At 39.4% G+C, this 72089-nt stretch overlaps 2 pseudogenes; both read left to right on the top strand.

Annotated features, from left to right (window-relative positions):
- Nucleotides 1–29423: 29423 nt before the first annotated feature.
- LOC149158985 (polygalacturonate 4-alpha-galacturonosyltransferase pseudogene) lies at nucleotides 29424–29900 on the top strand (annotated as a pseudogene).
- Nucleotides 29901–35093: 5193 nt separating this feature from the next.
- LOC149158984 (polygalacturonate 4-alpha-galacturonosyltransferase pseudogene) lies at nucleotides 35094–35570 on the top strand (annotated as a pseudogene).
- The last annotated feature ends 36519 nt before the right edge of the window (nucleotides 35571–72089 follow it).

Genomic DNA, 72089 nt, shown 5'->3' with positions numbered 1-72089 from the left:
CAGCTAAATCAAAATTAGGTGGGAAGAATAAAGGAAAGAAGAAGAATAAAACGGACAAAAGTTCAAAGGAGAAACCTGAAAAGGCGGAATCTAATGATGAAAAGCGTAAACCTAGTTATCCATGTCTCATTTGTGACGATGAACATTTTACAAGAGACTGCCCTCATCGTGCAGAGGTTGCGAAGATCGTCAAAGGTTCCCAAACTCCTGCTGTTTTGAAGGATCCATTTCCAAGTCAAGACAGCAAAATGATAGGTTCTTCCTCGAGTGCCAATGAAGAACCCATATTGATGATGTCCCATGTTAGGATTGCGACTCGATCGCAAGATTATGGTAGTAAAAGTCCTGTTGATGGCAAAGAAGCAGAATCTTCTCATTCTAATCCATCAACCTCAGCTCCCGGTTTCGATCCACTACAGATCGAGAAACCTAACCCGGACTTGGTAATCAAACCGCCCGCCAAGGGTATACTTCGAAAGTCAGCTTTCAATCCACATGCGAGAGCGGCTCAGAACTATAACATTGTTAAGGATTTAGCTGTTTCACCCTCGGCAATGTCGGTTTTGGAAGTGCTGCAATCATGTCTAGCACAACGTAAATTACTTTTGTCGGCTATAGGAGCTGTTGACGTTCAGGACCCGAACCTAATAATTTTCGATCTAGAAAATAGTACACCGTGCCTCCCTCATCAAATGGCTTTCCAGATCCCAGTGATAGTCAAAAACAGGCCTATTCATCGGACTTTAATTGATGAGGGAGCCTCAACGTGCATTATGTCGATACAGTGTTGGAGATCACTTGGATCTCCTTCACTAAATCAATCCCCGACGATTCTTAAGGCCTTTGATGGCCGTGGGTTTCATCCTTTTGGCATTCTACAGGATTTGCCTATAGGGGTTGAAGGAAAAACCATTAGTCTAGATGTGGAGGTGGTTGATGCCCCTCTAGACTACAACCTTCTCTTAGGTCGAAGTTGGTCTGACGCTATGACAGCGGTCGTTTCATTGGTCTTTCGAGTAATAAAGTTTCCACATAATGGAAAGATCGTAACAATAGACCAGCTGGCTTACTTTTCATCCGACCCAGCCTCTTCGGAGAGTATTTAGCATGTTGGTAAAACGACTATCCCATATAAGGATGTTGGAGTAGGATTAGTTAAAGATGCCGGTTTACTGGGAACTTTTCCTTTTCCTCCAATCAATGCATCATCTTCATTTGCATCTATTCATATGATCACATCAGACACCATTATCTATGATGATCCTTGGATCATCCCTTCTGAATCTGAGATAGACTCATTTGGTAATTCCATGCCTTTGAGTCCATATGAAATTGCCTATGAAGCCATGCAGTCTTTTACCGACCTGGGTTCAACCAAAATTGACTTAATGAATGTGGTCCGTGAGGAATCACTTTTCACATCAACCTCGGATTTAACTACATTTTCTGAACTTGTTCACTCTGATGAGAAAATTCGTGAAATCCTATGTGCAGATGATTTACCATGGAAAGATCTCCATCACAGATTTTCGTTTTTACCTGAGGATGATCATTTTGAAAATGATTTCTCATCAATTTTTACAACTGAATATGTCAAGGAACCTCAGAATCCAATTAAACATCCCGATTCAGAATTAAATTTGGGAAACATCTCTCGAACTATTCCTATTGACATTTCGGTTAAGCCCGGAATTGTTGAAAACATTCATATAGGTGCCTCGTGTACAGATGACGAAATTCAATTATATAAGGCCCTATTTCAAGAATTCCATGACGTGTTTGCTTGGTCCTATGAGGAAATGCCAGGAATTGATCCCGCGATTATTGTTCATGAGATCAAGACTTACCCGGACGCTAAACCCGTCTGGCAACGTTTGCGTTAGATTCACCCACGAAAAGCTGCTGCAATTAAAGCAGAAGTTGAAAAACTGTTGAAAGCAGGTTTCATTTATCTGATCCCGTTAACGGATTGGGTATCGAATATTGTTTCGGTTAACAAAAAGCAGGGAACAATAAGAATATGCATCGATTATAGGGACATTAATCGAGCCTGTCCAAAGGACAATTACCCAACTCCCTATATCGATCAAATCATTGATGATTGTGCCGGCAGCGAAATATTTTCCTTTATGGATGGTTTTTCCGGATACAATCAAATCAACATTCTACCTGCCGATCAACCAAAAATGGCTTTCATTTGTCCATGGGGGACATTTGCTTATTGCAAATTGCCTTTTGGGCTTAAGAATGCCGGAGGAACTTTTCAAAGGGCGATGTCTTATGCGTTTCATGACATCAAACACATTGTACAACCGTATCTCGATGATTTGCCTGCTCACTCTTTACATCGAGCTGATCACCTTGTCCATTTAAGAGCAATATTTATGAGGTGTAGGCATTATCGTATTCGGTTGAACCCACACAAATGTGTCTTCTATATAGAAACAGGTCGATTGCTGGGATTTGTAGTTTCGAAAGTCGGCATTCGCGGTGATCTCTCAAAGGTCGAAGCTATCATCAAATTGCCTCCTCCTTCGAGTCTTTGCCAACTCCAAAGTTTGCAGGGGAAAGCAAACTTTTTACGACGATTCATTCCTAACTATGCCGAGGTTACAAAGGGTTTTACCCGGTTGTTGAAGCAAAACACTTAATTCTCTTGGGATGAGATAGTTCAGAAATCTTTTGATGCACTCAAACACGCGTTGACCCATGCACCGTTGTTGCATCCTCCCAACTACAACCAGGACTACTTCTTGTATCTCGCCGCCTCCCATTCCACCATTGGAATGGTCTTAGTTCAGGAAGATGAATTTAGAATGGAACATGTGATATATTACCTTAGTCGAACGTTAAATCCAACTGAGCTAAAATACTCACATGTGGAGAAATTGGCATTGGGAGCCGTTCAAGCTGTCCAACGTTTTCGTCACTACATTTTACTACGTAAAACTACGGTAATTTCATATTGCAACCCTATGATCTACATTTTGACCAAGCAATTGCTAGGGGGAAAGTACTCTAAATGGATCGTTATCCTACAGGAGTTCGACTTGGAGTATGAGAAATCTAAGTCTAAGAAATCTTTAGTTTTTGCAGAGTTAATGTGTGACTTCCCGCGTGCTGACACGGAAACTGTGGTAGAGGAGCCCATTGCGGTCGAATATTTGTTTCTAATCAGCTCTTTAGATCTGTGGTATGGGGATATCATCGTCTATCTCTAGACCCAATCCTTTCGGCCAGAAATTTCAAGATCGGAACGTCGGAAAATTCGATTCCAGTCCCAACAATTCAAAATTATTGGAGATACTCTTTATCGCCGTGGGGTGGACTCTATTTTTCGACGTTTCTTAACTCACGAAGAGGCTGAAAGGGTTCTAAATGACTATCACTCTGGAGCATGTGGCGGTCATATGTCTGGGTATGCCACAGCCCAAAAGATATTGCGCGCTAGCTATTTCTGGCCGTCCTTGTTTAAAGATTGTATTACAGCGGTCCAAAAATGCCACAACTGCCAGATTTTTTATCGTAAGATGCGCACTCCACCTGCTCCTCTCCACCCTATAATTGCCATTGGTCCTTTTGCAAAATGGGGTATTGATTTTATTACATGTAACCCTCACTCGGCCGGGGGGCATGCGTATATCATCCTTAGGTAGATTATTTTACTAAGTGGGCCAAGGTGATGCCTACATTTGAGGCATATGGCAAAACAGCTGCAATTTTCGTGTTCAATCATATAATTTCTAGGCTTGGTGTCCCACAAGCGATAATCACTGATCATGGGCGTCATTTTCGAAACGTTATGATGACCGAACTTACAGGCCAGCTTGGTTTACGTCACGATAGTTCAACCCCTTATTATCCACAAGCGAATGGTCTGGTTGAATCCATCAACAAAGTTTTAGTTATCATGATCCGATGAATCATTGGTATTCATCGGTCGAATTGGCACAACATGCTATTTTCAGCGCTTTGGGCGTACCGAACTTCAGTAAAACCATCAACAGGGTTCACTCCTTTCCAACTAGTCTATGGTTTGGAAGCTGTGTTACCCATTGAATGCGAAATCCCGTCACTGCAAATCGCCATCGAGTTACTTCCAGCCACTTCCAAAGAGGAAAAGCGTTTGTTATACTTAGCTCAATTAGATGAGAATCGACGTGATGTTGCATTGGCAATCGAGACTCACGCAAAATGTATGAAAGCTCGGTATGATCGAGATGTGACCCCTTAAAATTTTTCGGAAGGAGACCTAGTGTTATTATATGATCAAGCCAATGATAAATTAGGCGCTGGAAAATTCGTTCCTATGTGGCATGGTCCCTATATTGTCAAGCGAAAGCTAGCAAAAGGGGCCTATGAATTGGTAGACTTTGACGGGGACTCTTTAGGTAAACCCAGAAATGGTCTTTACCTGAAGAGGTATTATGCTTAAAAGAATGGGTATGGAGATTTTTTTAGTTAGGTTAGTTTTTCTTTCTAGCTAGTGTGTTTTAGTTTAAAAAGTGTGCTTAGCTTAGAGAGTGTTTTTCCGTCATTATTCCTGCTTAGCTTGGTTTTACTCTTGATATTGCAGATATTGATGCCTCTCCAAACATACATTAGATTTGCTGATGGTGCTTTTCGTAATACATGGAACATCTCTTCCGTAGCTTGGGTTATCTATTCGCCCTCTGATGAGTTAGTTTCTATGCATGGGGTAAGCCTTGGTCAAACAACAAACAACATTGCAGAGTATAGTGCAGTGATTGAGTTATTATCTGAATCTATTTCATTTGGGATTCGGAGTTTGATAGTGAGGTTAGATTCTGAACTCGTTGTATTACAGCTTAATACAGTGTATGCCATTAGAAATCCAGTGTTATTGAGATTATTCTTGAGAGTGCGTCTCTTGGAACGTGAATTTGATTACATTGAATATCAGCATATTCCAAGGTCTTTAAATACATTAGCAGATGCAATTGCTTCTCGAATGTTAAATAGACATTTGCAATAATCATACATGTAAATTTAAAACCATTTCATAACATGATTTACAAGATAAGCCGGTAATAGTGATATATATATAGGAGTGTGTCAAAAAATACATCGTCCTCGATCATAGGTTGAAAAACACCTTATGATCGGCAAAAATGATAGGTACAAAAAACAAAAATGTCACATGTGCCCACAATAGGCGATCATCCTATCACTGGTGATGATCTCTATAAGAAACCACTGCCCGGGCCACCTTGCAAAGGAACCTCCTAAAAGGTCCCGGGACTCCAATCACATAGCACTAAAGTCGACGTGGAATGTCGTCTATAGTGGTCTCAGGAATATCCCCTGTCAAGCGCTCAAGATGACCCTCCAACTCGGCCAAAACCTCTGCTGATTCGTCCTGTGGGGCTGGCGCGGGTGCAACTGGTTGCCTCCTCTCGAAAGGCTGGAGAGCGGCTGGTCGCTGTGGACCCACATCTACATTTGAAATTTTTACTATCAGTTTTGAGACGATGGAAAAATAAAAAAAATTAAAATAGGAAAAAGTTGAAAAGGATTTTACCTGACTCGTCCCACTGCTCTCCTGGTGGAAGAGCCATGTCTGGGTCACCACGAAAATCTATCCCAGCGTAAGGGAAGTCCTGAATGGAAAAGACCTGGTTTTCCAACCATTGGAAATACTCAGGTTTGAACTGAGCAACCTCTGTCCTCTCGTCCGGGTGACGGGCCATGACTGCGACCCATCGCATCAGTTTGGGCTCTCGAGGAAGCCCAGCTCCAACAGTAAGGTGCTGTGGGATCAGCATAAGAACCCTCTCCAAGCCAAAACTCACGACCAAAGCCCCATAACCAAAGGTCTTTAGTCGTCCGCTCTTGGCCCTGGTCAGTTGGCCTTTCACATTGGCCAGCACAACATTGCACCAGTGAAGATGGTGCCTCGAAAGTAATCAACTGCCATACGCATCTGGGATCCGGTGGCAATATGTAATGCGGTAGCTCCGCAAATTCTGGTGACAGTAAACGCAATCACCATGAGTTCAGGACGGGATATGGTCTTTATGTCTATCCCTTTGTCTCTAGCCTAGCTGTTGGAGTACTCTAGCCGGAGGCTATCGACAGACTGGCCACCTGGCCTAGTTCCATGCAGAGTCAAGTATTCACCTCTCTTAGGCAAACCAGTGAAGAAATAAATGTTCGCCGGCTCGATTTCGAGCCGGTGGCCGCCAATGAAAAAGCACTGGTCCTGTATGCTCCATCTGTCAACCAGCCACTGTAAGAAATCCACCTGACCCCTCATGCCAGGAATGGTCCAGAATTTGTACAGTTTGCACGCCCTCAAAGCATCAAGTGAAGGCTGATGATTCCATGCGGCAGCATCCATGTCCTCATGCTCTCGTTCACGCCAATCTAGCATGATGTACTCTCTGCATCAAGTATAAAGATTAATTAAATTTCTAGAAAACATTTTGATTGGTCCATTTTTGAAAATTTTTGGGTTCAAAACCCTTGCGGTGGGGTATGCACCCTCCGAGTTAGACACAGTGCGTGGGTCCGCACTTTGTCTACACGGAAGGTGCGGACCCCGAGCGTTTTCCCAATGGAGAAAAAGTCGGGGTCCGCGGGTCCGCAATGGTAAACCTGCGGACCCCCACGCGTGGGTTTTGCGCCTAAAAACCCTCCCAAAAAATGAAATGAAGGACTAAAACAAAAAAATAAACGGTTGGAAATGAAGAGTAGGATGATGTGGATTACCTGGAGAAGACGGCGCTCGATTCCGACGGTTGGATTTTCCACAATCTTCACGGGAAGTTTTCTAAGCAAAAGCACTATTTTCTCACCCAAACTCAAACGGTAAAAATGAATCGACAAAGCCCCTTTTTATAAGTTTTTTGAGTAAATAAATTGCAAATTTGTTTATGTTTCACTTTGAAAAGGTATTTTGCAACGCTTTTATCTATTTCAAACAGGTATGAGTAATGTTTGTGTTTTTGTGCAGAATAAAGGATTATTCAGGCGAAATCTATCATTTTCGACAGAAAAAACATGTAGAGTCATCTTTAAGCTCTTTTCTGACTCCTAAAACATGAAAAGATTGCTGAGTGTTTCTTTTAAACTTGTTAAAATGGAATTAAAAGACAGTCCACTTACAACTCTTTTTCTGACCGTAAAAACATGAAAAGATTGCCGGATTTTTGTCGTTTCGAATTCGATATTGATTATAAAACGACATGTCATTGATCGCTTTTTTACTTTTTCGGGTCAAGGGCACTAATAACGAAAAGTACTCCTTGGTCGTAAAAGATCAAGCGGTTCTCTCAAGTATTATTTTATACTTTTTCGAGCTTGGGAGACACAAATTTACGAAAAAGGTCAACCCTGCAGTCTTCTTAAGTTTGTTCAGACTCTCTAAAAATGAAAAACGTCGAGTTTCTCCTATACTGGACTTGTTAAAATTTCACAGTAAAGGACCTATTCAATTAACAAACAGGAACGAACCACTCCTTCTTAGGGTTCGAATTTAAACTAAGTTGGACTCATCCGAAGGATGAGCTTATAATCAAGCAAATGTTATCCTCCTCAAGCTTGTCAAAAATAAAGAGGTACTTTCCAGAAATGGTGGGGGAAAAGAGAGAAAAATGAATCTGTTTGTCATACTTTGTAACCACTCTTGAACACGACACTCATATTCACCTGGGTTGGGAAATCCCTTGCCTAACAGTTGACCAAACCACATTGAAAGTCTTCAGCCGGTTTCTGGGTATTAACTTTGAGTCAATTGTCACCAAGCCATATGTCGTGTCGTTATGTGTTCAAGAGGTCACTGCCAATAAGCCATTCATCTGCAAAATATCTGTCATCCATCTTGACCATCCCTGAGTCAATCCTTGCAACTAAATTTCTTCAACTTGATCTATGATTTCGTGTTGTGGGCTTGCCTACGACGGATCGCTTTCTATCGACATCAGCTCATTATCTAGAAAGATGATCTAGGAATCGTCAGTACCTTGAGATCTGCATGCCTCAATGGCGGGTTTCTCGCCTTTGATGACAGTTTGCATCATTGACTTTAGATCGAAGGATTCCGTGATATGTTTGACATCAACACATTTATTCACATCTCATGGATTGTACTGGGTACTTTGAGAGCCATTGACATCACTGGTGGTTTCTCTCACACTTGTTAACAGTTTACATCATTGACTGGTAATCAAGTGGTTTCTACCATGTTCGACATCAACACGTTTATTCGCATGGATAGAATCGTACTATTTCGAGAAGTAGAAATGAAGACCCTGGATCTAGTTTCCACCATCCAGGTTGCGAGGAATTTTGTATTCATTATGTTGTGGACTATTCATAAACAGATGGCTGCGCCCATACTGTGTTCACATGAGTCTATACTTGTGATGTTTTACAAGATCATTCCTACATCAGAGCAGTAGATAGTTTTCTAGTTAGTTTTGGTCTGAGTATGGGAATGCCTACCTCAGCGATGATATGATCTCATATATATATCTTGCATTGAATGTTTTTACAGGTTCCGACCGGGCTCTCCACAAGATGATCCTCAAAATGATAAAGTACTTCACTCTTCCTATATGATAAATGAAATCCTCATCTACTACAGACTTCGCACTTTAGGGGGCAATCTGTTACACAAAAATATCGTCACCATGATTAATTGCAGTCAGTATGGGTATATCGTCACTTGTACTATCCTCCTGAGTAAGTCTAAGACCTCAGCTCTTCAAATCAAGCTTTGGAAATGAGAGAAAGACATTAAAATCAATGTAACTCTGGTTCCGCACTTTCTCTCATGGTCACCTGCGGTCCCGCACCTTCTGTGTACAAAAGCTGCGTACCTACCCGCTCTGTCCCTAACGGTGTAGGTGCGGACCCCTGTGAAAGTCAAAAGGCGCAAGTTTTATCTTAAAAAACTCACTTTGGGTTAATTCTAGAGTTTTCTAGAAGGAATTTTGACGTGGATTGTTTGGTCTGAGGTGGTTCATGCATCCAAAAGAGAAGGAGCTAATCCCTTGACTAAAGGAGCTATCCCTTTGAAGGAGGGCTTTATCCCTTTGAAGGAGGACCTAGTAACTTCCCTCCATTGCACTATAAATACAGGCATTGGGGTGAGGACTAGGGAGGTTAGAAGCTGAACATTTTGAGGGTAAATGCTGGTGAAATTAAGACTTCCTAGTTGAGCTTAAGAGGAGAGATCACATACCTTTTTGGCTTCATTGGGGAGTGAGTGAAACTTGTCAAAGTAGAGGAGACTTCTTGTTGGACCCTGAGAGGAGCTTGTACAGCATCAAGGCAAAGGTTGTAAGGTTATTCTTCTTTTGAATGAATACAATCAAACTCATTTTTCTCAACAAGTATCTTATGTTATTTGTTTCATGGACTCCTTGACTTTCATGTTAAATATGTTTTATGCAATTGGTTTTTCAGGTGCTATTTAATTTGTTTGCCTTGTTTGTGTTTGCAGATTCGCGAAAAGGAGCTCATTGGAATCAAAGGAGCGAGGGAATCCACAAGCTTGCGTTGGACCAAAGGTAGGCCCTAAAAACACTTGTTTGCTATTGTTTATTAAAGCATATTTAGGGAAAGATAGTGTCTGGTTGGTTTGTTGTCATTAGGTCTTATTTAGATTCTAGGAAGGTATATCTTGTCCGCAAGATCGACTCATTCCGTGCGACACCAAGCAACCCCAGATGCTTGCCTAGCCAAATCCGAACCCAAACAATAGGCAGGCTCAACAAGTATACAACGGAGAGACATCAAGCTAGCTTATGTTGTACAAATCCTGGAGATCAACCTAAGATCTGGGAGAATTCTCCCAAATAACCAACCTCCCCCTCCACATAGGGAGGTTGAGGAAGAAAGAGAGGAAAGAAACCTTAAAGTAAATCTACCCTTTCCTAAGATATTAGCCCAACCACTCTAGCCTACCCCGGAAGAAACTAAACTTCTGGGAGAATTGAAAAATCTGTGTAAAGATCCCCCTTCTCCATGCAATAAAAGATGTTCCCATTTACAATAAGTTGATTAAGGAGAAATGCTTCAAGCATCCAGGAAGAAGAAAAAGGGATGCCCCTACCATTAATGTCATTGTTCAACAATCCGAATTAATGCTGGGGCAGGTGATATGTCTGAAATATTTGGACCCTGGAAGCCCTATAGTAGATGTGCACATTAATAGCACCATCATCCCACACAATCTGGTTGATCTTGGGGCTGCCATTAATGTGATGACCAAGGACACCATGCTCAAGCTCAACCTCCAAGGGTCATTGAGGAAGACCACAATAGTTCTGCAACTTCTAGACCGTTCCATAGTCACCCCTGAGGGAATTGTGGAGGATGTGATGGTCTTCATTGACTCCTGGGAGTACCCTACAAATTTTCTAGTTCTTCAACCTAAGGCTAAACTTACTAGTTATCCTCTCATCCTTGGGAGGCCATGGTTGGCCACAGCTGATGCTTACGTTAGCTGCAGAGTTGGGAATATGACCATCAGGAACATGCATATGTCCAAACAGTTAGTCTTATACCCTCCATGTTATCGGGAAATCTAGTGTCTATGCAGAGCTGCTAGTCCCACTAAGGCTAGTAGCTACCTTAGAAACAAACAAACTAAAAATACTTTCGTTTTCCTTTATGAGAAATAGATAAGAGGGGAATAAAGAGGCCAACCTCTGTCTTGCGCTTGGTTCCTCACTCGATTCCTCTCCCTTCTGATAGATCTTTGCCACTCGCTTCCTCATCTACCCAGCTTCAAAGAGCACCTGTAGAATCAAAGCAGCATAACACTATCCAAGAACATAGATCTATTATCATAAACAATATAGGACCAGATATATATTGACCACACAAATGCATATAACATCAATCATACAAAAATGTGGAGGAAAACTTGAATAGCTTTATTGATAATCAAGAAAAAGCAAAGAGGATTACAACCTATTGTTCTGACCCAGCATCATCCTCTCAGAAAGAAAGCCCTTCTTCACCTCATGAAAAGCTTAGATCACCCAACACTATGATATTGCACCAAGAAACCAGCAGCACTTCCTTACAAGATACAAAATTCCAGCCCCTGGATCTCTGGGATGAGGGATCCATATATAGATGTTTGCAAGGGGGGTGAGTCAGCTTTTGAGAGTTGATTAGTGTCCTCTCTCTGATAGTTCTTGATTTCACTTGGAGATTGATGATCTCTTATTCATCCCTGGGCGAATGCAGAGAGGCAAGTGTCACAGGAGAAGTTTCTAGAAGATTCCATGATCCTCCACCTTGCAAATTGACCCTACCATTTGTCCACTCTCACCCATCGCACCCCATAGAAGGGCTTTTCAAGATGCATCGCACCTCCTGTGTGTATTTAGGTGGGATGCAGTGCACTTTGACCATGGAGCAGGTGAGATGGTCCCGTTTTGACCAGTTCTAAGCAGTATTTCATGGAGAACTTCTGGGAGAAGATGTAATCAGTTGACCTTGTTCTTTTAGAGGTTGGAACAACACTTTTAGGGACTTAAGAGCCCTTGGTTTATGGACATTTATGATTGGGGTTGCAGTGTCCATAAATGTCTATAACAGTTGCCCCCTAAAGCATGAGGTTGTTAACCTGTTGCTGTCGGGTGAAATGCTTTATCATGAGGATCTAAATTTCCTTCAAGCTGGAAGGCGACCTGTAATAAGATACAATAAAATACATTATCTTCATAATATTTTCATGATCTAGCTGAGGCGGGCATTCTCATGCTCAGCTTTATAAATTCATTTTCATGTACATAAGACAGACAACCGTCTGATTGTAGACTGATGATTTTGGTAGAGCCATCATCCCTTAGGTTGGATGATTATCTGTGCAGTAATGATGTACATTTGATGTCTTTATTTTCCTAAATATATATCACAGCCCAGATGGATGAAACTAGATCTGGGGTCTTCAATCTCGTTCGATCTTCACTCAAAGTACAAGTCGATCCATGTGAGAGATGTTCTGGAGTCGAACATGGAAAGACATCGCCTGATTACTAGCCAATGATGTAAGCTGTTAACAGGCATGAGAGGAATCACCGATAATGATGATGACCCTCAAGGTACTACAGTATAATTCACGTGGTGTGAATAAGGGACTTGGCGTTGAACACCACGCAAAATCTCTCAGTCGAAGGCCATTGATGTAAACCTGTCGCCAGAAGTGAGAAACTTGCCATTGAGGCATGCAATCTTCAAAGTACTGAAAGGGGTGTTCCTAGATCGACTTCTTGGATAATGAGCTGATGTCGACAAGAAGCAATCCGTCATAGGATGGCCTTAGTGAATCCCACATCAATGACACAAAACGGAGCAAATGATTTTAATGGAGGTGAAAACGATCTGGTGATATAAGGTTCAGGGTGGCGGTCATGAAAGAATGGAGCGTAAATGTATTGCAGTGGGTGAGACGGAGGTGAATTATCTGAGCGACTTCTCTTGAACATATCGGTGACACTGACATGATGGATCGGTAGCATTAACCCCAAATATGGATGGTGTGATGGAACCATGGTGATGTGACCAGTGAATGGAACAACCCAACCCGACTCGGATGCAGAGTGAAAGTGTCATGTTCAAGAGTGACTTGCTACCGATAAAGTTTCTTCAAGTTTTCTTCCCAATTTTTCCCCAGCCATTGCTGACCAGTACCTCTTTATTTTTTTCAAGCTTGAGGAGGATAACATATGCTTGTTCTATATTTTTCCCTTCGTGCAAACCCATCGCTATGTTTTAATGAGCCTAGCGATAGTGAAACTCGTTCTTGTCTGTATGGACAAGTTTGTTGCTATTTCGGTTTTAATGAGTTTAACAACAAGGATAACTCAGTCCTTTTCAATTTTAGAGAGTCTAAAAAAGGGACGTAAAGAAAACTCCAATAATCCTTTTTCGTCATATAATCTCTTGAGCCCGAAAAAGTATAAAACAATACAAAAGGGATGAATTTTTGGTACTTTTAACAAGCCAAACAAGACAAGCGCTCGATCTTTTTGTGTAATAATCCCTCAAGTCCAAAAAGATTAAAATCTAAAGGAGGGATAGCACTTCCGGTCCCTTTAATGAGCTGGAGAGGCCAATGGCTCGGCAATCTTTTCATATTTTACGAGTTAGTTGAAAAGAGCTTAAAGGAGACTCATTTTTTGAGGAATGAGTGATAAAATCAGGTAGTAGCTGATTCCAGGTAAGGTTTTGAATTTTCCAATCACGACAATGTCACAAGGAAGGCTAACAGGATCACTCTTCGTAGTTGTTCCTCAAAAAGGGTAAACAATCAAATGGAGGTGAATGATCGGCCAATACAGAGTGGAGGTGATGATGAGAACACGACCAAGGCTTCAAAGGCTGGTGATAATACATTCACGATGGTTATTTACCAGAAATTGGTTCATTTTTTAATGAGCTTAAACTCTGGGGGAACATTTGCTCATTGCTTATGTTTATTTTTTAACGAGCTTGAATTCCGCGTTAAAACTGCTCGATTAATCCAGTCGTATAATAAGGATGTCTCATATATAAAAACGACATTTTTTCAAAGCTTTTCCCCGCATCCTTTCTTTATGCAAGTTAGGAAACGACCAATCCTATGAGTTTAAAGGGTTAGAGGACCTATAAATTTAAAAAATAAATGGTCGCTCTTTGCTTGCATGCCAAAAGGTTTGCATGCCCCCAGGTATAGCGAAGTAGAGTTTCCAGGTTACCCCTCAATTTGCAGACAAAACACTTGTTTTATCGGGAAAGGCCTACCTTTTCCAGGTTACCCCTCAATTTGCAGACAAAACATTTGTTCTATCAGGAAAGGCCTACCTTAACAGAAGTATCTTATTCTGGTCTAATCCCATTTTCCAAAATGGATGGGTGTGTCAGCCAGTCATATATCCTCTGCAGAAACCTACCCTATACCCAAGGTTTTCCTGTCGAAACAAGCCAGGGTGCATGCCCCCTGGGTTTCAGTCATATCCTCCGAATCACTCGCGCTCATCAGGAGGACAGACTGGGGATTGATGAGACATTCCTTGCGTGAAAAGACCATTCATGGTTGGTATATGACTATTTGCTATGTGTGAAGTGGGGAATGAAAGCTGGTCTACAAGCTTGACCACTCTTCCTTCATGCGGAAAACACATTACTCTAAAGAGTGAGGAGACAATGGCTCCCATGCAATAAATATAGTCTCGTCCAAGGAGTGGATTATAATCCAGGGGTCATTGGACTACCATTACGTTCATGTGAACGGTTTTCCTTCTCAACGCTATCGGCACATTGGGAAGGATCCCTAATGGTTGATTGGTTCCTTTGTCAAAGCCTGTTAGATTTCTCATCTCAGGAAAAAGCGATGGCAAACCAAGCGCTTTCAAAGTAGATGAGGAAAGGATACTCACAGAAGCCCCTTCATCTATGATGGTACCTGCCATGACCATTCTATATATTTGAACAATCATTCGAAATGGTACACTAGCTGGTAAATGGGGTCTGCCTAGTAGATTCCAATAAAAGGAAACAACCAGGTTGCTTGGAGGTGGGACCGAATAGACGGTCGGGTATGACTCTGATGAACTTCCATCCTACGGTAAAGGAACGGGTAGACTGCCCCCATGTTCATCGGATTCTGTGCTTACGAAGAGAATTTGAACGGTGTCGTTCTTGTTTTCTTCAGTGACTGTATCATCTGAATATGGCTCCTCTGAAGGCGAGATTGGGTCAACTGCCACCTTGACCTTTTGACTTTCGTCTGGTGTGGATTCAGATGGTTTATCTTCAATGATAGACGCATCGGCCGACCACAAGGGCGTGTCAGCCGGATTTTCAACTATGACGGACTTGGCAAGAGCTTCTTATATCCAGGAGGAAGTTGCAACGGTGAAACCGGACGATCATCCAAAACTCTTTTAGCCTCGTCTAAGAAGGGAGAACGGTGGAGAGCGTGATCGCCTTCACACAATTTAAATGGAAATTTACATCTTACTTTTTGACCAGGGGCTTCACTTTCACTAGTTGACGGTGTACTTTCAACATGATCATCAGAGGTTGACGACACCGGATTGTGCAAATGAGGAGACCAGTCCCTTAAGATCTGAGGGATGCAAGGACAATCTCGATGATAGTGGTCTCCTTTGTAAATGACACATGGCGATTTAGGCATGGATGGTGCAGTGTGTGGATTTTCGCTAAACGATGTCTGGTCACCCCTTTTCACCTTTGGCTCCTTCTTCTTCTTCTCCTTCTTCTTCTCGGTTACTTGATTTTTGGCTTTACCAGCTTCATCAAGCGAAGAGGAAGGAGGAGTGGAAGAATTGGACGAAGTAGAAGGTTGGGGGGTAAATCTGGTATCGTTTAGTTCCTGACTTGATTGTGAAGGAACCATGGTGTTCTGAATGACAAAGGTTGAGAAGAGCCATATGGGCAAGCCGATCGTCAATCCTGGAAGCGACAATGTGGCCATATGGGGCACACCAACATCCCCCCAAGAGGAGAAGGGACTAGGATTTCCCCCAAGGGGAACTCCTTGGTTGGTGGGCTCCATCTTTCTCAACCTAAGACCAACGTAGGAAAGGTGATATTTATTCCAATTAAAATAAATTTTAGATGCTTTGACACAACTTGTTTTTTCAATTTTTAAGAGTCGAGAAAAAACAAAAGATGACTCTAGTCGCCTTCGATTTTTAATGAACCTGAAGTGACAAGTGCTCAGATGGACCTTTTCCTTTAAGGAGTCTGAAAAGGAATGAAAGGGACTGCTCTAGAAATCTAGACAGAGGGATTACCAAACCAATCACAAAACTGCAGAATACTTTTTACGGTACGGCAGTCAATCTTCCCGAATGCTGTGTTCAGTGCATTGTGATCGATAGGGCGGCAAACACGACTTCCTATGGATAAAGGATAAAGTGTTATGAAACCAGCTCACAAAAAGATAGAAAAGAGAGATCCACGCCTTAGAATTCAGCCTCTTCGAGGGGGCAACCTCCTTTACATTACATAAATGAACAATTCTTGGATGATACAAATGAAAAGACCTCCTTTCTATATATAGGAGTCTAAGGGGTTATAACATAATCAGAGCCGACATAACAATAATAATGTAAGGGCACAATAATAACAATAGTGGGCTTCTATGGGGCACAATAGTAACAATATGGGCACTACATGGGTACATCAATATAATAAGTGGGTTGTACTAATAACAATAAGGGGTTACACTAGTAGTCTAGGGGCCTAACATGCCCCTCTCCTTCAAAAAGCGTTTTCCTCAATGCTTGAGTAGTTCTTGATGCTTCTGTATAAAATTCTTGTCCTCCCATGTGGAATCTTCAACGGATAAGTTCTTCCACTTGATGAGATACTTTGAAATTGATTGATTTTTTAGTTGTCGGGTTCTTGTTTCTGTGACTGCTCCAGGTTCCAATATGATTTTTCCTTCCTTTTCAATATCTGGCAATATTGTTTGAATTGGGATCTTTTGCAACTTTTGAATAAGTGGCCATACTTCTTTGTCCTTCTTCCATTCATCCCTTGCTTCGTTTATCCAATCTGGTTGGATAATAGAAATAGCACAAAACAATGCTTCCACATCCTCATCCTTAAAGAGTCTTCCCATTCGGTAGGGTCGCCATTTTTTAAGTGCATGTAGTATTGCCAACATTTCCTTCTCATAAATAGATTGCTTTAGATGTAGCAGTAAAAATAACCAATCACCTACATCAAAACATTTTTCACTATGATGTTGATCTACCTGTTGTTTCATTTGATTTTGCACCGAAGTGGCGCTATCCTTTAAAAGTTGGAGAACTTGTTGTTGATGCTCGATGTGATCTTTCAATGCTTGAACCTTTTTCTTCTTGATATGTCCTTCTATCTTTAGAGTTTGAGGAGTGGTAATTTCTTCCAATCCTTTACAAGATATGGTTGGATTCATTTCTTGACGCTTGATGTGATCTTTCACTTCTTGAACATTTTTCTTCTTGATATGTCCCTCTATCTTGCTAGTTTGAGGAGTGGTAATTCTGACCAGTGAATTACAAGATATGGTTGGATTCATTTCTTCTTTCTTGATGTGATATTTCACTTCTTGCACCTTTTTCTTCTTGATATTTCCTTCTATCTTGAGATTTTGAGGAGTGGTCATTCTTGCCAATAGTTTACAAGATATGTTCTGATTCATTTCTTCTTTCTTTGGGGTCAGGTCCTGGCATATATCCTCTTCTTTTTATGTTTCTTGATCCTTTTCTTCCTCCTCTTCATACTCTATGTAAAATAATTTCTTCTCAGCACACTTATGACCTTTAGTGCATTTGCTATCACAATTGTAACAAAGCCCTTTTTCTCTTTTTTCTTCCAATTGTTGTGGTGTAACCCTTGTAGGTTGTGGAAGGCTAGGAGGAAAAACACGTCCATCTTTATAGTTGTGAGGGGTAGACTTCCTTGTTGCCATAAATTTACTTTCAAATATGTCACAAAGCCCTTTTACTCTCTCCAATTGTTGTGGTGTTGCTCTAAAGAAGGTGTTGCTCTTTGTATCCTCATAATGTGCTATCATTTCCTCCGTGAGAATTGACCACGTAACAAGTTTTTTACGAGAACAAAGCCCTTTATACCATAAAAAATGATCCGGTTCTAAATATGAAGATGCAATACATACCTTTTGTAATAGTGGTACACCATGTAGATCAAAATATTGCTCCATCTGAAGTATCCAATTTACCGGATCCTTGCCATCAAACTTCCTCATCTTGCTTTTTCTTGATTTTAGGACCTCGAAATTGAAACGACTGTAACTCTGTACTTGCGGATATTTAAGTTCTAAAATTGCTACTTGTAGTAGCCCTCTGTATCCTCTTTCCAATGCCACTAGTCTGATCCAAATTGGATTCTCCAAGAAAGAGTTATGGACAATCTCCTGCAGTGACCTGATTATAGACTAGTTTAGTAGAGCAAACTTGTATGAAGTTCCACGTGTCATTGTTTCAACCTTTGACTCTAAAAAATATATAAAAGAAAACTACATTCCGTCCTCTTTCTGTACCTTCTTACGAAATTTCAATCCGATGCTCAAAAATAAAGTTATGATGATTTTCCCCAAGTCACCTGTTTTGAGTGTAATCCAGGAGTCTGCAAAAAGACCGACTGCCTCAGATCATATCTACGAAAATATCGTGCCAAAAGCTCTGAAATTCAGACCCCAGGTTCAGCGTGATTTCTTCTCAAATGGGTTTTTTTTGCGACTTCTGAAACGTCACAGAAAAAACGTTATAGCCAAAATGCCACGATGACCTGTTTGGAGCAGCGAAACCCTATAATCCAAAGCTCTGATACCAAATGTTATGAAACTAGCTCACAAAAAGATAGAAAAGAGAGATCCACGCCTTAGAATTCAGCCTCTTCGAGGGGGCAACCTCCTTTACATTACATAAATGAAAAATTCTTGGATGATACAAATGAAAAGACCTCCTTTCTATATATAGGAGTCTAAGGGGTTATAACATAATCAGAGCCGACATAACAATAATAATGTAAGGGCACAATAATAACAATAGTGGGCTTCTATTGGGCACAATAGTAACAATATGGGCACTACATGGGTACATCAATATAATAAGTGGGTTGTACTAATAACAATAAGGGGCTACACTAGTAGTATAGGGGCCTAACATAGGTTGAGAAGAGCCATATGGGCAAGCCGATCGTCAATCCTGGAAGCGACAATGTGGCCATATGGGGCACACCAACATCCCCCCAAGAGGAGAAGGGACTAGGATTTCCCCCAAGGGGAACTCCTTGGTTGGTGGGCTCCATCTTTCTCAACCTAAGACCAACGTAGGAAAGGTGATATTTATTCCAATTAAAATAAATTTTAGATGCTTTGACACAACTTGTTTTTTCAATTTTTAAGAGTCGAGAAAAAACAATAGATAACTCTAGTCACCTTCGATTTTTAATGAACCTGAAGTGAAAAGTGCTCAGATGGACCTTTTCCTTTAAGGAGTCTGAAAAGGAATGAAAGGGACTGCTCTGGAAATCTAGACAGAGGGATTACCAAACCAATCACAAAACTGCAGAATACTTTTTACGGTACGGCAGTCAATCTTCCCGAATGCTGTGTTCAGTGCATTGTGATCGATAGGGCGGCAGACACGACTTCCTATGGATAAAGGATAAAGCCTATTGTGGTCTCCCAATATATACTCGATGGTACATGGGAGCACAAGTCCGTACTGGCACTTATCGTCTCAAAGTGGAGGAATCACCCAACCAACAATGAAAACAACAATTACCAGGCTTTACAACGCCGGAATACGTCTCTAGCCTAGACTTCTAGATGTTGTGCGTTAGGTTCCAAAGCATTTTTAGATTCATTAAATTTATTTTACAGTTGATCTTGCTTAAGAAATTTTCCTTTCAGGTTCACCGCATGATGTAGATGTACAATCCCTTACGTTTGAGAAGGCCCTTAGGGTCCAAACTCTTCTTGGAGTTCCCTTCTTCTCTTTTGTCCTGCAGAACAAACAATTCAAAGAACACAGCAGTACATGGACAAAAACTTATAAAGAAACCATCTTCATGTTATAAAGAAAGGTAGTTAGTTATGAAATCCAAACAACCATTTACATATGAATTCTAAACATGAATATCATTAACATAAAGAAGATTCATTTCGGGAACCAAGACGTGTTTCTTTTATTATAGACAAATAAAGTACATAAAAAGGAATATTTTCACCTGAGTCACCTTTAGCAAGCTCCAAGCAAAGCTTCCTTCCGGATCCGTTCTAGCCTCAAGCCTCTAACAAACTCCTTCCATGACTCTCTCCATGATGTCATAAATGGTGGATGAACATCAACACACAAGGAAACAAAGGTTTCTTGTACAAAATGGGGGAAGTGCAGAAGGCACAAGGGACTTCAGACCTGGTCAAGGGAAAAATGTCAGCATAATAACCTTTCTCTCTCTTCTCCCTTCCCTTAGGCCTTCCCTTTGAGGTCTTTTTATACCACTCCCAAAGTAGTTTTTTAGTTAGGAGTTGGTTGGGAATAGTTGGGCCACGGGCACTAACAGGTGATCAGCAGGTAAAACCCACGTTCTTCGCCCGAAAATAAGGAGTTTTATATTTTTTTAAGTGTTTTAATACATACATGCGGGTTGGATATACACAGACCCGCGTATACACGCGTTTAACTTAGGGTAATGTCGCGTATAAGGGATAAAACACTGTTTTTTAAATTTTAGGACCAGGTCTGGAAGGAGGGGTTGCTCTAGGCCATGAGTACAACATCACAAACCATAAGAGTGAGATTTGGAGCTATAACAGATGCCCCCTAATATATGAGGTCAGAAGGGGTACATGATGGCCGAAATGTATTATGCAAGTACATGGAAAGGAAGTCTGTCAAAAACCAAGGAGGACTTCACCATAATTCAGCCTGCCAAGCCACCAAAGGAGATCAGAAAGAAACACTGTCTGAGGCGGGCAAACCCATGCTCAGAAAAAAGTAAAGCATGTTCGCATATCAAGTACAAGCGGATCCACTAAGTATACAAGTATAAAGGACTGAAAGATACATAATGGATCATTTGATCATGATGAACAAGTACATGTCCGAATATCACATATAAGACTGTCAATGATGCTGGTAGATGCAATGGATCACTGATATCAAAGACTGATCCCAAAAGGTACCAACTGAACATGATGGAATAGGATGGTACTACACTGCAAACTCAGGTGCCATCATATAGAATGTCGCCATGACTGACTGCAACATATAAAGTGGAGTGGTATCAACTAGCAGCAACAGGAGCAACTGTCAAGTGAACCAATGAATGCTGATACAACCTGAGGTCTTCACCGACCGCCGTGGTACATTTCTACACCATGGGAATAAATGATTTGAAGTCGACCATGTGAGAAATAATTTGATTACCGGACATTGATGTATACCGTTAACAAACGTGAGACTACTCACCGATAATGATAATGAGCGTCAAGGTACCCTGTACAATCTAACAAGTGTGAATATATGAGCTGGAGTCGAACACCTGTAAGAATCTATCGATCAGGAGACAATGATGGTTTCCCACTATTGATAGCGAATGATCTGCCACTAATGACTGCAAACCCTAAGGTACTGCCAAATGGACTCTAGATTTTGCCCCAGGGCAATGAGTCGGAGTCGATAGGGAAAGATCCGCTAGAAGGAAGGCATTAAGGCATCCTTCATCAATCTAGCGCGAGTGTAACCCGTAGGCCAATAATGTGGAAGGAATTGGACGAAAAAGATGTAGTAACCCAACCGAAGTACGTTTCCGGTGTACACAAGATGTGGCTAGCGCACAGCAGAAACCCTCTGAACCAACCAATAATGAAAGCTGACACAGAGGCGAGGTATCCACCAATAGGGTCAAATGGAAACCAAGGTACTGCATGAATCCCAATGTGTGATAATGTAAGCTGATGTCGAACACAAGGGAAACCACTCAGTCAAAGACCCATGATACTGATCGATGTTGAGCACAAGGTAACCTATCAATAATGAAAATAAGGCCAGGGTGCAGCTCTAGGTCTGTCCTTAGAGCAAGATGTCATCATCAATAAGGACAAGACCCGCCAGCAAGAAGTCAATGGGGACCCTCTCAAACCGGCATGAGTAAAGGACCAATATAACTGATGTGATGATAGACATGACACTGACAACCAGGGATGGCTGACTAAAAAATGAGTCAAGAGACACCGCAGAGAGGTCGACTCAAGCTAACTTCCCTTGAACAAAAGCACGACTCAATGTGACTATGTGGCAGCATATGATGCCTCTGTATAAGTTCGCCATGCAGGAGGCACGAACGAACCCTCCATATGATTGGAAGAGATAACCAATCGGGGGAGAACTGACTCAATAACAAGGTTATGGCATACCTAAGTCAAACTAAATCCCACCCATATGGAGGAGACTTTGTTTTGAGTGCTTTGTTCAAGGGCGACACGACTAACTCTAGCTGCCAACAATAAATGGAAATACGGTCCTGTTCCCGCTCTTTTTTGGAATATTTAATTTTTTTGTCTTTTTCTGTTAAGCTGGAAAAAGAATAAAATAATGCTATGGTATAGTGGAAAGAACGAGTGTCGGTAAAACAGGTGATCTAGTTCCTGGGAAAGGAACGTTCCTATGCTCAATGCAGGGAGGTGAAAACTGGTCAGTGACACTCAAATGTATGTTCCTTCCACGGGTCAAGGTGTGTCAAGCTACAGAAGTCAAAGGTATGCGAGGTTGATTTTGCAGACGTCATGGTCAAAAGTTGGCTTAAACACGAGTCCAAGTGAAGCCGGCTCTAGGCCAAAAGGTGCAAGTGGTCAACATGCAATGCAGTAGTACAACTCAACACAAAGGAGCCTCTAGGGTATAAGGCCAGAACGAAGCGAAGAAGCTAAGAAGAATGATTCTTCAACGCATAATTCATGGCGGGACTACAGAGGACTCCCGAGCCTACTCAAATCAAAGCAGCATGGGCAACAAATGTCAGTGAGGTGATAACTAGGATGCCCATGTAAAGGATATCTCTACCACACAAGTCATGATACTTCTAAGCAATGAGAAGGTTCCGCACCATAACTTGGTGGGGTCGATCCTAAGGCAAAATGGGAAAGGAAACTGATAAGTGCACAATGCAGGCAGGAAAACCTAACCTATATGCCAGTTTCAAGAACCAATACCTGTCAGAACGGACCAACCATAAACTTCCAAAGGAGACATCTTCCAAGTTCTATGAACATAAATAGGAACACTAGACAAGAAGTTAATGCATCCCACATATAAACTTCATAAAAGATCTTGTGTTATAGAATACAAAACTTGAAAATGCATACCTCATATGTACAATATGGTACAGGGGACCACGCAGCCTTGCGGCTTATGCATAATAGTTCTTCTGAACAAACCCTTTGCAGGGATCAGACCAAGGAGTCCTTTGGTTATCATAACTCATGGCTTCAAAGAGTTCCTCCTGTGAAGGCAAAGCAAGATCTGAGAAATCATGAGAACTACAAGGATTAAAAGAGGAAATTAAAGGGTCCCATGTCCCTATAGGAAGAATCTCTTGGTCAACTGCCAGGACCAAGTCCCAAGAAGGAGAATAATAGGTCAAAGGATCCTTCTTAGAAGCGATTGAACATTGAGGATTCAATGCCACATAATTGACCCGTGGCGGGGTAGAGTCTACTTGAACACTTGGAACAAACCAAGGGGCATTCTGCAGTAAAGTCAAATTAGGGTGGTGATTATCAGATGCAAGCTGATCAATAGTGACAATATTCCCATTATGAGGAAAGCACATTACTCGAAAGAGTGAAGACACCACAGCATTCATAGCATAGACATAATCACACCCAAGTAGCATATTAAAGTCTAAAGGGCTATCAACCACCATCATATCGATTAAGACAATCTTCCCACCTAAAGTGATAGGAAATTGAGGAAGAACACCCATAGATTCACCAGGTCTTCTATCATAGGCTAACAACTGACTCTGAGCTATCAACAACTTTGGGGAACCCAAAGCTTTCCAAGTCAAAGAGGATATAATACTTGTAGAGGATCCTTCATCCACCATACATCAATAGACATTTGTGGAATTAACCCTGACCTTTATATGGAAAGGTGCAGTGGAAGGAAGACGAGGTTCAACAAGACTATCCCAATTAAAGGAAACACTCTTAGAACTTGGAGGCGGAACATTCGAAGAAACTGGAATGCCCCCTATACTAGAAGACTCTCTACTAGAGATCAAACATACTCTTTTGTTCGGCACTTCACCCCCCAAAAGAGGAGTGTAATCAGCCAGTGATTGCACTGTTTCTACCATATTATCAACCAACGGTTGATGGGATTGATGAGAAACCATATCAGATCTAGGAGTAGAAGTACTTTTAGACTCGGACCATATCCTTTGAACCTCTGGAATACCAGGGCATAAATGAGTAATATGGTCTCCCTTACATATCTTACAAGGGAACTTGGGTTTAAAACTTCTACGTCCAGGTTTCTTACCAACCTCCGTTCCGCCAACATGACTAGCAGTGGTTTGCGGAGAGTCCTGAACATGACTTGCAGAGGTCAGTGACTCTTTTCTAGTATGACTCGTAGTGACTAGACCTATGCCCCCAGCATGACTTGCAGCGACTGAAGACTCATCTTCAACATGACTCGTAGAGGTTGATGATGAAGTGCTAGTGTGACTCACAGTGACTAGACTTGTTCCCCCAACATGACTAGCAGTGGCTGAAGGCTCATCTTCAACATGACTCGCAGAGGTTGATGATGAAGTGCTAGTGTGATTCGTAGTGACTAGACTTGTGCCCTCAACATGACTAGCAGTGGCTGAAGGCTCATCTCCAACATGACTGGCAGAGGTTGAAGATGAAGTGCTAGTGTGACTCGCAGTGACTAGACTTGTGCCCCCAACATGACTAGCAGTGGCTGAAGGCTCATCTTCAACATGACTCGCAGAGGTTGATGATGAAGTGCGAGTGTGACTCGCAGTGACTAGACTTGTGCCCCCAACATGACTAGCAGTGGCTGAAGGCTCATCTCCAACATGACTGGCAGAGGTTGAAGATGAAGTGCTAGTGTGACTTGCAGTGACTAGACTTGTGCCCCCAGCATGACTAGCAGTGGCTGAAGGCTCATCTCCAACATGAATGGAAGAGGTTGAAGATGAAGGAATAGAATTATTCTTCTTATTTGACTTCCTCTTTCTCCTCTTTTTAGATTTCTTGTGACAAGAAGGAGGAGAAGAAGGAACCCCAGATTTCTCTTTGAGAGAAGATGAACAATTAGCACCCATGTGATGCCCTTGAAATAAAGCATTCAACCGAGAAGCTTCAAGAGCATTTGGAATATTCGGAGTGGACCACAGCCAAACGGGTAGTCCAACATTCAACCCAGAATATTCAAAGTGGCCATCAAGGGAGTACCAACGTTTCCAAAGAAAGGAAAAGCACAAGGATCCCCTTTTGGGAGGGCACCTTGGTTGGTTTCCACAGGAATATTGGCCATATCTAACTGTTCCAAAGACCCTTCCCTTACGGGAATATAGAAATAAATTTTCAAGGAATATGGATAAGCAATCAAAACCTTTGCCCTTGAGGAGGAAACTCCACAACTTTCGAAAGAACGACCAAAAGCCTTTCAAGATCGGTAGAGTGGTAAGCCGGTCACTCAGAACACAAAGTCCAAACGTGACTAGACAAAAATACCTAAAGCCAACTATATACAAGGAACAAAGAGCACACACTATAAAGTCCCTAAAGATATCAGCCAATCAAACAACTTCCAAGTATTTCCACTCCGGGTGATGAGGACCAGACACCAAAATACAAGAAAGTGGAGTAAGGGGCCTTCCGAAGATAGTCTGGGATAATGACGACCCAGTCCTATCAGCGAAGGTAACAGAGGAAGTTACGCTAACCTCCTAACAACAACCTGCGCCGGTGCAAGCCCCCAAGCTTCGCAAGGGTGCCCTCCAGTAGTACTATGGAGAGTGATGCAACATCAACCTTAGGTGCCATGGGATTCCCCTCCACAACCACCTGTGTAGTTCCCTAGGAGTAGCAACTATGGATACCAACTCGTCGCAGAAGCCAGGCGGAACAGTCGTGAGGTAAGTTCGGATAAGTAGGAGAGGGGGTATCTCTCTTCCCTGTCTTCACAGACCCTCGTGCTTAACTCCTAGATCCGGAGCTTTCCTGGTCTTCCTAACGCTATTGGATTTTCTCTCGTTATTCAGACTCCTACGTTTGACGTTTATATGGCCTTGGAGAGTTAACTCTCCACTCGCCTAATCCAAGGCCCTAAAATCCTGATCTTGTTGGTGTAACTGACTAAAACAAAAAGTTCTAGTGAATTTTAGTTAGCGCTTGATTTTAAATTAGGCTGTTCTTTAAGTCACAAGGTAACGGAAATGAAACTAGTGGTGTTTTTTGACGCAAAAGAAATTAATAAAAACTTAACTACATGCACATGCACTTTTTCGTATTTCGGTGAAGAGCAATTTCTATAGGGTTCAGAGGAACTTCTAATAAAAACAAAAATTTCTTTTCTTTTCGTTAATTTACGCTTCACACTCACAAAAACTAACAAAGCTATGTATGCCTAAAAGGATATGAAAATCTATCCTAATGCAACAAATATATGCGGATGCATGATTTAAAGCTACTCTAAAAACAAAAAATGAAAGTTGCTTGCTTATTAATATTTATCTTGCCACTTACAATGTCTAGATGGAATATGAGATGCTACCATTCATTTCATCTAAACACTAAAAACAAGTTCTAAGACAAACATAAAGCAATTTCACTCACTAAAAGGAAACCAAATGAAAAGCAAGTTCAAGAAAGAAAAACTAAGATTTTCAAAAGTTTTTCTTCAAAAGTAACAAACAAAAAAGTCTTTTCAAAAAATGCTCTCAACAACACTGAAACTTGTGATTGAAGAATAGGCAATTAAACACTTTTGCGAATCGACACCACTCAATGGATGAAAACCTAACAAATAAATGTGTTTGAAATCGCTCTTAACAATCAAAAGCAGCAATCAAAGCTTTGGCAATGAAAACCAAAAAGATCAAAAAGACAAATTCCAAGAAAGTGTCAAACAACAACTTTCATGAAACAAAGAAGTGGATGGTCACAAAAAGCGATTTTGTTAAGCAAACAAAAAGTCACCAAAAGCAAGATTAACACAAAGATTGTGATCAATCTTCCTACTCTGATAAAACAGAGCAGCCAAGATTCCTAGCAAGAGATCTTGCATGCTTTAGCAAAAACGATGACGCTTGCAATTAACGAAAAACAAGACCAATACTCCTTATAATCAGAGAGAATTCAGAACAAGATGCTCGCTGTAAAACAAATAACTGATACTGGACAGTGACTGTTTCAGACCGAATCAAACCACCAGACAAACCTCCAGAGACAAAAAGATTTATAAATCTTGAAAATTGCAATATATACGCCACTGTACTGATGTACAGATTGCGTGTATTCGCGACCGTATCTGAGGAAACCTGCGTATACGCGGGTTTACTCAAAGAAACAAGCGTATATACGCTCCTGTAACTAAGAAAAACAGCGTATATGAAAAGCTTCAAGAAAAATAAAAAATAAAAACAAATTTAAGAAACTGGCAAAGCTTAAAGTTCAAGAACAGACCAGACAGTAACAGCAAGCAGACAAGGCAGTTGAGCCCTGATTGGCTTGAAAAACACCCAAACTAGGAACAACAAGAGTGTTGTCCCCAGTGGAGTCGCCAATTCTAATAGTGGGAAAAGTCCCCCTAGGGTTTTTTGGGTTGAAACCCTAGCAGACTGAAAGTTATCTATTCAAAGAAACATGCATTCACACAGCCATTATGCTATTGTAAGCAAATTCTATGATAAGGGTACGTACCTTTGGTCCTACGTTTGAGAAGGCCCTTAGGGTCCAAACCCTTCTTGGAGTTCCCTTCTTCTCTTTTGTCCTGCAGAAGAAACAATTCAAAGAACACAGCAGTACATGGACAAAAACTTATAAAGAAACCATCTTCATGTTATAAAGAAAGGTAGTTAGTTATGAAATCCAAACAACCATTTACATATGAATTCTAAACATGAATATCATTAACATAAAGAAGATTCATTTCGGGAACCAAGACATGTGTTTCTTTTATTATAGACAAATAAAGTACATAAAAAGGAATATTTTCACCTGAGTCACCTTCAGCAGGCTCCAAGCAAAGATTCCTTCCGGATCCATTCCAGCCTCAAGCCTCTGACAAACTCCTTCCATGACTCTCTCCATGATGTCATAAATGGTGGATGAACATCAACACATAAGGAAACAAAGGTTTCCTGTACAAAATGGGGGAAGTGCAGAAGGCACAAGGGACTTCAGACATGGTCAAGGGAAAAATCTGAGCATAATAACCTTTCTCTCTCTTCTCCCTTCCCTTAGGCCTTCCCTTTGAGGTCTTTTTATACCACTCCCAAAGTAGCTTTTTAGTTAGGAGTTGGTTGGGAACAGTTGGGCCACGGGCACTAACAGGTGATCAGCAGGTAAAACCTGCGATCTCCGCCCGAAAATAAGGAGTTTTATATTTTTTTAAGTGTTTTAATACATACATGCGGGTTGGATATACACAGACCCACGTATACACACGTTTAACTTAGGGCAATGTCGCGTATAAGGGATAAAACACTGTTTTTTAAATTTTAGGATCAGGTCTAGAAGGAGGGGTTGCCCTAGGCCATGAGTACAGCATCACAAACCATAAGAGTGAGATTTGGAGCTATAACAATTTTCACCTAATTAGTACATGATGTGGTGGAAATTTACATGGATTATTTTACACCTTATGGCTGTGATTTCCAAGAAGCCCTGACTAGCCTAAGAAAAGTGTTGCACAAATTCATTGAAATTAACCTATCTCTCAATCCGGAAAAATGTGAATTCTTAAATACTGAAGGGACTATGCTAGGTCATTCAATATCTCAGCAAGGACTGCAGGTGGACCCGAACAAAATAGCAATCATCCAAAGGGTCCCACCTCCGCAAAAGAAGAGAGATGTCAAGAGTTTCTTGGGGTTAGCTGGATACTATTGAAGGTTCATAAAGGACTTCAACAAGTTTGCCTCTCCTTTATTTGGGTTATTGGCCAAAGATTCTGAGTTTATATGGTCAAAAAACTGTGAAGAGGCCTTTGACATTCTAAAGGGTAAGTTAACCATTATGTTATCACTGAAAATGCTGTAGTCAAAATTTTTTAGCCTGGCTTAAAGAGTGGGTGTTTTCGCAGCGCCTGAATTATTTTTAGCAGTTTCGCAGCGCTACCTGTTTGAGTGGTTTCGTAGCGTGCTACGAAACTGGGGATTTGTTCGAGTTTTCAGTGGAGGCCCAAATCATAGCATGCCTATTGTACACTGGCTACAACTGTTGTGGATGAGGTTGATGTGCTTAAAGGTCTAATGCTGACTAAAGGATATAACTCTGGTGTTATGCATTATTTTCTGACAATGTGCTGGCTACCTCTGTCGTGGTTAATTCAACCATACTGAATGCCAAGGAACCTGAAAAGCATGTTTTTCATCTTGTAACGGATAGATTGAATTTTGGGGCTATGAAGATGTGATTTTTAGAAAACCCCCCAAGCAAAGCTACAATACATGTTGAAAATGTTGATGATTTCAAATGGCTAAATTCTTCCTATTGTCCAATTCTAAGGCAGCTTGAATCTGTAGCAATGAAAGAATATGATTTTAAGGCAGATCACCCAACTACTCTAGCAGCGGGTTTTTCCTATTTGAAGTATCGAAATCCAAAATACTTGTCTATGCTAAATCATCTTCGCTTTTAGTTACCACAAGTTTACCCCAAACTGGACATGATCCTCTTTTTGGATGATGATATCGTGGTACAGAAAGATTTGACTGCACTCTGGTCTGTCAACCTCCAAGGAAAAGTAAATGGTGCAGTTGAAACATGTAGCGAGAGTTTCCATTGCTTTGACAAATATCTGAACTTTTCTAATCCTCACATAGCCCAGGAATTTGATCCGAACGCTTGTGGTTGGGCATATGGAATGAATGTTTTTGACTTGAAAGAATGGAAGAAACGTGATATAACTGGCATTTACCACAAGTGGCAAAGCATGAATGAGGACAGGGTATTGTGGAAGCTTGGAACTCTGCCACCCGGTTTGATTACATTTTACAACTTGACCTTCCTTCTGAATAGTTCCTGGCACGTATTGCGCCTAGGATACAACCCAAGTGTCGAGTTTTCAGATATTGAGAATTCAGCTGTCTGTCACTATAATGGAAACATGAAGCCTTGGTTAGAGATAGCAATGAGCAAATAAAGGTCTTACTGGACAAGTAATAACATACGTGTTAACTGTATGACACATGGCCTCTACAACAGCGCGCTGGATTGTGGATTATGTTTGTGGAATTGCCGGGTGTTATAGATTATTCCGTTCATGCGCAAATGGAGGATTGTCATTATAATTTCTGGCGCTCACTTAAAAGCCACAGTTCAAGAAAATCTTGCTTATACAGAAGCTTATAATAATCTAGAGATTTTGCATCAGGAGTAGCAGAGATAGTTGTGGATATGTCGGGGTTTTCTCATACCCGGTTTTCTGCATGTGGGAGCTTCAGATTCAGTGAGATTGTAGGTGAAGCGGTGGAGCTATTAGTTAACCAGATTGAAATGCTACTCTGTACTCAGGAAAGTATGGTTTTGACATAAAGAATCCTAACAGCATATGTTAATTGTTTCCTTTGGATACTGTCATTAAAGCGATGCCATTGGAATTGTTTCTGCAAGTCATTGGGTTTATGAAGAAAATTGCAGATTTGGTTGAAAGTTATAAGCATGGAGTTTGCCTACGTGACCTCCCAGATGAAGAATTTAACAGTCTTATGGAGATGCATGCAACTGGTCGTCTCTCGTGGCTCATTGATGTAAAAAGGCGTTTAAAGTTACCCCGCCTTGTGATGGGCAGATGAAGTGGAATAGAGGATGTTAACACAGTTCCACTAGCTGTTCTGACCTATGCTATGGAGCTCAAACTTTACCTTGAAAAGCCTGCACCTCGTGCAATTCATTCATTGACAGTCAATGTCTTTAATCTACAATCAAGGGTGCGGCATGATTTTGTCTTCTCTAGCTGGGAGGCAGTGGATGCCTACTGGAAAACTCTTGAATATTGTCTCTGTGCTGCAGAGCCAGCTGTTGCTCCACGTGCTTTTCTTGGATATACTGTACCTGAGATTTTTGTATAATGTTCATGGACATCTGTTCGGGTTATGAGTGTTGAGCAATGCACAGAGTTACTCAAATGTGTTGCAAATGATGATCTCCAAAAGTGTATGCCATTTAAGGAGTGTGTCAAGATTGTTCAGGATCTAAACCTTACATTGGAGCGGGTTCTGAGGGTATCTCATGAGGAAAAAAGGAAGCACGAACTTTTTGAAATAAGTTGATGAGCAGATTTCATGGTGATCCCAGATGTTTCTATTGTGTGGCCACAGTTGATTTTAGATGATCAAAAGGCCCGTTCAAGGAAAGTTTGAGCTCCCAATGTCACATTCATTGGTAGTCTAAGCATTCAATGTTGAAATTTTCCAACAGTCTCTTTCCATCTATATTTGACATTAGAGAATGGAATTTTTGAGAAAGGACACAGCCATCTATAATGGATGCTTCAAGAGATTAACGCGCACCTTTTAAGAATGTTCCAGCAGTTCTTATGGGGAATTGGACTCATATGCGAGGGCTTTGTTCTATACCAACAGAAGGATCAAGACATTATTATTCACCTTCTGTGGACGGTCCAGTATGCAGTAAATTACCTTACATGGATGTTGTGGGAGATTCCAAGAGTCCTTTAACAGAGGAGACAAGTTTTTCCTCAAGAGAAATATTTGTTGCAAGCAAACCTTTTCAAAACAACTAAGTGCTTAAGCCATGAACACTGATGATTATTTAGAAAATCAGAGAGGAAGACTGTGTTTTCTAAATCACACAGCAGTTTCGTAGCGCGCTACGAAACTGCTGTAGGTGATGATTTTAAACACAGAACAGCTATGCTGGTGAGATGACTGAGAAACTTGAAAGAGAGACACTTGTCTATCAGTATAACCTACAGCACATCCAATATGTGGCAGTCCGCTTTATTTTGGTCAATTAAGGATAAAAGGCAAGCTCTTTTAGATTCGAATATGGTGAGGCAAATCAAAGACCGACAAACAGGAACAGTTTCCTATATTTCAGGATGACGGGAAACACATTATATTAAGGGCCAACTAGCAACTGCAGACACCTGTTCAGCTCATAAGGTTTCCAGCTCATTTGAAAGGTGTGGGGATATGCGTTGTTCGGGAAGAATTAAAGAGCAGTGGACTTGTTTTTAAAGTGATGAAGAGTGGTGGGAGACAAAGACCGTGAAAACAGAGCATTCCTCTTGATCAATTAATAAGCATATACGTAACTAGAATCCAAAGCTAGTTCGTTCTGTGTACTCTCCTTCAAAGATACTTCACCCTAAACAGCCAAAGGACATGTGTCAAAAGCCAGAAAAGCATCATGCGACAAGGAGCAAAGATTTAGGATTTTGATTAAATGAAAACCATTTGTGATTTCAGTTTAGACATTTTGTAATTAATAAATTATTTATGCACTAGATAGGGGTAGTCAATAGCCACCTTCGAGGCTCCCCTCATGCTGGAGGAGGAAGCTCGAGGTGGTTAAGCTTGTTTGCCTATATATGGATCAATAGGAGATGTAGAAGGGGTTGGACATTTTATACAAAAACAGAGTTGTTTTGGGCCATTGTAAGACTTTTTGACAGTAATAGTAAAACAGTGTTGATCTCTACTCAAGATTATCGATGGATTATTGTGTTCAAATATAATGATAGTGTTTTATATTTTATGTTCTTTTACAGCCTTGTTGTAACACAATCACTCAGAATTCATAATCTTATGCTCTGACTTCCTGTGTGTTTGGCAAGCTGTGTTTTGATGGAGTATGTTTGTCATGTAATGCAAAGAGCCTTGACTTCCATGAGATGACTATGTTTTTCTTGTTTACTTAGTATATGAGACTCCATAGCCCAATGAAGACCAGTTTGATATGTTTCCAACCAGCTTTGTTTTCATGAATGAATAAAGAGTTAGCCATCTATTGTAGTGAAGGATTTTATCAAGAGTTTGTGAGAGAGCCCTCTCTGATCAAAGAGGCTAATCTTTGGTCTAAAGTTAGGTTGAAAGAGTTACATGAAATCTTGCTTGGTTGCAGCCCTCAGTAGTGATTTTGTGATAACATTTTGGTGCGTCTGCCAGGAGCTTAAGATTGAATTTCTGAAGGTAGCAGGAGTTCAAATGATTTTTAAGGCTGCAAAACTACCTTGGCGACTCCACACATCAAAGAATAAATTAGAAGGTGACTCCACTGTTAGAAGATCAATAGCTTGATGAAGTTTCAAGATGGATTCCACTGCAAGAAAGAATGCCAGGTATGCTCCTCTCATATCCCTGGTTTTCCAAATCCTATGCCAAAGGTTGATTGGTTTTATGATCTTCCAATATTCAAAGATGAAAAGAAGGATGATGCTGCTCTCCATTTGGTTAAGTTTCACATACATGTACGCAGTCTTAAGGTTCATTTCCCTGAAGATTGTCTCATGAGGATGTTTATGGCTACTTTAGAAGGAGAAGCATGGTCTTGGTATAAAAGTTTGGAAAATGGTTCATTATCTTCTCTTGCTGATTTCCATGATGTGTTCTGTGAAATGTATAAAGAATGTTATCCTTCTTTGTTGCTGCTCAAAGATTGCTGTAGGCATTCTTTGAATCTTATTCAGTACTTGGAGGATTGTTATGGTGATGATGAATTTACAGATGAAGAAATTTTAGAGGCTCTTCATAACAATGTTTTTCAGCACCAAGGAGAAGGTATAACACTCCATGAAGCACAGCATGAAGAGCAGCAAGAGTTTACCTGTGAAAACCATGTTTTATCCTTAGATATTGATGTAGAGATGCAGCAGATTTGTCAGGCTTCAGATCATGATGAAGACGAAATTGATTGCACCCAGCAAGAAGAAATATTGGAGGAAATTTTCTATGACACTCAGACAGAGGAAAAGCTTGCTCAATTTTGTAATTCCTTGCAGCATCTCACTTCAAATAATAATCATAATAGTGAGGAAAATTCCATTGTTTGTTGGAATGATTCAGAAAGGCAGCTGGATAGCTTGTCAAATAGAAAAGTGGATAGCACATCAGAGGGGTCTTGTGTGGTTGAGAATCAGTGGCCTGAAAATGAAGAGTGTTATCATGATCATTATTTTCAGCAGCTTTCTATGACAGAACACAAGGAGAGAGTGCCACTTCCTTTCTCTTTCACGTTTAAAGAGCTATACGTGGTTGTTGAAGATCAGTTTGCACAACCTGAAGGTTACAAGAAGAATCAAGCTGATCATGTGTTCTGGGATCCTATAGCTGATTACATGGAAGAGTTTTACTCTCCAGTGTTTCAGTTTTCCTATGAAGATCAGAGACAATTTCAGTGGCAGCGGTCATCATACTATCACATTGGCTCTGAACTCCGGGACAGTCAAAGAAATCAAATATCAGATGAGGCTAATGATTGGCTGCATTGGAAGTTTCATATTGATTGAGCTGAAGAAGTTGAAATGGTTAGGGTAGGTAGGTAGAGGTAAATGCAAATAAGCTCAAGGTTAACTGAGCATTTTTCTTTCTCAGTAGATATAGTTTTCTTTCTCCTACAGTCATGCTTGTCAAGAAAATTTTGGTTTGTCAAAAATGGATAAGGCACTGGAGCTGCATGTTCTTAGTGCACCACAAGGGCACACTATCCCAAGTGGAGCCACTGTTATCACTGAAAATGCTGTAGTCAAAATTTTTTAGCCTGGCTTAAAGAGTGGGTGTTTTCGCAGCGCCTGAATTATTTTTAGCAGTTTCGCAGCGCTACCTGTTTGAGTGGTTTCGTAGCGTGCTACGAAACTGGGGATTTGTTCGAGTTTTCAGTGGAGGCCCAAATCATAGCATGCCTATTGTACACTGGCTACAACTGCTGTGGATGAGGTTGATGTGCTTAAAGGTCTAATGCTGACTAAAGGATATAACTCTGGTGTTATGCATTATTTTCTGACAATGTGCTGGCTACCTCTGTCGTGGTTAATTCAACCATACTGAATGCCAAGGAACCTGAAAAGCATGTTTTTCATCTTGTAACGGATAGATTGAATTTTGGGGCTATGAAGATGTGATTTTTAGAAAACCCCCCAAGCAAAGCTACAATACATGTTGAAAATGTTGATGATTTCAAATGGCTAAATTCTTCCTATTGTCCAATTCTAAGGCAGCTTGAATCTGTAGCAATGAAAGAATATGATTTTAAGGCAGATCACCCAACTACTCTAGCAGCGGGTTTTTCCTATTTGAAGTATCGAAATCCAAAATACTTGTCTATGCTAAATCATCTTCGCTTTTAGTTACCACAAGTTTACCCCAAACTGGACATGATCCTCTTTTTGGATGATGATATCGTGGTACAGAAAGATTTGACTGCACTCTGGTCTGTCAACCTCCAAGGAAAAGTAAATGGTGCAGTTGAAACATGTAGCGAGAGTTTCCATTGCTTTGACAAATATCTGAACTTTTCTAATCCTCACATAGCCCAGGAATTTGATCCGAACGCTTGTGGTTGGGCATATGGAATGAATGTTTTTGACTTGAAAGAATGGAAGAAACGTGATATAATTGGCATTTACCACAACTGGCAAAGCATGAATGAGGACAGGGTATTGTGGAAGCTTGGAACTCTGCCACCCAGTTTGATTACATTTTACAACTTGACCTTCCTTCTGAATAGTTCCTGGCACGTATTGCGCCTAGGATACAACCCAAGTGTCGAGTTTTCAGATATTGAGAATTCAGCTATCTGTCACTATAATGGAAACATGAAGCCTTGGTTAGAGATAGCAATGAGCAAATAAAGGTCTTACTGGACAAGTGATAACATACGTGTTAACTGTATGACACATGGCCTCTACAACAGCGCGCTGGATTGTGGATTATGTTTGTGGAATTGCCGGGTGTTATAGATTATTCCGTTCATGCGCAAATGGAGGATTGTCATTATAATTTCTGGCGCTCACTTAAAAGCCACAGTTCAAGAAAATCTTGCTTATACAAAAGCTTATAATAATCTAGAGATTTTGCACCGGGAGTAGCAGAGATAGTTGTGGATATGTCGGGGTTTTCTCATACCCGGTTTTCTGCATGTGGGAGCTTCAGATTCAGTGAGATTGTAGGTGAAGCGGTGGAGCTATTAGTTAACCAGATTGAAATGCTACTCTGTACTCAGGAAAGTATAGTTTTGACATAAAGAATCCTAACAGCATATGTTAATTGTTTCCTTTGGATATTGTCATTAAAGCGATGCCATTGGAATTGTTTCTGCAAGTCATTGGGTTTATGAAGAAAATTGCAGATTTGGTTGAAAGTTATAAGCATGGAGTTTGCCTACGTGACCTCCCGGATGAAGAATTTAACAGTCTTATGGAGATGCATGCAACTGGTCATCTCTCGTGGCTCATTGATGTAAAAAGGCGTTTAAAGTTACCCCGCCTTGTGATGGGCAGATGAAGTGGAATAGAGGATGTTAACACAGTTCCACTAGCTGTTCTGACCTATGCTATGGAGCTCAAACTTTACCTTGAAAAGCCTGCACCTCGTTCAATTCATTCATTGACAGTCAATGTCTTTAATCTACAATCAAGGGTGCGGCATGATTTTGTCTTCTCTAGCTGGGAGGCAGTGGATGCCTACTGGAAAACTCTTGAATATTGTCTCTGTGCTGCAGAGCCAGCTGTTGCTCCACGTGCTTTTCTTGGATATACTGTACCTGAGATTTTTGTATAATGTTCATGGACATCTGTTCGGGTTATGAGTGTTGAGCAACGCACAGAGTTACTCAAATGTGTTGCAAATGATGATCTCCAAAAGTGTATGCCATTTAAGGAGTGTGTCAAGATTGTTCAGGATCTAAACCTTACATTGGAGCGGGTTCTGAGGGTATCTCATGAGGAAAAAAGGAAGCACGAACTTTTTGAAATAAGTTGATGAGCAGATTTCATGGTGATCCCAGATGTTTCTATTGTGTGGCCACAGTTGATTTTAGATGATCAAAAGGCCCGTTCAAGGAAAGTTTGAGCTCCCAATGTCACATTCATTGGTAGTCTAAGCATTCAATGTTGAAATTTTCCAACAGTCTCTTTCCATCTATATTTGACATTAGAGAATGGAATTTTTGAGAAAGGACACAGCCATCTATAATGGATGCTTCAAGAGATTAACGCGCACCTTTTAAGAATGTTCCAGCAGTTCTTATGGGGAATTGGACTCATATGCGAGGGCTTTGTTCTATACCAACAGAAGGATCAAGACATTATTATTCACCTTCTGTGGACGGTCCAGTACGCAGTAAATTACCTTACATGGATGTTGTGGGAGATTCCAAGAGTCCTTTAACAGAGGAGACAAGTTTTTCCTCAAGAGAAATATTTGTTGCAAGCAAACCTTTTCAAAACAACTAAGTGCTTAAGCCATGAACACTGATGATTATTTAGAAAATCAGAGAGGAAGACTGTGTTTTCTAAATCACACAGCAGTTTCGTAGCGCGCTACGAAACTGCTGTAGGTGATGATTTTAAACACAGAACAGCTATGCTGGTGAGATGACTGAGAAACTTGAAAGAGAGACACTTGTCTATCAGTATAACCTACAGCACATCCAATATGTGGCAGTCCGCTTTATTTTGGTCAATTAAGGATAAAAGGCAAGCTCTTTTAGATTCGAATATGGTGAGGCAAATCAAAGACCGACAAACAGGAACAGTTTCCTATATTTCAGGATGACGGGAAACACATTATATTAAGGGCCAACTAGTAACTGCAGACACCTGTTCAGCTCATAAGGTTTCCAGCTCATTTGAAAGGTGTGGGGATATGCGTTGTTCGGGAAGAATTAAAGAGCAGTGGACTTGTTTTTAAAGTGATGAAGAGTGGTGGGAGACAAAGACCGTGAAAACAGAGCATTCCTCTTGATCAATTAATAAGCATATATGTAACTAGAATCCAAAGCTAGTTCGTTCTGTGTACTCTCCTTCAAAGATACTTCAACCTAAATAGCCAAAGGACATGTGTCAAAAGCCAGAAAAGCATCATGCGACAAGGAGCAAAGATTTAGGATTTTGATTAAATGAAAACCATTTGTGATTTCAGTTTAGACATTTTGTAATTAATAAATTAGTTATGCACTAGATAGGGATAGTCAATAGCCACCTTCGAGGCTCCCCTCATGCTGGAGGAGGAAGCTCGAGGTGGTTAAGCTTGTTTGCCTATATATGGATCAATAGGAGATGTAGAAGGGGTTGGACATTTTATACAAAAACAGAGTTGTTTTGGGCCATTGTAAGACTTTTGACAGTAATAGTAAAACAGTGTTGATCTCTTCTCAAGATTCTCGATGGATTATTGTGTTCAAATATAATGATGGTGTTTTATATTTTATGTTCTTTTACAGCCTTGTTGTAACACAATCACTCAGAATTCATAATCTTATGCTCTGACTTCCTGTGTGTTTGGCAAGCTGTGTTTTGATGGAGTATGTTTGTCATGTAATGCAAAGAGCCTTGACTTCCATGAGATGACTATGTTTTTCTTGTTTACTTAGTATATGAGACTCCATAGCCCAATGAAGACCAGTTTGATATGTTTCCAACCAGCTTTGTTTTCATGAATGAATAAAGAGTTAGCCATCTATTGTAGTGAAGGATTTTATCAAGAGTTTGTGAGAGAGCCCTCTCTGATCAAAGAGGCTAATCTTTGGTCTAAAGTTAGGTTGAAAGAGTTACATGAAATCTTGCTTGGTTGCAGCCCTCAGTAGTGATTTTGTGATAACACATTACATCAATTCTCCGAAGCCCAAACTAGGCCCTCCCTTTTCATATTCATGATGATGCCTCACACAAATCCATAAGAGCGGCCTTAGGTTAGGTAGAGGAGAAACTGCCCTATGCCATCTATTTTATCAATAATAACTTGTCAAAGGCTGAGCTAAATTATACAGTGACCGAAAAGTAACTCTTGTCTATTGTGCATTCATTAAACAAATTTAGGCATTACATTATAGCCTATCAAACATTTATGCATATTGACGATGCTGCAACAAAATATTTAATGAACAAACCAAATGTGAATGCTCAAATTATAAGGTGGTTGCTTTTATTACAGCAGTTTGATCTAACCATTGTTGATAAGCCTGGTAAAGAAAATGTTGTTGCAGACTTTTTATCTAGGGTGAATCTACCTGCAAGTGAAGAAGGAATGGTGGATGACCAGTTACCAGACGAGCACTTGTTTTCTATTTCAGTTCTCTCTCCATGGTTTGCTGATATAGCAAACTATTTTGTATTAGCACAGTTCCCACCAAACTTTCCCTCCAAAGAAAAGAGCAAGATAGTCAGGAAAAGCGCCCCCTTCACCTGGATTGGGGGAAATCTTTTCAAACTTGGCCCAGATCAAATCTTGAGAAGGTGTGTAAGGGAAGAGGAATTTTTTGAAATCCTTCTGACCTATCATGATGGGCCTTGTGGAGGTCACTTTGCAGCAAAGAGGACAACATTCAAAGTGTTACAAGAAGGCTATTATTGGCCCACTCTTCATCAAGATGTGAAAAAGTACACTAGTCAGTGTGATTGGTGCCAGAGGATGGGAAAGCCTACTCCAAGAGATGAAATGCCCCTAAAACCTCAAGTGACTTTCGAGCCATTTGATAAGTGGGGCATGGGCTTCATTGGGCCTATCAACCCTACTTTAAAGAAAAAACAATACATTATTATGTGCACTGATTATTTGACTAAGTGGGCTGAAACCAAGGCAATTAAGGCAACAACAGAAGAGAAGGTGGTTGAGTTCCTAAGGGAGAATGTATTCTACAAATTTGGGTACCCTAGAGAGCTAGTCATAGACCAAGGTAGCTAGTTTACCTCCAACATGATTGAATAACTGCTTAGTCATCACAAAATAAAGCATAGGACCTCCACTGCCTATCATACACAATTTAATGGGAAAGTGGAGGTGACCAATAGGGCACTGGAGGGAATCTTAACCATGGAAGTGAGCAACAACAGGAAGGATTGGGCAGAGAGACTAGTTGAGGCCACTTGGGCCTATAATACCACATGGAAGACCACCACTAGATTTACACCCTATGAGTTGTTCTATGGTAAAAAGGATTTTTTGTCCATTGAGTTTGAATATAACACATTGAGGATGGAACTAGATTTGGATCTCAGTCATGCATAGAAAGAAATATTGTTCCAATTAAATGGCTTGGATGAATTTAGAATGCAGGCCCTCCTACATACGGAGATAGTTCAGCTTTAGAGGAAGATATGGCATGATAAACCTATTAAGGAGAAGCAATTTCAAGAGGGCAATTGGGAATTGTTATATGATTCTAGGTATAAAAACTTCAAGGGCAAGCTAAGGACAAGATGGCTTAGACCTTATGTGGTGGAGAGATGCCATGATAATGGTTCAGTGCAAATCAGAACTATAGATGAAGAAGCCATTCCATTTCTTGTCAATGGACACCGATTGAAAATGTACAAGAGGCCTTTATCAAAGCAAGAGTTCATTGACAATATCAATAAAACAATGATGATGGTAGATCAAGTTCTAGTTCCTCCCTCATTAGGTCACTGAAAAAGAAAAAAAGAATAAGGACTCAGGTGAAAACCTCCATGAGGTGCCTGAGTCCCATATTTGGGTTGAAAACCTCGTGAGGTGGCCCAATGATGAAAAAAAAAAAGAATAAGAAGATCCCTAGGTGAAAACCTTCCTTGAGGCAGCCAGGGCAAACATCTAGGGTGAAAACCTCTCTGAGGTAGCCTAGGTGTTTTTCAAAAAAAAAGAGAGAAAAATATATAATTGTTATTTGCAGGTGGGTGAGAAAGACAGTCAAGGAGCAAAAAGAGGATCCAAAGGGAACCTTGCCTCACACATATCCATCTCCTCCACTCCTTACCATGCATCCCTCCATCATTTCTATCATTTTTCCACTCCATTGATTCAATTTATGCGAAGACTGTGTTTTCTACAAGATCCCTTGTATTCCTACAAGATCCCCTGAAAGTGGCCGGAAAAACCTACAGGAATCAATATGAGGGAATATGGTAGGTTTATTAGGTCCCTAAAATTCATCCTAGACATGATCTAACACCTCACCTCATCCATTATCATCATCCCTGCACTCACCATTCAAAACAAAAAGAGATCAGTTTCTGCGAGTTATAAAAAAAGAAAAACAGAGGAGAGTAAGAGCATTACCTAAATGTCCCTTGCTCCACATACACTCCTACTCCCATTATCCATTCATTACATCATCCTCACAGCCCTAGCCAACAACATGATTAAGGAATTCTGAGGGAGAAGCAGCTACAGGAAATCTTGTAGCAGCCTATTCCACAGAATGTCTATAATCAGCTATAGGTCTTCACTAGGATGATCCAGGAGTAGGAGCAGCATCAGATCTTTACTTAGATACATGAAAAAGCAAAGAAACCATTAGAAAACATCAAGAGGAGGAAGAAGAATGACCATGAAACAAATAAACGCTGCAACACCTATGATCTTCAACAACTATAGCATGGCATCGAAACCACGGGTAAGTATCCCTCTCACCCACTCATATGCATCATTTAATCAAAAGTTGTAAGGGTTATGAGGTAGTTGGTTTATAAGTGAAAAGGTGGATAATTAACTTCACCACCTTCATTCAGTCATCACATGAAAAACCAGGTGTCCTCTCACACGTGGCTGCAGTCAACTCAAAGACAGAGGAGGAGTAGGACAAGAAGTGGTTAACTACGGATCTACGAGGTGGGAGCTGATTACGAGGAGTGGGAAATGATCAGGTGGTAGTGGGGACCAACATTCTAAAAATGGCAACGTACCTCTACTACCAGTACATCGCCTCACCCTAAAACACCATAAAGGGAAATAAAACATCGTTTGCATGCATTCATGCATTTCACCTCCTCAAAACTCCCTCACTCAAGTTTCTCTCAATACTCTAGCCACCCACCAGAAGTAAGGATCCATCGTTCTGCAAGAGAATTTATACAGGAGAATGCATAGGAATTCCTACAGGAAGAGCCTACAGGATACAGTCTACAGGATACACAGAGGCAGTCTACAAAATAGGCAGAGAAGAGTTCAAGAGGGGATATCACGGGAATTGTCCACTACCACCATTCTAAAGAGGCCTCACAAGCAAGATGACAAGAGGGTTTAATAGGAGAGAAACCACAAACATTGTGAGGATACAACAACACCCCCAAGTGCTTGAAATCTTTACAATACATAATTGGATGGGGTTTTATGAAAAACTCACAGGGTATGATGATGAGGTGGCTCAAGAATTTTCTCATTCCCTCACTCCACACAGCTGAATCCATGCCACTATTTTAGTTAGAGGCCTCAATATAGATCTCACCCCAGAGATCATTAGTAGGGTCACCACACTTCCCCTAGGAATTCCATGGAGAAAACAGCCAGTGGCAAAAAGGAAATTCTTTCTAGAAGGTGAAGAACCCACAAAGGACAAAAATGGACTAAGGAGGGATAATCTGCCATACCCATGGAGTGAGGTAGGCTACCAAATCATCAAATATATCTCATGTGAGGGTAGATATAGTGTTGTCTATGGCTACCATTTTAGGATCCTTGAAGAATTAATATTTGGGGTAAAAACACCAGTTCACCAAAGACTCAGCATACCCTATTTCTTGATGCAATCACTCATAGACTCCAACAACAAAGTAAAGGAAGGGAATTCTCAATAATTAGATCACCATGGGTTGATCAGGATCCTCATTGAGAATGACTTCCAAAACCTCAGAATCCCTATAACATGGTCAGTCTTCAGAGACTTTGCAGCTGAGGATGACATCAAAACCCTCACTTATGATCTTAGTCACTCTGTCAGTGAGGAGGAGGCAAAATAGGAAGAAGATACAGAGCTAGATAGGGATGAGATGGATGAAGAAGAAAATGATACAGAGGAACATGATGATGTTGAAGAAGAAGAGGGAGAAGAGAAGGAGGATGATGATATAACAGAGGAGGAAACTAAGGAAGAAACTGATGGAGATGAGAAAGAACAACAAGAGGAAGAAGATAAGAAAAACAGAGAGGAAGAAGGCATTGAAATAGTAAGGGAAGAACACAAAGAGGAGTCACCTAGGGTGTCTCCAGAGGCTATCGAGAGCGAGGTAGAAGCTACCCTCACTGCTCTCAGCACCCCAGTCAAGAAAAAAGGGAAAAGAAAGAGGAAATCCCCACTATATTTCAGAACAAGAAAGAGCACAAGAATCAAACAAGGGAAGCCACAAATATCAACAAAAATTCCTATTGAGATTGAATATTCCCCTACACCAAGAGACAAAATGTCTTCCCATAAGTCACCAATCACCTATGTAAGGAGGCATAGTACCAGATCAACTTCTTTAAAGGGTAAGGCCATCCTACAGGATCCACAGAAAAACCTATGGGAAGCAAAAATAGTCCTACTGGATACTCTGCAAAAATATAGGAAGCTCAATAATTGGAAGGCAAGGTAGGGGAGTAGCAAGAAACAAAAGAAGAAGGCCCTGAAACAAAGGAACGAAGCCCCCATCCTAACCTAGACTCCTACTACTGGTTTATTGAAGGAGGTAGGGTGATACCTAATTTTCCATCCCATTGTTTTTCGAACTTCAGAAGGGGAGGGCCAGAACCCACCGATGGATTCAAATCGCCAAGTCAAAAGGGGTGGAAGACATTGAACACATGGAAGAGAAGCTCAAACAAATGGGCAAAGAGCTAAGTGGCATAAGGGACATAGAAGCAATAATGAGAGATCAACTTGAGAGGGAAAGTGCATGGCTAAGGGAACAACTACAGGAAAGGGAGAACCAACTAGCATGTATGGCCAGCCTCTCCTTGGAGGCCATCCAGTGTAGGATGCCAGCTAAATCCTATGCTCTTTACCTCAAAGAACAATCGCTGTAGTTTTAGATTAAAACACTAGCACAAAGGGGTACCATGCCATTTTAGGACTACAGATAGTTTATTGATCTTTATGATTAAAGTACAATAGAGGATAGGGCCAAAATGGTTGAGTTTTACTTGCACAACATTGCCCTCATAGACATGAATGGTTGGGACCATAATGCCAAGCTAGGAGATCTACAATTAATGGCTTTGGCATCATGGATGAACCATGAGGATTCAAGGGCTACAGAGATGAAAAGAATATTGGCTAGAGAGCAAAATGAACCTCTTTTCATCAGAGCTGAACAATCAAATCCCATGGCCCTAATCAACACCCATAATTTGATTGCAAATGATCCTCAGCTGGCACCTAGATATCTTACTACCCAAGAGCAAGCAATTTCACATTTTGAGGATATGTTTAGGCTACTAGGAGATGATAGTATACATGCCTGCCTAAGGAGATGGAACACACTGCCACACAGCTTGAAGATCAGGGAATATCACTCCCCTCAAAGGTTGAGAGAGGCACTCAATAGGACACCTATGTATAAGAAATCAATGCAAAGGTTGAAGGTCAATTGGATAGGCCTAAAACTTAGTCCACCACTACTCCTAGGGATGCTATAAGGGAGAAAAGAAGAAGAGGAAAAGAGGCAGTGGGAAGAAGTAGAAAAGAAAGCAGGCTTCTATGAACAAGAAGAAGAGACCACAACAGAGGCATGGGATGTCAAAGAGGCTACTAGAGCCATGAAGGACATGGACATTGACTAAGTTTCTCAGAGGATGAGCAACACTTTCAGTAGGGGGGTGATGATGAGCCTCATCATTGGGTAATTATATGGGCCTTAATTCACCTCCTAGCCTAGTCAAACCAACTATTCTCACAACTTATTGCATACTCTGATTATATTTTTTTATGAGATGAGTTAGAGTTGGATATTTTATTTTGTGGTCTAATGTGCATTTAATGCAGTATTAAAGGATAAAAGCAAGGAATTTTGGCAAAGACCTTGGTCAAAACTCGAATGGGACAAGGGAGATGAATTATAGGAAGTAAATCCTCCTCATTTACATTCCTCCATCAACTCGGAGTGCAAATAGCCAAATCATGAGGACTAAAAGGAAGCCAATCAAGTGAAAGACAAAGCACAATTTTATCTCCAGTTTGGTCGCTGAGCCTCCCTAATTTTAAGGAAGTTGTTGGGGACTTTATATGTATAAGTAGAGAGGCCTAGGACCTCAGTAGGATTTAGATTTTTGATTGTAAAACTCTACTCTATTTTTGAGCTGCAAGACTTGTGATAGTTTTTTATGCAATCCATTGTTTTGATAATAAGAATGAGTTTTGTTTTAAGCCAGCACTGAGTTAGCTCAGAGGGCTAAAGCTCTTGGGTTAGATCCCAACCCTATCAGAAAAGGATCCCCTTTATTGTACATGTATGCTAGCATAGATTCATAGTTTAATTGTTCATTTTCTTAAATAGCTGCATTTCCATTACAACAATGTAGAGTAGATTGGTTGTATGCTAGTTTTCTTCCATTTGTGCCTTCTTTCAATTAGCAGGTTAGAAAGGAGAAAAATATCACCATAAGGTTGTCAGCAGGTGTCTCGGCCTCACCTCCTCCCTCTAGGACCATGAATTGAGGAAGAGACCTTTCAGTAACCCCAGAAACACAGATTTCTAGTTCTTGCATGAGCTTTGGAGTTTGTTTTCTTGATTCAGTACTTGGTTCATTTAATTGTCATCTTTTTCCATTACTCTATTTTTGCAATAAGATCTCACTCATGTTCTCATTTCCTTCAACACTTTCTTCATGCATAATATGGACGATTGATTCATGCTTTTCTAGTTTATGAAGATGTATCTTGTTGCATAGTTCTTGAAAGACACACATGTTTTAAGCACTGCAGGTACTTCAGGAGATCTAGAATTCATCACCAGCATCCATCTTCCACCTCATCAACCTTAACCATCTCTTGTTCCACCATCACCCTCACTAGTTTTTGTCCTTTTTCATTGAAATTCCCCTAGACACATTGAGTGAATCTAGCCATCTCTTCTCTTGGATATTGACTGTTGAGTGTTCCTACACCTTCTAACACACTATCCCACTCATCACACACTTTTTTCCAGCTCCCTAACACCGCCAACACCTCACAATTAGCTCTCAGATGTATCCTGTAGGTTTCCTGTAATTCCTATAGGATCATCCTGTAGGTTTCTAGTATATCTTGTTCCTGTAGGTTTCTAGTATATCCCATAGGTTTTCCTAAAATGGCCTGTTTTGAGGCCGAATTGATGGGGAACCTCTAGGAAGTCACAAAGTCCTCCTAGGACCCTTCCACACCATCCAATCACTCCATAAACCTTCTAGCCATCCTCAACAACCTTCCATCCACCTATCACATGCACAAGAACAATTAAATTGCATGCTTGATTTTACCAAAAAAGCCAAAAAAGTGAAAACAGATTTAGTTTAGTTTTATTGCTTACACATTAGTATGGTTTGATGATATTTAATTCTGTAACTTAGATAGAAGCATTAGGTTAGTGTTGATTTAGCAATTCTGCTTAGCATAGCCATTTAAATGGTTAATTAGGATATGGTGTGATTTAGCATTACATGTTGTTTTCCTCATTACTGCAGTAGAGTAGCTCTCTTAGAATAGATTTTCTCTTCTTCCATCAAAGAATCAAGCTTCTTCTGAATCTATGAAAGTTTGGCTTGGAACCCTGGGGTCTCTCGCCGAATGAACAGTGACAACTGGTAGGACCTTCACTTTTACTTGTGCATATAGCACTGTCACCTCCAAGTTTGTACGAACCCCGAGTTGATAAGTAAAGATGGTAGCCCACATGTTCAGAATCCTTGTTGCAATACTGACGCTCATCAAAAGGATTGTGGAAAAAAACTGTTAGGTATTTTTTGATATGTTAATGAAAATTATTGTTTCCTTGAACCAACACTGAGTTGCCTCATAGGGATACATCTCTTGGGTTAGGGCCCAACCCTAGCAGTATAGGTTCCTCTTACTGTACTTGTATGCTTAGGTTATTTCATATATTACTTATTGAATTAATTTTCGCATTATTTCATTGCAAGTATTAGTGAATTTGATTAGTTTTCTTCCATTTGTGCATAGTTGTAGCAGTATATTTAGAGAGATAAATGAATACCAAAAAGGCTGATAACAGGTGGATCCTACCTCAATCCTCCCTTCAAGGACCATGGTTTGAAGGAAAAACTCCCATTCAGCCCCAAAAAGATAGAATTATGATTTCTTATGAAATTTAGGGTTTTCTGCTAATTAGGCCAGCATCTTTTAGTTTTCAAGGATAGGTTGTAGTTGTTATTTCTGATATCTCCAGCTTTGTATTAGATTTCATGGTGTTTCACAATAGGCTACAAGTATTTCCATGCATGAACTAGGAAAATGAATGATGAAATTATGTTTTCTTATGTTGTTGGAGATCTTTCTTGTTTTGACATGATTTATGGGTAAATGCCAGTGATGTGTGTATTGCAAGAGTTTCAATAGTGTAGGAAGATCTCATGTCAGTAGCCCCAACCTAACCTCATCCATCCATAATCGCCAAAATCCACTAAGTCCATAAACCGAGTTATCATTTCATAAGAACAACTTGCCATGCTTGTTGAGAAAATCCAACCATCCTACAAACTTTGGTTTGAGTTCCGAGGAATTCCTAGCCACTTTTTTGCCTTATTACTTCCATCACTCACCTTCCCTAAGCCCTATACCACTGTCCAAATCACTCCTTAAGCTTTCATCTTGATCCTGTAGGAATACAGGGGATCCTGTAGGTGCATTAGGACATCTTGTAGGATGGCCTGTAGTGGCCTATTTTGAGGTCGATTTGTGAAAAATGCATTAAGAAATATAGGAGAAGACCTATGCTTGCCTCTCAAGCCATCTAACCCTTCACAACCATCTCTCTCCACACCTAACCCACCTTCCATACAATCAAGAAGAATTAGCATTCATATTTTCACAAAAAGGACAAAAAGAAAAGGTTGTGTTCATTCATATGCACAACAATAAAGATTTTTATTAGATCAGATTGCATGCTTAGGATAGTTAGGGTTCCACATGTGTTAGCTTTGAATTCTTCTGAAGCAAGATCTCTTAACATATAGCTAGATGAGTGGTGCGTTTTAAGCATTTATTTTAGTCTTTCATTACCGCAATAGATAATATTTCAATTCTCTCAATTAGGGTAAATTCCCATTTCTCTATTGGTAATCAAACTTTTACTAAATCAATAGAAGGGTGGCTTGAGAAGCCCTAATGGTCCATTGCCAACTCAACAATGATAAAGAGTGGATCCATTACATCTATTTGTGTATACAACGTTGTCACCTCCAATTTTGTATGAACTCCAGGTTGTGTTGAAGCCTTGAAAATCCGGTCTACAACAAGGGGGATACCCACCCGCTTGGGACCTTGGTTAGCAGCTCTTTTTCTGTTTGGTATAGTGGGTCCGACTAGGGATATGGGACCAGTTTCCCAATATGTGTGTGTGTGTTGAGAATTGGTATTTCTTAACTAATGATTCCTATGTAAAATGCTTTCTTTATTCTAAATCTAATCTATCAACATGCAATTGTAATCTAATAAATAGAAATATCTGATTCTAAACTAACCCAAGATGTATTTTTTACTTTATGCGATCTAAAATGATTTCAAATGACAGTTGGGAATAAAGATCATTCAACTGTTATGAGAAAAGAATTCAATAAATATAAACCATTTCATATAAAAAGTTAGATGAAACAGTTGTGAAAAACACATTGCATAGTAAGCTACTCATATACAAAGCATAAATAAATAGATATCACCGTACAAAAGTGCCAAATGATAACTTTGCAAGAATGAACATGCTAGATCTGTAATGGATGCCTCAGAAGACCCGTGTGAGCCTGTAGTGGCCATTACCTCCATTACCTTGGGATATTATTTCTCAAGTAAACTATACATGCCTTCCCAAGTAGTGATATCGACGTCTTTGTTGCAGGTGGTGTCTGTGTACAAGGGAGTCATCTCTTTATCTTCAGTACTGGGGGCTTTACCCTTTTTTCCCATAATATCTTGAACTCTGCTCTGTATACTTCTCAGTTCTTTGCTCCTGCAGTTTACAAATGAGGTGAGAATGATGATAAGAAAAGGTGACGGGAAAGCTTTAAATGCGGAAAACATATAAAAGATATCACCTTACGTGAACTGGCTCCTTGATAAGATCAAAACCATATTTCATTAATGATTGCCAACTAACTCATTAATTAACATAAATGCACATAACCAGGCCTCGGTTTATGGAAAAAGCTTTCTTGAATGACGGGCCGTGCAGATCTGCGATAAGGTGATTTTGTGATTTGCTTTGCAATATTGCAGATCATAGTATCACAAATCGCAATATCGTAAATCCTTTACGTGTGGCAAGAATTCATTAATGTGTTTTCTGCGAAATTCGATTCGCGAGATGCGCCATCTCATATCAGTGTTTTAAGGCACTTGAGCGTAGGTGAGGTTTTAAGGCATGCGATGCGGTAAGGTTTTATCGATGTGTGATTTTGCATCGCAATTTCACATTTTTAGAATTCCACTTGTGAGAAGGTATCCTTTACCCTTTTTGCGATGCGACGTGCTTTAAAGAGTGATTTCCTTCTAACTTATTATAAAATGTAAGTCTTTTTAGGTTTTCGAGGGTATTCTCCTAAGATTATGATAGTAAGTTTTATTGAAAAAGGAAATACAGGCATTAATTGATTTTTTTAAATTTTTTGAATAAGGGTCCCCACTTATTTAGTATTAGTGATAACACTAAATAAGAAGGGGGGTTGTTGCTGGCCACAAAAATTGGCGATTCACTTGGAAGAACCAGTTATCTTTGCTTTTCTTTTGAATTTCCTAAACTTCCAAAACAAAAAATTTCCTAGAAAATTAAACTTTATTATAGAAAGATAAAATACACTATGCTTTTTCAGCCGTCAATGATAGTTTGTTTCTTTTGTGTGAACTTTGTTTATTTACTTCCTAGAGCTTAGTCATTGTATTTACATCAGTCACTACTTGGTTTATAAAGATAAAAACAAAGCCTTCTCTGTAAATTAGTTTTAAATATGCTCATTTGTCGTAGGTAGAGCCACTGCTACCAGCAGGCGTTTATAGCCTCGACAGGGTTACCTGTTACCCAGCAATGATCCTATATCCCACTTGGAGAAATATACAATTTTCAAAGAGAAATCCATATCTACACTTATTGCTTTCATTTTATTTTAATCCTTAAAGAACAATGACTTGGTTTGATAGCCAAATTATGACAGTGCCACTCACTTGATTTATAGCTTTGCTGAACAAGCTGGCTCGTGATGAGACCCCTTGTCTTTTGATTGCAACAATCTTGAGTCATTGCCTTGTTGTGGTATGCAGTTTTGGCAAAATCAACAAGTTATAATATCTGTTACACAAAAATATCATCACCATGACTATTTGCAGTCAGTATGGGTCTATCATCACTTGTACTGTCCTCCTAAGCAAGTCTCAGACCTCAGCTCTTCAAGTCAAGCTTTGAAAATGAGAGAAATACATTGAAAATCAACAAAGCTCTGGTTCCGCACTTTCTATCACTGTTGCCTGCTGTCCCGTACCCCCTGTTCACATTACCTGTGGACCTGCCCACTCTGTCCCTAAAGGAGTGGGTGCAGACCCCTGTGAAAGTCAAAAAGGCACAAGTTTATTCTAAAAAACTCACTTTGGGTTAATTTAGAGGATTCTAGAAGGAATTTTGACGTGGATTATTCGCTCTTAGGTGGTTCATGCATCTCAAAAGAGAAGGAGCTAATCCCTTGATGAGAGGAGCTATCCCTCTGAAGGAGGGCTTTATCCCTTTGAAGGAGGACCTAGTAACTTCCCTCCATTGCACTATAAATTAAGGCATTGGGCTGGTTGCTAGAGAGGTTAGAAGCTGAACATTTTTTAGGGTAAATGCTGGTGGAATTGAGACTTCCTAGTTAAGCTTGAGAGGAGATATCACATACCTTTTGGCTTCATTGGGAAGAGAGTGAAACTTGTCAAAGTAGAGGAGACTTCTTGTTGGACCCTGGGAGGAGCTTGTACAGCATCAAGGCACACGTTGTAAAGTTCTTCTTTGATTTGAATTAATACAATCAGATTCATTTTTATCAACAAATTGTCTTATGTCATTTGTTTCATGAATTCCTTGATCTTCATGTTAAATATGTTTTATGATATTGGCTTTTCAGGTGCTATTTAATTTGTTTGCTTGTTTGTGTTTGCAGATTCGCAACAAGGGATCTCACTTGGATCAAAGGAGCGAGGCTTCCACAAACTTGCATTGGACCCAAGGTAGGCCTAAAACACTTGTTTGCCTTTGTTTATAAATGCATATTTAGAGAAAGATAGTTTTTGATTGACTTGCTTGTCACTAGGTCTCTTTAGATTCTAGGAAGGTCTATCTTGTCCGCAAGATCGACTCATTCCGTGTGACAAAATGGCGACTCCGCTGGGGACTTGATTTTTTCTTTGTTTTTACTTTGACCTGAGAAACTGTGTTTTTATTTCTGTTTTTGGCTTATTGTGTGTGGAATTGGGTAGATTCAGTAGATCTAGGATTATTTTTTGTTTTTCATAACTTTGGGAGAGGACCGCACCCTCAGCTTGCAACACAGTGCGGACCTATCCGCACTTTTGCTTTTCGCACAGTGCGGTACCGCACCTGTGTGAACTACGGGCCTGTGGACCTTGTCAAAATTTTGAAAAACTTAAGATTTTCTCTTTCACTCAGTTTAGTTTTTGTTTAGATGTTTTTAGCCTCTGCCTAGATTTCCACGTGACTTGTCAGGAACTTTTCTTAGGTTAATTCCATTGGCATTCATGTTTTAAGCTTTTATCAATTGGGTGTTCTGAGTCTCTTTTTTGAGAAATTCTTAATTTGATTTCCTTTGGTCATTACTTGGAGGTTTGTCTCAGTCTTTTCATAATTTTGCATCTTTTTGCTTTTGTTTTTGCTAAATTGTGTATGAGTGTTAATCGCCTTTGAGTGTTTTTATTTTTTTGATCTTTGGAACTCTCACCCAATTTTCTTGACTTGCACTTGATTGGTTCTCAGATTACATTAGAATCATCTTGTGTTTGAGAATTCTCTTGCATAGATCACATTTGCATAATTGGAATTCTCATTTTCAGAATATGAATGAAAAATGTGCATAGATTACATTTGCATACTTTTCAAATGAATTGTGCATAAATTACAATTGCATAGTTTACATTCTGAAAAATCAATTGTAGATTTAGATCATCTTTCTTTGATTTGAATTTACATATTTTTATTCTTGTTTTTAACACACAAAAATAAAAATAAAAAACTGTTTTGGAATTGATTTGCATTAGTTTTTCTTGATGAAATTAGTGCATTAGAGAATTTGTTATATTTTCTCTTAGTGATCAATTTTTTGCATTGTTGGAAGTGAATGGAAACTCTCTCCTTACTTTAGTTAGGATTCATCGAATTGAAAGGATTACATTAGCATATTCGATTGCATTCAGTTTTGAGTCGGGTCATAACACCATTGGTTTCGTATCCATTTACCCTTTTGAGTAATAACAACCTAAATAACACAGCGCTTAATTAAAATTTATCTAGTAATTTTTGCATTTTTAGGACTCTTTCCACCAACCTAGCTTAGGCTAGTGTCTTGGAATAAGTTTTAGTTAATTGTCCAAGACAGTAAAACAAACAAGTAGTTGATCTTGTGGTAGGAGATAAAATCCAATTGTTACATCTATGCTCTGGGAAAGCTCCTCTTGAAGGAGAAGCACAAGATCATATATGAACCAGTGTGGGAATCAATCCTTCCTCATTGGGAACGATAGAAGATATTCATGTATTAAAAATGGTAAACCTCGGATTGACCATTATCGAGGAGCCTGGGGTCACTTGTTGGTAAACCTTGGATTATGTCAAGGAGCCTTCAAGGGGATTGAGCTTGTTGCTCTGCCCTTGCGTGCATATCGGATCGTAGACAGTTCCCCCAGGTATATTTGTTTCCGTTGGTAACCTTAGTGACCATATTCTATAGGATTCTTTCCTAAGGTGACGGTGGAGGGAAGATCCCACTGTACCTGGAGCAGACGTCGACCAGACTCACTTGTATTTTCTGGGGGGTTCTCTTCACTTGAGACGGTTTAGTGGAGAAACTTGTGCCAGTGTATTCATTAAGCAGGTTTTCGGGGTAACTGTTCCAACCGCCATTTCTATATTGAATTCTGCGACGTTGGATTTCATCACCAACTAGTGTTTTCGGTACGGAAAGTTACTGTTTGTGTGTGGTTTGATTCCTAGATTTGATAGTGCATGTTAATTTGTTTGTTTTTACTTTTAGAGACCATAGGTGTGAACTGTGAATTTTAATTGTTAGGTGTGAATTGTGAATTGTTAACTTTAGTTTTAAATTGTTAATAAAATTCACTGAAGTTGAATATAATGGCAAATGTTCCGGAATTTACCAACCAAGGAACCCCTCTTAACGAGAATCCTAATACTTTTCCTTACCTTGGAAATGTTGGTCCTCCTTATATGGGTACTTTGTCATTACTTGGATTTACAATAGGTTTACCGATATGGTTATTTTCAACTTCGTTGGCCCCAAATACTCCAATTGTTCCACCTCAACCGAATGCTTCACCTCAACAGAGTTCACCATCTCAACATCACCAACCTTTTGTTGACCCTTTACCTTCTTCGCCTAATTTTTCTTCCTCCATTTCTTCCTCTTCGCTTGGTAAAAGCCTTGACGCTAGTAACCAGGTGGCTAAGAAGAAGAAGAAAGGGAAGAAGAAGAAGAAGAAGAAGCAAGATAAGAAAGAAGTCAACCAACCAACCATGGCTGTAAGTGTTAGTTGTGTTGAGGAACACTCCGACATGCATCATAAACCTAAATACCCTTGCAGGCTTTGTAAGGGTGACCACTTCCTTATCAATTGTCCTGGTATTCCAAAGGTCTTGGAAGTATGGTCAGAAAAATCTCATCAACTTTCCATTGATCCATCAACCAGTGATAGTCAGGTTCCTGGGAAAAAGGGTAAAGTTAGGTTTCCTTGTAAGTTATGCAAAGGGAGTCATCAAACTCGCATTTGCCCTCACATGAATGAAGCCTCAAAATTGTTGGAAAACCTTACTATTCCACAAAAATAATTTCCAACCGTTTACCGTAAAATTTCTCCCAACCTACCGTCAACTAATGGAGTGATTGATCTAATTTCAAGTACAGTCGATCACACTCTTCCATTGGAGAGTTAAACTCATGTCACTCAGGTTGATGATCCATTAGTTGATCAAGTGGTCAATTCAATTTCACATTCAATCGATCCCACTTTCCCTTTAGAGAGTGAACTTCATACCGCTCAGGTTCTTTTTGTTACATCAGATTCTTCTATGTCGGGGGGCATTTCACCTGTTTCTACAGAACCCCCTCCAAGTACTGAGATCTTTTCCTTTGATTGGAATAGACTGACAGAACCTTGTCTTCCTTCCTCCATCCCTTTCCAAATCATTGTCAAAGCTGGTGGTAGGGACATGCATCGCACACAGGTAGATGAAGGTGCTTCTGTTAGTATTTTATCCTCAACTGCTTGGAAAGCTTTGGGTTCCCCTCAGCTTGCGCCTATTACGCAGAATCTGAAAGCTTTTAACAGAACCATTAGTGAACCTTTAGGGATCCTTCCTAAGTTTTCTATTACCTTGGAAGGTAAAACTGTCTGTATTGATCTTATAATAGTTCGAGGTCCCTTGGATTTCAATTTACTCCTTGGGCGAGACTATGTTTATGCAATGAAAGTTGTCGTATCGACACTCTTTCGCATGATGTCTTTCCCTCACAATGGAAATATTGTGACTGTAGACCAGCTTTCGTTCCCTATTCTTGTTTCAACTACTAATAATATGACACCCCTAAATGTTCCTGATTCTAAAGTGATATCTACCCCGCCACGGGTTAATTATGTGGCAACTGGTCCCATGATTTCAGTTACCGATGTACGTGAGCCTCTCACTATTTTCTCATCTTCCTTTGATTTAGATCCGGTAATTGACATGGAAAACTCTATGGGATTACTTGAACAAAATGTTCTTACCCTTTTGAGTCCCTTAACATGCATTCCTTCCAGAGAACTATTCTTCCTTTTGATGAAGACCTCTTGGAAGCCATGATCAAGGTGTGTCCATTGACATGTCTTTCTTCCAATTGGAAGCCATGATCAGTGAGTGCGAGGATAGTTCCTTTTCCTGTGCCAACCTCGTTAAAAAATGAAATAGGTGTCAGTGAGGATAGTTTTGTTCCTATGTCAACCTCGTTAAAAAATGAAACAGGGTGTTTCGAGGAAAGTTCCTCTTACTATGTCGACCTTGTTAAAAAATGAATCAGTTAGTTGCGAGGATAGTTTTTTCCTGTATCAACCTCGTCAAAAAATGAAACGGGCTGTCATGAGGACAGTTCTTTTCCTGTGTCAACCTCGTTAAAAAATGAAACAGGGTGTTTCAAGGAAAGTTCCTGTTACTGAGTCAACCTCGTTAAAAAATGAATCAAGTTTGAGCATAGTTCCTTGTGTTGTGTCAAGCTCTTTAAAAAATGAAACAAGGGTAGGTTATATAAGTAGATTGTAGAGAGTAGAAGCGAGGATAGTTTTGTTCCTGTGTCAACCTCGTTAAAAAATGAGACAGGGTGTTAGAGGATAGTTCCTGTTACTGAGTCAACCTCATTAAAAAATGAATCAGGTAGATTGTAGGTTATATAGGTAGATTGTAGAGAGTAGTTATGAGCATAGTTCCTTATCTTGTGTCAAGCTCGTTTAAAAAATGAAACAAGGGTTTTGAGGATAGTTCTTTTCCTGTGTCAACCTCACTAAAAAATGAAACAACTCCCACGAGTCTTTCCAAGATTTCGAAATTAAACCTTCATTTCATCCACCTGGTTGAATGCAATGAAGCTTGGGGGGCATGTACCTTGATTTGCGTCATTATGCTGGGGGCATGTGAACTTATAACAAGCATAATTTTTCATTTCAAGCTCGCGTAAACATGAAACTGAATCCGAGCATAGTTCTTTTCCTGTGTCAAGCTCATTAAAAAATGAAACAAATCCTCCTCTAATTGAGTCGAGAGTTTGACTAGATCTCATAAATGTTAAGTTGTATATTTAGGTTAGTTATTTCAGTTTTTGCATAATTTTCTTACAGTTTTAGGTCGAGTGTTTCAAATGATCTCGTAAATGAACCTTCATTCCACCCAGACTTTAATTACCAACAGTGTACTTAGTTGAATGAAATGAAGCTGGGGGGCATGCACTCCAGCAATTACACTTAGGGGGCATCAAGCACAGTTTTCTCTCTGTTTCAAGCTTGTGTAAAAATGAAACTACTTTGAAGCATAGTTTTTCTCTGTTTCAAGCTTTTGTAAAAATGAAACCTATCTCAAGTCAATTTCAGTTATTTTCAAGACTCGTTAAACTCATGAAAGTCCCGAGATTATTTTGCTATCTTTCATTCTCGTAAAACAAATGAAAATTCCGAGTTCTTTCCGTCTTTTCCTGCTCGTAAATTAAATTGAAAGTCGGCCATATGAGTACATTTTTATCATTTTTTCGAACTCATTAAAACTTACGAAAAAATGAAAACCATGAGTACATTTTTATCATTTTTTCGAACTCGTTAAAGCTTACGAAAAACTGAAACCTTAGAGTCACCTTTAAGTTCTTTTCTGACTCCTAAAACATGAAACGATTGCCGAGTTTTTCTTTTTAAACTCGTTAAAATGGAACTAAAAACACAGTCCACTTACAGCTCTTTTCTGACCGTAAAAGCATGAAAAGATTGCCGGATTTTTGTTGTTTCAAATTTGATATTGGTTATAAAACGACGTGTCATTGATCACTTTTTTACTTTTTCGAATCAGAGGCACTAATTACGAAAAGTACTCCTTGGTCGTAATGATCAAGCGGTTCTCTCAAGTATTATTTTATACTTTTTCGGGCTTGGGAGACACAAATTTACGAAAAAGGTCAACCATGGAGTCTTCTTAAGTTTTTTCAGACTCTTTAAAATTGAAAAATGCCGAGTTTCTCCTATACTGGACTCGTTAAAATTTAACAGTAAAGGACCTGTTCAATGTCAAACAGGAACGGACCACTCCTTCTTAGGGTTCGAATTTAAACTAAGTTGGACTCATCTGAAGGATGAGCTTATAATCAAGCAAATGTTATCCTCCTCAAGCTTGTCAAAAATAAAGAGGTACTTGCTAGAAATGGTGGGGGAAAAGAAAGAAAAATGAGCCTGTTTGTCATACTTTGTAACCACTCTTGAACACGACACTTTTATTCACCTGGGTTGGGAAATCCTTTGCCTAACAGTTGATCAAACCACATTGAAAGTCTTCAGCTGGTTTCTGGGTATTAACTTTGGGTCAATTTTCACCAAACCATCTGTTGTGTCGTTATGTGTTCAAGAGGTCACTGCCAATTAAGCCATTCATCTGCAAAATATCTGTCATCCATCTTGACCATCCCTGAGTCAGTCATTGCAACTAAATTTCTTCAACTTGATCTATGATTTCGTGTTGTGGGCTTGCCTACGATGGATCGCTTTCTATCGACTTCAGCTCATTATCTAGAAAGATGATCTAGAAATCGTCAGTACCTTGGAATCTGCATGCCTCAATGGCAGGTTTCTCGCCTTTGACGACAGGTTGCACCATTGACCTTCGATCAAAGGATTCCGTGACATGTTCGACATCAACACATCTATTCACATCTCATGGATTGTACTGGATACTTTGAGAGCCATTGACATCACTGGTGGTTTCTCTCACACTTGTTAACAGTTTACATCATTGACTGGTAATCAAGTGGTCTCTACCATGTTTGACTTCAACACATTCATTTGCATGGATAGAATCGTACTATTTCGGGAAGTAGAAATGAAGACCCTGGATCTAGTTTCCGCAATCCAGGCTGCGAGGTATTTTGTATTCATTATATGGTGGACTATTCATAAACAGATGGCTACATCCATACTGTTTCCACATGAGTCTATACTTGTGATGTATTACAAGATCATTCCTATATCAGAGCAGTGGTTAGTTTTCTAAGTCAGTTTTGATCTGAGTATGGGAATGCCTACCTTAGCGATGATATGATCTCATATATATATATATATATATCTTGCATTGAATGTTTTTACAGGTTCCGACCGGGCTCTCCACAAGATAATCCTCAAAATGATAAAGTACTTCACTCTTCCTAAATGATAAATGAAATCCTCATCTACTACAGACTTCACACTTTAGGGGGCAATCTGTTACACAAAAATATCGTCACCATGACTATTTGCAGTTAGTATGGGTCTATCATCACTTGTACTGTCCTCCTAAGCAAGTCTTAGACCTCAGCTCTTCAAGTCAAGCTTTGAAAATGAGAGAAATACATTAAAAATCAACAAAGCTCTGGTTCCGCACTTTCTCTCACTATTGCCTGCAGTCCCGCACCCCATGTTCACAAAAAATGTGGACCTGCCCGCTTTGTCCCTAAAGGAGTGGGTGCGGACCCCTGTGAAAGTCAAAAAGGTGCAAGTTTATTCTAAAAAACTCACTTTGGGTTAATTCTAGAGGATTCTAGAAGGAATTTTGACGTGGATTGGTCGCTCTTAGGTGGTTCATGCATCCCAAAAGAGAAGGAGCTAATCCCTTGATGAGAGGAGCTATCCCTTTGAAGGAGGGCTTTATCCCTTTGAAGGAGGACCTAGTAACTTCCCTCCATTGCACTATAAATTAAGGCATTGGGCTGGTTGCTAGGGAGGTTAGAATATGAACATTTTTTAGGGTAAATGATGGTGGAATTGAGACTTCCTAGTTAAGCTTGAGAGGAAAGATCACATACCTTTTTGGCTTCATTGGGAAGAGAGTGAAACTTGTCAAAGTAGAGGAGACTTTTTGTTGGACCCTGGGAGGAGCTTGTACAGCGTCAAGTCACAAGTTGTAAAGTTCTTCTTTGATTTGAATTAATACAATCAGATTCATTTTTCTCAACAAATTGTCTTATGTCATTTGTTTCATGAATTCCTTGATCTTCATGTTAAATATGTTTTATGATATTGGCTTTTCATGTGCTATTTAATTTGTTTGCTTGTTTGTGTTTGCAGATTCGCAACAAGGGAGCTCACTTGGATCAAAGGAGCGAGGCTTCCACAAACTTGCATTAGACCCAAGGTAGGCCTAAAACACTTGTTTGCCTTTGTTTATAAATGCATATTTAGAGAAAGATAGTTTTTGATTGACTTGCTTGTCACTAGGTCTCTTTAGATTCTAGGAAGGTCTATCTTGTCCGCAAGATCGACTCATTCCGTGTGACAATATCTATGATCATGATAAGTCAGCTCATGATGAGACCTCTTATTCTTTAATTTTAAAGTGTATCATTGGATTATTCCCTGAAGCTTGTGATTCCTTAAGTGGGGAGGAAGTCATTGTTTCCTTAAGAATAGCTCTGGACGACAATGGTAGAGTTTTTGGAAAGAGCTTTTCTACAGAGAATCTTTGTTTTGTTATTGATGCCTTTCATTGGACTGATATAAAACAAATTCCCACTAAAGGTAGCTTTTTATCAAAATTTACAAGGTTGAAACTAGTATCATATTCAGGCTTATAGCTTTTTGACTATATCTTTCAATAATAATGACCAACTTTCTAGATTATTTCTATTTATACAAGCGGAAAAACAAAATCTAAAAGAAATACTTGTCCTTTTCGTGAATTCCAAATGTAACCATTTACAACTGGTTTTATTATGAAAGTAAAGAAAAACTAATTTACAAAAATAGAAGAACGATCTCCTATGGAAAGTATTTTTTGAGGATCTACCTGTTAACGGGTAAAGATTCTCTTTTTCCTATTAAATCCTATAACATAAAGGTAGATGGGCCTATGATTTCTGTAATTTGGAAAGGTCCAAGCCACATTCATTGAAACTTTGTATGTTTTCCCTTTTCCTCATGAGCCTTGTCCCATTTTAAAACTAGATCCCCTATCTGAAAGTCTTTTCTGAACATCATGTTTGAGTCAAAAGAAGCTTTTACTAATGCTTGGTGATGAGCGTGAGTTATTTTAGCCTACTCTCTTTGCTCTTCTAGCTTAAATATTTGTAACTGCCTTAGATGTAAGGAAGAAGTTGGTGTTTCATCAATATATTGAACTAAGGCCAAAGAGGGAATTGCTAGATGAGTTGGAAGAACCACTTCTTTCCCATAAACTAAATTAAAGGGAGAAGTGCCAATAGAGGCTTTCTGTGTTATTCGGTCCACCCATAAAGCATATATTAAAGACTTGTGCCAATTTTTATGATTTTGGTCAATGGTTCACTTAATGATCCTAATCAAGTTTTTGTTTATAGATTCATCTAACCCATTCCCCTGTGGGTAATAATTGGCAGAGTACTTAAGCTTAAAACCTATTTTGAGTGCAAATTTAGTCATAACATTGCCAGAAAAATACGATGCATTATCAAACATTAAAGCAGAGGGTAAACCAAACCTAGTGATTATGAACTGATCTATAAATTCAATGATGTGTTCAGCATTAGTTGTCTTGAGAGGAACTGCTTCTACCCATTTAGTAAAATAGTCTGTAGCTGTAAGGATATACCTATGTTGTTTAGAAGAGTGCGGAACGATCTCACCTATTATATCCAATCCCCATTGATCAAAAGGCTATTCGATGTTGGTTGGCTGCAAAGGTAATGATGGCTTCTTTTGTCTTCCAGCAGCAGTTCGACAAGCTTGGCACTTTCTTACATAGCTATGCACATCTTTGAATAATGTGGGCCAGTACTAGCCTGCGCGTGGGATTTTATGCGCAGTAGTATCACCAGCATAATGTCCACTTTCTCGTCCATCGTAGAGTTCCTGCAAAACCTTTTCAGTTTTAGATTTCTCAAGACATCTAAGGAGAACAAAATCATAATTCATCCTAAAAAGTGCATCGTTCACGAGCTGATATTGCTTAGCCTTCAACCTTAAAGCTCTTTTCTTTGTATAATCGAGGTTTGAAGGGGCATATCCATTCTTTAGATAGAATATGATATCAGCGTATAATGAATCAACATCGTTTAGGCTTACCTCGCACATTTGTATCTTTGTAGATGGTATTTCGGAAATAAGTGATGCTCCAGCCAACATTTTGCAAAAGCCTTAACCTTTAACAATATTTGCTGGTTTAATCTCAACGTCATATTTTTATAATGCGGTAACCCAATTGGCTCTTTTCTCACCCACATCTTTCTGTACTAAAATATTTCTTGCCGTTGGAAACGGTACTATGATCTTTGTATGGGTTTTAAGTAAAAAGGGTCTGAAATATTTTATCACTTTGAAAACAGCGAATGCTTGTTTCTCTACATCTGAATAATTTAACTCATCCCCTTGTAGATTTGAACTGAAAAAAGAAATTGGGGCTTCTGCCTTGTCTTGATTTGGTTGAGTGAGTATTGTAGCGTATGATTTATCAGATGCAAATGTATATAAAATAAAAGGATCGGAAAAATTGGGAGTTGCTAAAGATGGAGCGTTAATAATTGCTTGTTTGATCAAATTAAATGCTTCATATTCGTCTTGGCCCCATTTGAAGTTTGAGTTCTTTTTAATCATTGCCTGTAAAGGAGATACGATTCTTGAAAAATCTGGAACAAATCTCTTTACAAATTTAATCTGGCCAAGGAAAGATTACATAGCTTTCTTGTTGTGAGGCAAAGGTCTTTTGGAAATTTCCTTGATTCTATCAAGATCGATGTGGATTTCAGATTTCGACACCATGAACCCAAGGAGTTTTCCTTCACTTAATGCAAAAAAGGATTTTTTTGGGTTAAGAGAAATTCCATACCTTTGACATCGTTGGAAGATCTGTTTTAAATCTCTGATATGATTGCATCGCTTCTTTGAATATACAATTATATCATCCAGGTAGATTACTACTGATTTATTTACTAATCCTTTAAATGTGATGTCCATGGCTCTTTGGAATGTGGCACCAGCATTAATCATACCAAAAGGCATCTTTTAATAGGTGTAAGTACCCCATTTGGTCCTGAATGTGGTTTTTAATTGATCATCGGGATGGACCAAAACTTGGTTATAGCTGGAGAAACCACCCAAGAAGGACATTAATTCTAATCCTGCAACTGCCTGTAATATTTGCTCCATAGGAGGCAAAGGAAAATTATCTTTTTGGTAGGCTTTGTTCATATTTTGAAAGTGAATGCAAATTCTAATGTCACCATTCTTTTTTCTAACAGGAACCATATTGGAAACCCATTGAGAATGTCGTATGGGAAAGATGGTTTTGGCTTTCAAAGCTTATTGAGCTCAGATTTTATCCGGTTTTCTAAATTAAGATGTATGTTTCTCTGTTTCTACTGGATAGGTTTTTCATCGTTTATCATTGGGATAGTATGTTTGATGATATAAGTGTCATAAGTATTAAGTTCCTCGTAGTTCCGAGCAAAGACACTTTTGTATTGTTTCAAGAGATGAACATACGCTAGTTTTTCTTTAGGAGCCAGGCCAAGGCCTAGGTTGATATTCTGTGTCTTGGTATCTGTTCCTAGATTCACTAATTCATAGTTCATAGTTGAACTTTGAAGCTTTGAATTGGTAGATCTTTTGAATTGATCTTTTAAATCATATAGATCTTCTAATTTGACTACTGATTTTGGCATAGCATTATTAGTTCTATCTTGTTGCAATTGTCTGTCATGTTGGTCCTCATCAATTACCTGATTAGTATAAGATCCCTCAGAGGTGAGGAAGCTTACAATATCAGGACCATCGTTGAAAATTCTCCAATTTGTAATGTTATCAGGAATTGAAGGTCTAAAGATTAATTCGATTGAAAATCTATCGGGGCTAAAGTCTTCTGAGGGAATGATCTTGGAAGCCATGTTTGCTAAGAGGTCGACACTAGTGTTTTGGATTCTAAGAATTTATGAAATATTAAATGCTATAAAATGTTAAGGCAGATCTCGTACTAAAGATTGGTAATTCTTTAAATGACCTAATAGACAATGTATAGTATTCCGTACCTGTCTGATAGCAATTTCAGAATCTTCGAAGACTTGTAGATACTTGATGTTCAATCCGATTGACTTGCATAATCCTTGGACTAAAGTCTCGTATTCTGTAGTATTATTGGTGCAATCGAACTAGAGTCTACAAGTTACCATACTTTTGCTTTCTTCTGGGCTAACTAATACGCATCCTGTTCCTGCTCCTTCATTAGACTTAGAACCATCAAAATATAACTTCCAAAATAAATATTTATTTCCAGGATTATCTATAAAATTAATACATTTAGAACTATCTATCTGAGAAAAATTTTCTGCTTGAGATAAAATAGAATGTTCTAAGTAAGGTGAAGTGTGAGCATTGAAATTTCCTAGGAAAGAATCAATAGAATAGTTGCAAATTATATTATTGTTGTATGCTATTGGTTAGTTTACTCCTTCCAATTCTATTACTATGTATTTCTGATGTATTTCTCGCTCAACCTTTATCTGATTTGGCTTACCATTGTAGGGGAACCACATATGCGACCAATCGGTTGCAAAGTATCCATGAAGATTTTCTGACCAATCCCCGCTAAGAATTAAGCCATAGAATTCTGGAATGTCTGCAACTAAAATATCGATAACTTGACATAGCTTTGGATTAGATGACAGCCTTATGGTAACTTGATTTAATTCGCCGATCACTTCAACTTGCGATCGGTCCAGTTGCACTATGTGCACAACATATTTTTGAGGTTGAACGTTCAACTTTGCACAAATTGATTTAGGTAAAATATTGGATGAGGCTCCTGAATCCACTAAACAATTATGCAATTTTTTATTGAAAATTTCATAAGTAAGAAGAAATGGTGAAGTATGAGATCTTGACCTTCCTCCAATTAGAGCGATGTCATTTGGATCAACTTTGTTAATCACAGTATTTTGAGGTCTTCCCATCTCATAGGAAGCTTGTGAGATTACAGCGGCGGGCAATGATGCAACTGGTATTACATGCAATTCTTTCAAAAGGAGCTTTTGTTGATGTTTTAACTTGCTCAGTTCATAAAAAGTGATGTTGGCCCTAGTCTTCTTCATGTCTTCTATGATGTTATACTCCATTTCATCCAAAACAATCAATGTTTTAGATGGATTTGGTGAATCTGTTTGGATTGGGCTTGTTTGAGTCGCTTTGGATGTCGTTTTCTTGGCTGCGACTTTATCCTTCGGTGTTGAGCTTGCGCTCTTTCGCTTCAAAGTAGATTGAGGAGGATCAAGTTGATGTATACTTCAAGTACTAATTGGCGATGCCTCTTGATCCTCTTCATCATGGAGGATGAAATCCCACATACCTTGTAATTCTACAACTTCCTCTTCATCGGTAGGTACGTCGGTAGTAATTTCCTCTTCTTCTTCTTTTGATTCATCACTTGTAATAGCATTAGGAGGCTTTGGATCAGTCGAAGGATTTCTTCTATAAGGCTTATAAGGCTTTTTAGAAGAAGTCTTTGCTACTTGTTTCTTTATATCAACCATTTCGTTAGACATGGTCTTCAAAACTTTTTGCAATCCTTCTAAATCAAATGGGTCTTTGGGCTATTTTTCTTTGGATCTTCTTTGAAAGAAACCCTTTTGGATTTACGTTATTCAATGGCGTTTTTCTTTTCTAGAGCTATGATACGTTTTTCTACTGCTATTTCTTCCTTCATATTGTCAGCTAAAGTTGTTTTGTTAGCTCTATCCACGAAGATTGCTATATTTGATGGTAACGCAGAGGTGTACCTAATAGACAATGTATAGTATTCCATACCTGTCTGATAGCAATTTCAGAATCTTCGAAGACTTGTAGATACTTGATGTTCAATCCGATTGACTTGCATAATCCTTGGACTAAAGTCTCGTATTCTGTAGTATTATTGGTGCAATCGAACTAGAGTCTACAAGTTACCATACTTTTGCTTTCTTCTGGGCTAACTAATACGCATCCTGTTCCTGCTCCTTCATTAGACTTAGAACCATCAAAATATAACTTCCAAAATAAATATTTATTTCCAGGATTATCTATAAAATTAATACATTTAGAACTATCTATCTGAGAAAAATTTTCTGCTTGAGATAAAATAGAATGTTCTAAGTAAGGTGAAGTGTGAGCATTGAAATTTCCTAGGAAAGAATCAATAGAATAGTTGCCAATTATATTATTGTTGTATGCTATTGGTTAGTTTACTCCTTCCAATTCTATTACTATGTATTTCTGATGTATTTCTCGCTCAACCTTTATCTGATTTGGCTTACCATTGTAGGGGAACCACATATGCGACCAATCGGTTGCAAAGTATCCATGAAGATTTTCTGACCAATCCCCGCTAAGAATTAAGCCATAGAATTCTGGAATGTCTGCAGCTAAAATATCGATAACTTGACATAGCTTTGGATTAGATGACAGCCTTATGGTAACTTGATTTAATTCGCCGATCACTTCAACTTGCGATCGGTCCAGTTGCACTATGTGCACAACATATTTTTGAGGTTGAACGTTCAACTTTGCACAAATTGATTTAGGTAAAATATTGGATGAGGCTCCTGAATCCACTAAACAATTATGCAATTTTTTATTGAAAATTTCATAAGTAAGAAGAAATGGTGAAGTATGAGATCTTGACCTTCCTCCAATTAGAGCGATGTCATTTGGATCAACTTTGTTAATCACAGTATTTTGAGGTCTTCCCATCTCATAGGAAGCTTGTGAGATTACAGCGGCGGGCAATGATGCAACTGGTATTACATGCAATTCTTTCAAAAGGAGCTTTTGTTGATGTTTTAACTTGCTCAGTTCATAAAAAGTGATGTTGGCCCTAGTCTTCTTCATGTCTTCTATGATGTTATACTCCATTTCATCCAAAACAATCAATGTTTTAGATGGATTTGGTGAATCTGTTTGGATTGGGCTTGTTTGAGTCGCTTTGGATGTCGTTTTCTTGGCTGCGACTTTATCCTTCGGTGTTGAGCTTGCGCTCTTTCGCTTCAAAGTAGATTGAGGAGGATCAAGTTGATGTATACTTCAAGTACTAATTGGAGATGCCTCTTGATCCTCTTCATCAGGGAGGATGAAATCCCACATACCTTGTAATTCTACAACTTCCTCTTCATCGGTAGGTACGTCGGTAGTAATTTCCTCTTCTTCTTCTTTTGATTCATCACTTGTAATAGCATTAGGAGGCTTTGGATCAGTCGAAGGATTTCTTCTATAAGGCTTATAAGGCTTTTTAGAAGAAGTCTCTGCTACTTGTTTCTTTATATCAACCATTTCGTTAGACATGGTCTTCAAAACTTTTTGCAATCCTTCTAAATCAAATGGGTCTTTGGGCTATTTTTCTTTGGATCTTCTTTGAAAGAAACCTTTTTGGATTTACGTTCTTCAATGGCGTTTTTCTTTTCTAGAGCTATGATACGTTTCTCTACTGCTATTTCTTCCTTCATATTGTCAGCTAAAGTTGTTTTGTTAGCTCTATCCACGAAGATTGCTATATTTGATGGTAACGCAGAGATGTACCATTCACTTCGCACTTCTTCGTTGGGTTTAGAAGCAGTAGGAATTTTGTTTAATAGTTTATTAAAATGCGAGTTAAAATCTTTGATAGGTTCCTTTGACTCAAGTCTAAGGTTAGACAGGTCATTGATTAATGTTGCAGTGGACCTGTCATCACCAAACTTAGTCAAGAATTGTTCTTGGAAGATGTCCCAACTAGTAATAGACCCAGATGGTAATGAGAAATACCATGATCTAGCTGCTCCTTGCAACGTGTAAGGGAAAAGTCGAACAATAGTGTCTTCATTAGTGACCCCATTGAGATTTATGGATAACATAAAATTATTTATGTGTTCTTCCGCTAGCATGCCTACTTCAGGATTAAACTTAGGCAGCCATTTTTCAGGATGGGTTGGTAGTTGACTCAAGGGCGTAAGCATTAAGACTGCCCCTGGGTTATTCCATGGAATTTGGGCCATCGTTGAACTGCTAACAGAGGAAAGTGTAGAAGATGATCCTTGTGGTTGGGAAGATGAGGATATTATAGTTCCTGATGTTTGAGAAGGAGATGTTGAAGTTCTAGTGGTCTGATGGACGATGATTTGAAGTGGAGGAGTGGATGGTTGACTTCGCGGTGGGGAAGTTGAGATGGATGATGATGACGAAAGAGTCTCACTATCAGACCCTTTAGGTGATTTCCTGGCTCTCTTCCTTGTAGGTAGAGGTAACTCAGTTGGCTCAATACCAAACTTTTCGCTCTTTAATCTGGTGAGAGGATGAGCATCATTATATTGCAAAGTCGCATTGCCTTGAGATTTATTAGATCTTTGAGGTGATATTGAAAATCGTTTAAGTTTATGAATCAAACATTCAACTTCAAGAGGTTCAATAGTAGATTTCTCTGAAATATCAGGGTTTGTGGAAGTGGTTGTTGTTCTTTCAACTTTTGGCTCAAGATTTAAAGATTCTAAGTGCGATGGAGAAGTCGAGGGAGATGGTGAGGGCGATTTACTCTTAGAATGGTATTTAGATTTAGACTTGCTTTCCATTCACATTTCAGGCCCTCCTTCTAGCGCCAAATATGTTGAAGCCCCGAAAATTGGGTCTAAATCAAGGGAGATACCCACCCGATTGGGACCTTGGTTAGCAGCTCCTTTTCCATTTGGTATTTTGGGTCTGACTGGGGATATGGGACCAGTTTACCAATATGTGTGTGCGTGTGTTGAGAATTGATATTTCTTAACTAATGATTCCTAAGTAAAATTCTTTCTTTATTCTAAATCTAATCTATCAATTGTAAACTAATAAATAGAAATATCTGATTATAAACTAACCTGGGATGTAATTTTTCCTTTATGTGATCTAAAATGATTTCAAATGATAGTTGGTAATAAAGATCATTCAACTGTTATGAGAAAAGAATTCAATAAAGATAAACCATTTCATATAAAAAGTTAGATGAAATAGTTGTGAAAAACATATCACATAGTAAGCTACTCATATACTAAGCATAAATAAATAGCTATCACCGTACAAAAGTTCCAAATGATAACTCAAACATTTAAGCATTCATATATAAATAACTGAACATGAATATCACCATAACGCATAAGCAGAAACAGTTAAGAGATAAAAGTACCATTTATAACTAGTTCTACTCATGAGCTCCAACAATAATGATCTATTTCTTCTTAATCCAACATCCACTAAGAGTACAGAAGTGCAACATCAGTAGTAGATATTAAACGTAGATATCAATAAATCTTGTTCCATTCATTCATCAAAACCTCCTCGAAGGGTGCAAAAGTGCATGTTCTGAGGACAAGTTTTTGACAAATTTCTGGACCCTTCTCTAAATGCATGAGAAGGGTTTAAATACTACTAACTAATTCTAAAAATAATTTATTACAAAAATGTAGGATGCAGTTTAAATGACCATCCTCATTTCAAGCAAAAATAAAGCAAAATTAAAACTAAAACTGAATCTAAAACTAAAACTACTAACTAACTATTTATGTATCTGCTCCTTGAAGTCGCAAGCATTCAGCATTTGCTTGAGGAGAGTTGGGTGGCCGACTTCCGATTTTAGCTGTCCTGCAAAAACAGAATCGGTAAGAGCTGGCGCCATCTTCTCGGCAGAATTGATGACACATTTGAGAGTCATACACTGGCTGTGTGGTTTTACCAAGTACGCCCAGTAAGAATCCCAATTCAACTTGGTTAACCTTTGGATTGACTCTGCCTTTTCTTGAGCCTTCTGTCTCCAACTTGTTTGTAAATGCTGCACCTTTGGTAGATATTTACGTATCGCTTGGTGATATACCTGATAAATATTACTAGTTTTGAGTTCCAATTTTACTTTCTGTCTTTAGTGCTTTTTCCCTACAAATTTCCGTGCTTACAGGCGACTAAGAAATTTGAGGCTTTCCATCTCGAGGGGTTTTGCCTAGCGATATCAGAAACTGCCTTCGTTTCTAGATCCGGGCTCCCCTGATGCAATTTTCGCCTCTTGCGCGTTTTGTTAGAGGATATAAAGAACGGTTTGGTAGAAAGAACAGTTTTATACGTTCTTGATTTTGAGCTCTTGATTTCTTTATACGTGATATCAACATTATTTAGTACTCATTTAACCATGTCCGTATACGGGAGAATTTTGGGTCTCGCTACTATCCTGTGCAAGAATGAACATGCTAGATCTGTAATAGACACCTCAGAAGACCTGTGTGAGCCTGCAGTGGTCGTTACCTCCATTACCTTGGGATCTTCTTCCTCAAGTAAACTATACATGCCTTCCCAAGTAGTGATACTAGTGTCTTTGCTGCAGGTGGTGTCTGTGTACAAGGGAGTCATCTCTTTATCTTCAGTACTGGGGGCTTTACCCTTCTTTCCCATAATATCTTGAACTCTGCTCTGTATACTTCTCAGTTCTTTGCTCCTGCAGTTTACAAATGAGGTGAGAACGATGATAAGAAAAGGTGACGGGAAAGCTTTAAATGCGGAAAACATATAAAAGATATCACCTTACGTGAATTGGCCCCTTGATAAGATCAAAACCATATTTCATTAATGATTTCCAACTAACTCATTAATTAACATAAATGCGCATAATCGGGCCTTGGTTTATGGAAAAAGCTTTCTTGAACGATAGGTCGTGCAGATCTGCGATAAGGCGATTCAGTATCGCAGATTGCAATATCGCAATATCACAAATCCTTTACGTGTGGCAAGCATCCGTTAATGTGTTTTCTGTGAAATGCGATTCGCGAGATGTGCCATCGCATATCAGCATTTTAAGGCACTTGAGCATAGGTGAGGTTTTAAGGCATGCGATGCCGTAAGGTTTTATCGATGTGTGATTTCACATTGCGATTTCGCATTTTTAGAATTTCGCTTGTGAGAAGGTATCCTTTACCCTTTTTGCGATGCGACGTGCTTTAAGGAGTGATTTCCTTCTAACTTATCATAAAACTTAAGTCTTTTTAGGTTTTTGAGGGTATTCTCCTAATTTTGTGATAGTAAGTTTTATTGAAAAAGGAAATATAGGCATTAATTGATTTTTTTTTAATTTTTTGAATAAGGGTCCCCACTTATTTAGTATTAGTGATAACACTAAATAAGAAGGGGGGTTGTTTCTGGCCACAATAGGTTGATAAATTAAATTTGGTAGCCCTAGGAGTTGCAACATTCTTGCTGCAATATTGGTGATCATCAATTTTTAGCGCCATTTCCAGGGAGGTGTCTGAATAGATGTGATTTCTTCTTTATTTCTTCCATCTCTTATCTCATCCATTTTGCTATTAGTTTCATTTTTTGAAAGATATTTGTAAGTTGGTTTGCCTTCCTTTCCATTTTGCAAGAGATTTCATTCGGCAGTTAGTTTCCATTCAGTTTGTCTTTTTAATTCTACAATTAGTCTTAAAGCTTGAAAACAAAAAAAAAACAAAAACACTTCTTTCATGCCTTGTAGGAATAGGGATAAATTAGGAAAATTTATACCAAATACCCCCACTACTTCAAATAGCCAACCTTCCCTCTTCTTCGGTGGTTGTGAATTAGAGGACCCCTTAGGCAAACAACCAAAGATTTTCGAAGAGCCTATAGGGGAAGGAGAAGAAGAACTCATTCCAACTGACCTAATGGCTGAAAATAGAAATGACACAGGAGAAAGAGAAAGAATTGAGGGTGCTTTTCCCATCATAGAAACCAATGGCTATGCCAAGATGAAAAGCATAAGCCCCTCTGATCTTCCTCACTTCCATGGCCTGACCTCAGAAGATCCAGACACTTTCTTGTTTGAATTTGTTGTCATATGCAAAAATTATGATTTAACCACTGATGATCAAAATTTGAAATTATTCCCATCCACTCTCAAGGATGCAGCTCTACATTGGTTCATGGGTTTACCAAGGGACAACATCACCACCTGGGCTCAGATGCATCAAGCTTTCAAAAACAAGTATAGGGACTACTGCAAGTACAAAGAAACTAAAGAGGAAATTTTTAAAATGGCCTTGGGGCATGATGAGTCCTTAGAGGATTATGAGGAAATATTCTAGCTTAGCTACAAAAGCGCCAGGTGCACACTTGATCCAGAGTCACTAACACTAGTCCTACTCAGGGGGGTCAAGGAAGATATTTTGGATACCTTAAACGTGTTATCGTGAGGGGACATCTACTAGCTACCCTATGAGAATATCAAGACCATCTTTAAGAATCATTCTAGGGCAGCTAGGAAAAAGAGTAGGGGTAGTCAACCAGTGGCCAACTCATCATCTTCCAATACATCTATAAAAGGTGAAATTGGAAACATGTTGCAAGATTTTAAGAGTGAAATGTTACAAACCCTTGCCCTACAGATGGACATTATGCACATCAAGAGGAAGAAGGAGGAAGCAGAGAGAGAATTAGCCATCTTCTGCCCCAAATGCACAAGGAGGTACCCTAGGAATGTATGTCCATTAAACCTTATAGAGATCTGCTCGGTCTGTGAAGAAAACCACTCCACAGATAAGTGCCCTTCTGTACTTGGACTAAAAGTTGTGTATCACGGAACTAAAGGGGTGACTGAACAGCTGATCCAAGTGCATATTGGTGGCCACCCGCCAATTCCACTTAGACCCCCACCATTGTTTCTTTCATTTTTTTAGTTTCCATATTTGTAGCACAATTTACTATTTTTGGCAGTTTTTCGGGTCCTAAACTTCCAGAGCCATTTTGAGGCCCTAAACAATGTATTTTTAGGAAACCTGAGAGAAACATGGGACAATGGATTGATTTTTCTCATCCCAAAGTTGTATTCCTCGAATAGATCTCTCTAACGAGGTATTGTTCACGTCAAACGGAGATCATATGCCAAAGTTACGACCCCGGGAAGTTGATGTACCAATTTACCCAAAACAAGGCCCATAGTTTGGCGCTTCATCTCCTAGGGTTAGGGTTTTGGATGTTTAGGTTTTTCCATTATTTCTAAATAATAAATAGGCCTTTAGGCCTCATTGTAAGACAGTTCAGAGGCTTGTAGCTGCCACATCTCTCCTCAGAGATAAGCTATCATCGCTCGCGCTAGTTTATTTCCATTTCTATTAGTAAGCATATTTTAGTATTTTACATTAATGAAATGAAGTATTATTTATGCTACATCTCTGTATTTATGGTTATCATTGTAACTTGTTGCATTCCTGTTTAAATCTGGATCAACAACTCTGTTACATAAATCAAAGACGACCTCATGGTCCTCAACCGTACAAGTAGGGCATGCAAG

This window comes from Pinus tabuliformis, chromosome 5_2 (assembly GCF_031772625.1).
Source record: "Pinus tabuliformis cultivar Carrire ecotype Pingquan chromosome 5_2, CPIR1, whole genome shotgun sequence".
Lineage (NCBI taxonomy): Eukaryota > Viridiplantae > Streptophyta > Pinopsida > Pinales > Pinaceae > Pinus > Pinus tabuliformis.
The sequence above is the reverse complement of the archived record's forward strand: the minus strand, read 5'-3'. Positions and strand labels throughout refer to the sequence as shown.